Source organism: Pteropus alecto, unplaced genomic scaffold (genome assembly GCF_000325575.1).
Source record: "Pteropus alecto unplaced genomic scaffold, ASM32557v1 scaffold40, whole genome shotgun sequence".
Classification (NCBI taxonomy): Eukaryota; Metazoa; Chordata; class Mammalia; order Chiroptera; family Pteropodidae; genus Pteropus; species Pteropus alecto.
In genome coordinates this window covers 14,784,262-14,856,350 of record NW_006431919.1, presented here as the reverse complement: position 1 = coordinate 14,856,350, position 72,089 = coordinate 14,784,262, and the positions used below count along the sequence as shown (strand labels likewise).

At 42.7% G+C, this 72,089-nt stretch overlaps 1 protein-coding gene and 1 pseudogene across 1 annotated transcript; one reads left to right on the top strand and one right to left on the bottom strand.

Moving 5' to 3' along the window:
* The first annotated feature begins 42,685 nt into the window (after positions 1-42,685).
* Positions 42,686-67,936, top strand: PANK3 (pantothenate kinase 3). The gene is made up of 7 exons (XM_006906496.3): positions 42,686-42,960; positions 51,074-51,426; positions 53,567-53,820; positions 55,780-55,956; positions 57,809-57,932; positions 60,615-60,740; positions 61,685-67,936. The coding sequence occupies exons 1-7, from the start codon at positions 42,933-42,935 to the stop codon at positions 61,733-61,735; spliced, it is 1,113 nt and encodes a 370-aa protein (XP_006906558.1). The 5' UTR covers positions 42,686-42,932; the 3' UTR covers positions 61,736-67,936.
* On the bottom strand, positions 66,271-66,384 carry LOC112475299 (annotated as a pseudogene).
* Positions 67,937-72,089: the final 4,153 nt, after the last annotated feature.

Here is a 72,089-nt window from a genome sequence, read left to right as displayed (position 1 = left end):
GCCTTGTTTCAAATGTTAACAGCTGGATTTGCTTAATATTTACTACGGCATACATCAGATACCATGCTGATTTCTTTCATTTAATTCTCAAAACAATTCTATAGTAAAGACACTACTGACCCATTTTACAGTTGAGTAAACTGAGACGTGAAGAAGTTAAGGGACTTAACGAGACCAGCCGTCTAACTGCTGAGCCAGGATCTGGGCCCGGGCTACCTGCCCCCAGAACCTGTTCCCCGTGGGAAGGAAGCACAGCTTGCCTTTCAGGACCCTGCAGTCCGGGGCAGAGACAGCCCCGGAGAAGTCACCTTAGTCTCCGAGTTTCCTGATGGGAGTGCAGACGAGGGCAGTGTCTGACCGCAGTGCAGAGTTTCCAGCCCTGAGTCTTCGAGGCCAAGTAGGAGTTTGCCAGGGGACGGGAAGGGAAGCTGAACTTCCCAGAGGATGATGGCCTATTAAAAAGCGGCAAAATTCGAGGACTGGTGTGTGCATGGTAGGGGGCGGCAATCAGAGGTCTGGGGTGGCCAGAGCGGGGACGCAGACTGCGGGGCAGAAGCGGAGCGGACGTGCCAGCGGGATCGCTGGCAGAGCCACTCGTGGCGGGCCGGAGCACGGGGAACCCTCGGCGTCCGCAGCAGGGCCCGAGCGAGGCTGTTTTCAGAAGAGAACTGGGCAAAGCAGAGAAAGGCCTGGAAGAGGAGCCAGGGCTCTGCCACCCAAATAGCTTCGGGGGCTCCCGCTTGTCCGCTTTAGTGTGCTGTGGCTCCACGGTGCTGATTTCCAGGTGGCTGGCAGCTCTCTCTGGGGTAGCTCAGAAGTGCTGCCTGGGGGTGTCCTGGGACTGCCCCTTGCCAGCCCGCCCCACCCAGGTAGGTGGACTGAGCCTGCTTCCACCACGAACACCCCTCCAGAGCCTCTCCCTCCCGGGCCCAGAGTCCACGCAACCTGCCATCTCAACAGCCCTGCCCACGGTCACGGGCTTTCTGGAAGGGCTCTCCAGGTTGTGGCTTTCCCCCCGCTTCCCCCGGAATCGAAGGCATCTCTCTGCCAGTGACCCCCTGGGCCTGACCCCGAGTCCAGCCAGTCAGCCTAGACGGCCAAAGGACCAGGTTCTTCCTCTCCGTGTGACTTGGGGGTGACTGGAACCGTCCCCGTGGTTTTGGAAGGCCGACTTTACAAAGTGCCAAATGCAAGGCCATTAAAAAAATCCTCCCCAAAATGAAGTTAACAAATGGAGATTAAAACTCTTATTTGAGCAGCCAAATTCTGGAAGCAAAGTCCCTCGGGGCGGAAAGAGTTCAGCTGGGTAATTTGCACGCTCACTTGGTGTTTGTGTTGGGCACATGCATGTGTGCAGGAGAGAGCCTGGGCTGTTTTCCCTGAGCAGGATTCAGGGAAAGGAGGAGGGAGGGTCCTTTTTGTGACTCAACCAAGAGACTCTAAAATGACTGATGAGATGATGTATTTAAAAGCTTTTGTAAAGTGTAAACTAAAAACCTTACTTGTAAGATCTGTTGTTGTTATTGCTGTTGTTGTTGCTATTATTGACACATCTGAAAATCTTCTGTAGAAGATGGCTTTGCCTTTTTCAATCTCATAAGAAGGAACCCAAGTCTGATACTCAGAAAGATGGCAGAGAGGAGGACCAGGAGGAGAGGGGCAAGGAAAGGAAGGGAGCTCTCTCAGGGCCAGAGGAAGAGGAGAAAACCCCCAGGACGGCCCTCGGGAACCCAGGAGTGACCAGGACAGGGAATGACTTGCTAACCTTGCCCTTTGCCACATACAAATCTATCAGCAGACAAACCCTAAGGCCTTTGCTAGAAACAGAAGCCGCCAGCATATGAGCCTGCCCCTCAAAGACTCACGGTGTCCCAGATACTGGAGCTGAAGGAACCAGAGGGGGCCCCTGGTGGATGGGAAAACAGAATCAGAGAAATGGAATGTCTAGACCAGAGACCAAGGTCATCCGGGAAATTAACACCAGACTCAGGTGTCTCCCCAGGCCAGAGTTTTTGCTACTGCACCACAGTAGGCACCCAGGTACAGTGAAGCCTGAGACAGATCCTCCAACACCAGCTAGGTGGCCAGGAAAGCATCCCCCGCCTCCCCCCATGGCCATCTCTCAGGACACTCAGATGGCCGGGAAGCTGGGGCATTGTCCAGTTTGATGGCAGTCACCCATGTTTTCCACTCTGGGTTAGACAGTGCCAAATGAAACACTTGGGGAAAGTTGACAGATGCCAGCTAACCAGGACCAGCAAAAACAAAATTGGGCATTTGGCAAAGCTTATTTCTCTCACTCAACAATAAGTTCTAAAAGGAAAAATATTAAGATGTTTTAAAAATAATGTTATACTGCCACTTCCTCAGTATGGGATAAATAATGTGCATTTTTTCTCCACAGACTGTAATATTCTGATGTCATTAAAATAAATGGATGAGTCACAGGAGAGCTCTCAGATGCTCTTGTGAGTACCATACGCTGAGTCCTGCTCTGTGATGTGTTTTTATTCCTGACCTTCGTACTCCCTGGGGAAAAGATTACTGCATTTATGGAGTTTGGGCAAGTCTGGTGTGGAGTTAGTGGGGAAAAAAAAAAAAGTAGTTTTTTGGACCCTGAAGTGGGAAAGATGGATTCCAGAATTCCCCAGAGATGTGGGAGAGAAGGCTCAACACGTGACTTAGGGTCTGTAGGGGCTGTAGTCTGCGTGGTCACAGACTGGGTGCCAAGGGTCACAGTGGAGGAAGTCACTCCAGTTCAGAGGAGGAGATGCTACTCAAGGCAGCCGTGAAGGGAGAGTCCTGCCTGGCATGTGCTTAATCAACTCCCCTGCTTTATTCATTCCTTCCACAAGCATTTCTCCAACATCTACTACGTGCCAGGCGCTGGGCTAGGCATTGAGACCCCAAGGATGATCAAGACAAAGTCCCTGGCCCCTGGAGCTTAACCTTTAACTGAGTGCCAATCAGCAAGTAAACAGAGCCCCACATCAGGCTCCTCCGACTTTTAAGACCTGCGCCTGAGAGACAAGTCCCCAAAAGATCTGGCTTTGAAAACTAACAGAGCTAGCGTCCACCAGCCCCTCAAAGCTATGCAAATTGAGAAATAGTTCTCAAAGGGATCGAGGCCCCAGTGCCCAGCACAGAGGTCAGCCGAGTGCAGAGTGGCCAGTCTTTCAGGGTAAGAGCCCTATGCACTTATCCTAAAGCATCAGCCAGAGGTGCAGGCATCCAGTTTAACGCACAGCTAGGGGCGTGCTGAAATGCCCTCCAAGGACTGAGGTCAGCAGGCTCCAACCCTGCATGCTCCCTCTGCTGAGCTTCAGGTGGCCAGTATCTCCCAGAGGGAGCTTCTGCACATATCTGGTGCCCCTATTTCTGTGGCTGCCACACAGGGAACACTCCTTGATCACCTGGCTCTGGTGGCCCGCAGGGGCCTGTGTTCATGAGTTCAGTGGTACAGAGGCAAACTAAGAAACATTTCTTAACTGGCGATTGCCCCATGGCTCAGTGCAGAGGGAGCAGACAGAAACACCCATCTCCCAGGCTGCCCCTGAAAGAGATGTATTTGCATACTTTAAAAACTACTGCCTGAGGGTCTGCCTCCCGATCAGCCTGAATCTGGTTGCTGACCGAGATCCTCCCGCTTTGAGACACTGACGGGTCTTGGCACACCCTCAGCTATCACCAGCCACTAAGAATAAACAGTTCTCTCTTGCAGGGTTGTTGTGGAGATTAGGTAAAATGGGCAAAGGGCCAAAATAGACTTTTTTCAAAGATATATGAATGGCCAACAGGTACATGAAAAGATGTTCGACATCACTAATCATTAGGAATATGCAAATCAAAACCACAGTGAGATATTACCTCATACCTGTAAGAATGGCTAGCATCAGAAAGACAAGGAATAAATTCTGCTGAGGATGTGGAGAAAAGGGCACCCTTATGCGCTGTTGGTGGGATTGGAAACTGGTACAGCCACCTTAAAAACAACATGGCAGTTCCCCAAAATATTAAAAATATGACCCAACAATGGCACTTCTGGGAGTATATCCAAAGGAAATGAAAACACTTTGTCAAAAAATATCTTCTCCCCTATGTTCACAGCAGCATTATTTACACTAGGCAAGACATAGAAACGACCTAAGTGTCCCTCAATAGATAAATGGATAACGAAGTTGTGTGTGTGTGTGTGTGTGTGTGTGTGTGTGTGTGTGAATATTATTCAGCCATAGAAAGGAGGAAATCCTACCATTTGCAATGTGGATGGACCTTGAGGGCATTATGTGAAGTGAAATAAGTCAGACAAAGATAAATACTGTATTATCTCATTTATATGTGGAATCTAAAAAAAAAAAAAAAAAAACTCATAGAAACAGAAATTAGATTTGTGGTTACCACAAAACACTCTCAATGGCCAAAGAACCCTGAGAAAGAAGCAGCTGGAGGCATCACGCTTCCCGATTTCAAACTACATTACAAAGCTATAATATCAAAACTATGGTATTGGCATAAAACCAGACACATAGATCAATGGCACAAAATTGATCCAGAAATAATTTACAACAAAGGAGCCAAGAATATACAATGGGAAAAGGATAGTTGCTTGAGTAAATGGGTTGGGAAAACTGGACAGCCGCAGGCAAATGAATGAAACTGGACCATTATCTTATCTCGCACACAAAAATGAAGTCTAAATGGGTTAAAGACTTGAATTTAAACCTGAAACCATAGAACTCCTAAAGGAAAACAGGAAAAAAACTCTTTGACATGAATCTTGGTGTTGATTTTTTGTATTGGACAACAAAAGCAAAGGCAAAAACTAAAACAAGTCAGACTGCATCAGATCAAAAACCTTCCGTGCGGAGAAGGAAACCACCAACGAAACAAAAAGGCGCCCTGCTGAATGGGAGAAGTTATTTGCGAATCACATATCCGATAAGGGGTTAAGATTCTAAATCTATGAAGAACTCACACAACTGCAAAAACACAATCTGATTTAGAAAATGGGCAGAGTCTCTGAACAGACTTTCTTCCAAAGAAGACATACAGATAGTCAAGAGGTACATGGAAGGGCACTCGACATCACTGATCAGGGAAACGCAGATCAAACCACAACGAGACGTCGCCTCGTACCGATTACAGTGGCTGTCATCAGAACGACAAGGAATAAATGTTGGCAAAGATGTGGAGAAGCGGAGCCCTTGTGAACTGTTGGTGGGAATGTAAACTGGTGCAGTCACTATGGAAAACGGTATGGAAGTTCCTCAAAAAATTAAAATAGAGTTATATAATCCAGCAGTTTCACATCTGGGTATTTATTGGAAGGAAATAAAAACAATATGTTCACAGCAGCATCATTTACAATAGCCAAGACATGGAAACAACCTAAGTGTCCATCAGTGGATGAATGGATAAAGACAATGTGGCACATGTGTGTCTATACGTAAGACCATGGAATCTTTTTTAGCCATTGAAGGAAGGAATCTTGTCGTTTTTGACAACATAGATGGAACTTGAGGGCATGATGCTAGATGAAATAAGTTAGAGAACAACAAATACCATATGAACCTCATTCATATGTGAAATATTAAAAAAAAAAGTGAAATCTTAAAAAAAGCAAACAAACAAAAACACATAGATACAGAGAATAGATTGGTGGTTGCCGGAAGCCAGGCAGGGGAAGGGGGGTGAAATGGATGAAGGATGAAGGGGGGCAAATACAAACTTCCATAAAATAAATGTCTGGGAACATAATGCACATCATGATGACTATAGGACTGTATTGTTTATTTAAAATTGAAATTCAAATACCATATTGCATATTTGAAAAGTTGCTGAAAGTAAATCTTAAACATTCTCGTCACAGGAAAAAATGTATAACTGTGTGGTGATGGATGTTAATAGACTTATTGTGGTGATCACTTTGCTATTATATATATATATATAAATATCAAATCATTATTTGTACATCTGAAAATTGTGTCAATTATACCTCAGAAAATATGACACGATATTGATATGGTAAGGCTAGGAATCCACGTTGCACACTCCAGCACACCACGTAAACATAACTGATAGGTAAATGCAAGATGCCAACATTTGGCAGCTAAAAAATAACACCAAGTTTCTTATTAACATTCATGAAAGTCTGTAAAACTTTTTCCATTGGACTCAAGATGCTATTTGCATTTGGTATTCAAAATTAGATTTTAAAATGCGGCCTCAAAATATTTCTCTTTACCTAGATGGCGCGGGGTGGGGGGAGAGAATAGGTGCTGAACCCTGTTCTGAATCCCGGAATCAAATATAACCAGCTGAAGAGGGATGCTCAGGGTGACCTCTGCTCCAGTGACCTTGTTTTGAAAATGATCTCATCTTCCATCTCCTTTTGATGGCAGCCAATAGGATGCAAACGCGGTATTCAGGGAGGCGGGGGGTTGGCTAGCCACAGGTGAAAAGGTGAATTCACAGAACAGGAAGATGAAGAGCTGACGCTGATGGAGCACACGCCTCCGTGGAGCGCAGAGCAGCGCTGCCGGCAGGTCCGCCGCCACCCCCCCACCCCCCAATTTAACAGTGAGTGAGACTCGAATCCCACAGCTGGGAAATGGCAGAGGGGGGATTTGAGCCACGTTTGACGAAGGACGATGCCCATGTGCCTTCCGCCGCAATGCCTCGATTTGCACAAGCCCTTGGCAAATGTCCTCGTTGGACACCTTCCCACAGACAGGGTGCCTTGTGCAAGAAACTGGAGCTCATGGGATTCAGGAAAGCTGACAAGCTAAGAGTGAAACCGGACCCTGCAGTAAGCACTGGAATAAAGCCAGTGCAACTATTGGGGAAATAATGGAACAGCTCTTGTGTAGAATGGCTGCTGGGGACCAGAGGCTTTGCACATCCATCCCCAATCCTCACAAAAATCTGCAAGGTAGGGCCTGCCATCTCCACATGAGAACTGAGGAACGTGAACCCTAGTGGAATAGAGTCATTGCCCAGTGGTTCCTCGGCCAGTAAACTGCAGAGCTGGGATTCACACCTGGGTCTGCTACCGCAAAAACCACCCGCCTCCCACTCCACCCGCTACCCCACCTTTGGCCTGGAGAAAAGAGACTACGACTGTCCATAGCGACAAGGGGAGGGCCTGCAAGAGGTGTTTCTGCAGACAGGAGGGGGCGAGTCCATGGAAGCTGGGGCCTGCGTCTCACCGGCAAGCTGAGCGGCGATCCCCGGGTGCAGCAGTGAGGCTGCCCCTTCCCCAACCAGCCCCCCAACCAGCCCTCAGCTCAGGCCCTAGGCCGCCTCCCATATACATCCTCATGGACTCAAAACTTTTCAGTTGACAGAAGCCCCTGCAGAATTTTCACCAATATCTTCTACCCGCTCCCGTACTAGAGGAAAACACAAGAACGAGTCCTGGGCCGGCCACCAACTTGCTATGTCACTTGGGTAAATAAGTCGCTTCTCTGAGCATCAGAAGGAAAGGGAATGGGCGGATACCCTCTAGCTGCAGCCCAACTTTACCTCTAGTTAAAAGGATACCCTCTAGCTGCAGCCCAGAAATTTACCTAGTTAAAAGGCCCTGCATTAACCCAACTTCCATTGGCGGGGGGCCGAGGGAGTCCCCACATACAACCCAGCGATTCTCAGACACCAGCCAGGTGTCCTACAAATTAATTCAGTTCCGACACTGTTGACCCGAAGTCGGCATGCGGTTCCACGGGGTTACAGGGTCAGCCCTCCCAGACTGCTCCCCGACCCCCATCCGTTTCAGAAGCCAGCCTCGAGTCCAGGTTGTCACCTGTATGTCCATCTGACAGGCAGGTTAGACCGGAGGTTCTAAGCCCCCATCCTGGGCCCCATTAATTTGCTGGGGCGACTCACAGAACACAGAGATCCATTTCACTTACTAGTTCACCGGCTTTTTATGAAAGGATATATAACTCAGGGACAGCTGCAGGAAAGAGACGCACAGGGCCAGGCATGGGGAAAGGGCGCAGGAGACACTATTCAACCTACCATATAATCTAATGTCTTCGTTTACAGCTAAGGAAGTTGATGCTTTTTAAAGCGGAAATGCCTAACCCAAGGTCATACAGTTTCACAGGCATAAAGGATGTCGGAGGAGAGGCCATGGGCACTGCGATCTTCAGAGACCACACAGTGGTGGACAGACCTTCGTCGGTCAAGATGAAAAAGCCCATCCTGCATGAAGAAAACCCAGAGCGAACCTGCCTAAAACATGTTCTATAATTCCAACCCATGTTTCTTCCTCCCTGGGAGCAGAAGCCAGAGAGCAGCAGTGCCACGGACACAGAGTTAGAGAGAAGCCACCACCTCCCATTCCCTTCCCCGGCAATTTCCTCCTCTTACAGTTTCAAAACCCTGCCACACGATTCCTCAGAGAAGGGCCGGCCTGGCCCACAAGCTTAGAACGTGCATCTCACGGCAGGTGTGCGCTCGGAATGCAAGCGGCAACTTGGTCCGCTGGCTGTTTTCCCCCTGCTTTTCTGCCTGATGTATAAATACAGCAATGGTGAAAAATCCAGCCACACCACAGTCTCAATCAGGCTGCCTTTGTTTCAAAACTGAACCTTCCTTCCTGAACACGGAGCATCTGTTTCAAGTCAGGAGCCAGGGCGAGCCTGTCTCCCACGTGGCGTGGTACTTCAACCCTAGCGGCCTGAGATCACCGGCCCCCAAACTGTGGATGAAAGAGGAAAGTAACCTCACAGGGCGATCCGATCATAAATCCCTAACTGGGCAGGACACGGGGAGCAGTCAAGCCCCAGGCTGTAACTGCTTTACTGAAAGGTCTTCCTGTGCCTTCCATGGCCCTGCCCCTTGCTTCCTGCCTCCAGGTTAACACATCTTTGAAACGCCTCTCCTGCAGACCCCTCCTCCTCAAATATGGCCATCTTCCTGAGGGCACATAATCCTACTCATCCCTAATCCAATCCCTGCCTTGCTTTCTCCTACCTTCCTGTCATCTTCTGTCTCCTCCTTAATTTCACATGCATAAAAGAATATACTCTGGAGCATTTGAGATCTTGCTCCCTGGCAAATGTTTTCGGTTTGGGCTCAAATAAACTCATAAAAGTTCTCTACAGGTTTGGACGTTTCTTACGTAGACAAAACTAAGTTCAGCTGATCAGAAACTGCTGGGTGTCTTTTTTCCTAAACTGATTTAATTCCCACTCCCTCCCTCACACGCATCCTCCCGCCACCCCCTCACCCTCTGACTTTCCTTTCTTCCTTTGGCCTAACTCCTGGAAAATGGAGTTTGAAAATGCCTGGGGGACTACTTGGGTGGGCCCCGAAGAAGCTTGGGGTGGGGGGAGACAGAACTGAAAAGCACAAAAGGGACGAGGGAAGAAGCCAGACACGAAGGTCACAGAGCACGTGATTCCACTTACGTGAAATGTGTGGATAAGTCAGTCACCCCACAGAGCCAGAGCGGATGGGGGCCGCCGGGGTCCTGGGGGAGGAGGGGCGGGGCGTGACTGCTTAACGGTTAGCGAGTCCCTTTTCAGGGTGACGAAAACGTTTTGGAACTAGATGGAGGTGGTGGTTGCACAACAGCGTGACGGTACTGAAGGACAATGAATTGCGTGCTTTCAAGTGGTTAATTTTACGTGAATTTTACCTCAGTGAAAAAGGGAAGGAACGAGGGGTCAGGGGAGAGGGGTGCGGAAGGAAGCCCTGAGGGGAGGCGCCTTCACAGGGGCCGCTTCCAGGGCGTGGGGGGCGGGTCCAGGTTAACCCTGCCCTTCCCAGCGCCAGGCACTGCCCTGCGCCCAGGGGTCCCAGCTGAGGAACTGCGCCCTCCGCCAGCTGGTTGGCCCCCTCAAGCTAGAAAGTTCTGCCTCTTCAAGGCGTCAGCTCAACCGTGGGCTCTTTTCTCCGATGATATTTTTAAAGACAGTGACCCTATCTCAGGAGCTTAAAATGAAATAGAGTGAAATAAAGCAAAGTGGGGAAAAAGAATTTTTTTTTAATTTAGATTTTTTTTTTAATTTAGGATTTAGCACTTATTCAGAAGTGCTAAAAATGTACAATTGCCTTTTCTGAATTGAACTGAATTCCTGTTTTGAACTCCAATCCCACTACATAGCAAAAAGCTTCACCTCATTCAGTTCAACATCGGCCACTCCCCTTCTCCAGGATGGAACCTAAACTCTAGGTGTCTCCTGTCCTATGAAGGGGGCTGCCCCTTGCCGTCCCCATGTGCTCCTGCAAGCTGCAAAGGTGTCACACTCCTCATCTGGGCCCCTGCACAGCTGTCCTGGCTACTTCTGCCCTACGTATCCAGGAAGTCTTCTCCAGGCCTGCAGATTTTCTATGCCACTTCTCCGTCCCCGTGGCTGTTGTGGGCTTGTGCCATGCTGGGACCATAAGAAACGAGGAAGAGCTAAGCCTCATGTCCAGCCCCTTGCCTGCTACTCTCAGACATACCAAAGTCATTCTGTTGCCCACGCCCCACTACACACACACACTCACACAGGGCGTTGGGGGCTCTCCAAGGCTGACTCGGACACAGTGTTGATGGGGTGCAGAACAGGCCCCCCCAAGATGTGCCGCTTTGGCATGTGGAGTATTTTGAGCTGAAGGCAATGAAGACCCTATGGGCTCACAAGAAACTCTTTCCTCTCTCTGAAAGAATTTAAATTAGGGGCCTCGCCCACAATAAGAGTCAGCACCAGAAATAACCTTTTGCGACCTCTCAGGCAAATTTCCATTTGCGGACCAGCTGCTCCTCTGAATGAGCTGTCTCCACCGGAAGCCTCCAGGCTCACGCCTGGCCCAGAGGCCACATCTGCCTCATCTCCCCTTCCTGTCTGAACCTCTCACGTGTGTTGTGGGGTCTCGGACTCTCTCACGTAGGTGGGGTTCCCATACTATAACGCAGTTAACTGTGTTTATTTTCTCTGGTTAATCTGTCCCATGTAGATTTAATTATGACACCAGCCGGCCCTAAAAGGACAGAAGGACGCTCCTTCCTCCCCCACAGCACACAGCAGCCGAGTCCACTCTCATGCCGTGCGGTGGCGCAGGGACATCTCTGGGTCTGCGCCCCTTTCCCACGTCCCGCCTGCCAACTGGGCACAGGGCTCCTCTACTCCGGGGCTCTCCAAACCTAGGCGCAGTCTCTGGAGTGGGATTCAAATCCACCTGTGACTCTAAAACACAGGAGCTGCCTCCTCAACGGCATCACCTCATTGCATTGAATTGAGTGCTTTAGAAAGACAGCACAGGCTTTCGACCACGGTTGGGGGTGAGGATACTTGCAGGAGGAAAAACTGAACTATTGCTACAGAAGAGCCTCGAGAGCACTGTCAAACGGACGCGTGTCAACGCGCCCCACGACCTTTGCTTAAAGCCTAACAGTGTGCCAGATCTGGTGCTAGCGCGTTATTAGTCCCGCCCCCAAAAACCTATGGAAACAGTATTATCGTTCCCGTGTCGCAGATAAGAATACAGCGGAGCATCTCGTGTGAGCTCCCGCAGCAGTAAGTGGCAGGACTGAGAATGAAACCTTAAATCGAAACATGATTCCGCAGCACGTGACTGCAGCCCGCCTCACAGGGCGGCTGTGAAAGCAAACGGAAAGTGAGCGCAGGGTGGACAGGGGTTGGAGACGACCAAGACAGCGGGCCCACGTTCCCCAAGGTGACCAAGCTCTGTGGCCACGGACGCAGGACACGCTGAGACCAAGGCCGGGACCATGAGGCACCTCTCGGATACCAGGCGGCTGGGACCGCATTGAGCTCCCCGGACCGAGAGGGCAGGAAAGGTGCCTCCCTGGATTCAACGAAAGGCTGCTCCCAAAAGAAGGGATAGTGGAGGTGGGATTAAAAAGAACCAACCTTCGCCCTAGACTCTAAAGGTGATCACAGCTTTTCCCTCGAGGAGCTCGTGTGTAAGGGGACAGATTGGGAGACGGAATGTAAGGCGCCGACTAAGCATTATGACAGAGGGAGGCACAGGAGGGGACAGGAGACAGGGGTGATCAGGGAGGACGTCCTGGAAAAACGAAAATCTGAGACGAACACTCAGGGACAAGCAGGAGTCCATAAACAAAGAGAGGAAGAAGATTTCTCAGGGCAGCGAGGGAGAGAGTGGGTGGGAGACGGGCAGTAGGGGAGGAAAGCAGATCATGTTCCGCTTTGTAAGTCATGCCAAGGAGTCTGACTTTCTCCGCTGAGTAGCTTCCAATGTCTTTTTTTCTTTTCTTTTACTAAGACCCACGATAATAAAATCATTTACACGGAAACCTGAACTACACACACACACACACACACAGATCATACATGTGCAGACATATGTACACGTAAGTCTCAAATGTAACTACTTTAATAAGCTATTTGGCCATTTTAATTAAGTTATCAAACATCTGTCCTGTAACCCAAGCATCTTACTCCTGTTACTACGGCCAAAAGAAATGAGTGGATATGTCCAAAAAAGACATGAAGACATGCACAGAATAGTCAGAGGACCTTTGCTCACGGCAGCTGAGAACTGGAAGCCACCCAAACGTCCAGCCATGGGAAGGATGGGTAATTAAACTGTGGTGTGCTCACACGATGGCCTACAACAGGAAACGGACGAACTACAGCCCCTGTGATGCCATGGAAGTATCTCGCAGACATAATGTTGAGCTAAAGAAGCCAAACTCCAAAACAGTTGATATTTTCTGATTCCATTTAATTCAAGAACAAGCAAAACTAACTGATAACTACAGTAGTCAGAAGAGTGATTATCTGTTGGGGGTGGGGGTGGCGAGGTTTGACTAGGAAGGTGCTGAGAGTATCTCTAGGGTTCGGATATGTTTTATATCTTGACCTGGATGGCAGGTAAATGAGAGTTTGCATATATAAAAACGCATCACACGTGACTGGCACTTTACTGAATGTATGTTTATCTCAACACAAAGTTGTTAAAAATTATAAACGTCAAAACTGTCCTAAATAACATGTTAAATGTGGGAGGCTCAAATCCCCACTTAGGAACATGCTTACTTTTAAAACAGTCTGAAATAAGTGTTTTGCAAAACAACACTTACCTATGATTGAGGCTCAAATTTAGTCTATTTGAGATTTTTTTGTTTTGTTTTGTTTTAATACTGGTTACAACTCACTAAATTGATTTCATGACCCACTAAAGGTCAGAATCCATTATTGGAAAAACACAGTTCTAAACGATAGGGAGCCACTGAAGGTTTTAAGAAGAGGAGTGACAGGAACAGGCTGGTGCTTCAGAAAGCGTGGGAGATGGGCTCAAGCGTAAGACTGGAGCTGGGGGTCAGGCGAGGAGGCCACATGTTTGGGGATGGGCCCTGGGGGAGAGGGCCTCGAGCCAGATCTTTCTTTCAGGCTGTGGGGCTTCACTCGGACCCCTGCATTGAGCTCTCACCCTGCACCATACCTGGCACCCCACCTGGGGCCCACCCCACCCATTCCCCGCTGGGAGTGGCTGGCTGACAGGTACCCAGCGTGATCTGTCCATCATCACAGCAACATTACGAGGGTGGGGAGCAGAAACCTTCCTTCCCTCTTGCCAACGAGCAGTGGTCACCCCACGAATACTATCGGAGACTGGGGTCTAGGAAGAGCTGACGGAAAGCAAGCAATTTGTGCGTCTCTGTCCTTTTCTTTCCCGGACGTTGTGCACGTCCCTCTGCACGTGTCTCTCATCCCGTTCCTACCACAACCTGTGAGAAGAGAGGATCATCTCCAAGAACGAAGAAAGTGAGGCTCAGAGACAGGGAGAGACACACCCCCCCAAAGTCCCGCAGCTGGTAAGCAGTAAAGCCAGGCTTAGCAGGTCTGTGGACAGAAGGTCCAGCCCTTTCTGAACAAAAGCCTCAATCATGTGACGCATCCCATCTTGATTTGAATGCTGGCTAGAGAGGGGGGCCTGACCCACGACATGTGCTAATGCCCATGGGCTCCGTGAAATCCTCCAGAGCGGAGAAACCTCGACTAAGCAGTCTGCTCTCTGGGTGGTCCCGCCATTCCGCACCCTCTGTTGGAAGTGTGCTAGCTTCTGACTTTCCCCCCATCTTCAGTAAGGACTGAAGCAAGGCTTCAGCTCAGCCAGGGGTTCTGACTGTGGACGTCGCAGCCGCAGCACCAGCACTGGGCAGCTTGGGCACTCGCTCTGTGGCCTCGTCTCTCTGGCCAGGGATAACAGATTAGAGAACCAGTGATGGCAGCAGGAAATCTGGAGACTCCAGGGGAGTGGAGGGCGGCCCAACAACCACTCTGTATTTCCACACGAGTGTCGCAAGATGAGGAGAAGCTGCTGATACGCCTTGGCTCTGGGCACCATATTGCCTTCTAATCACCCCCAGAGGATTCCAGAGGCAGAAGAGCAGGCAGTGCTGAGGCCCATCCACGCCGGAGCTCTCTGAAGGAGCTGCTGAGACTCAGTGCCTCCCTCCAGCCCACATCGCCGTGCCCACTGAGGTTCACACACACGCGCACACACCGTGTCAGCCACCCCAGTCACTGCTGCTGCCACCCTGTGCCCGGCCCTGAGAGGCCGACCCCAAGGACAGCATCCTTTGGGTCTCTCACCAGCTGGCCTTGTCTATCCAGGGAGGCTCTATGACCCTCATCCTGACTTCAGCGTTAGGAAGGAGGTGGCCGCATCCCAGACTGCCCCTGGACTTGTCACGTTCTCTCAGTGCTTCAGCCCCCCCCTTTTCTCAAAATATGCGTGGGCAGGGGAGGAAAACACACAACGCCTCTCAGCTAAATTCCTGCTCTGGGTGGCCCCCTCCTTGTCACCCACCTGCCTTGCCCGTACTCGCAAAGTCACAGTGGGACCAGGTTTTTCGATCCCCATTTGGCATGTTCTGCATAGCTGGTCTAGCACCTCGAGGCTCTTAGAAACTGAGGGCTCTTAACACCCTGTGTTCTCAGCTGTGGGTCCTCACCAGCGAGAGAAGCAGAATAGTAGGAAACAAGACTGTGCCACACCTCCCCACACCTCTCTCCCTTTCTCTCTTTGCACAGCTGCATATAGTAGATAAATTCTACCGCGTGCATGCGTGCGTGCGTGCGTGCGTGTGTGTAAACAGTATAAGAGACCCGAATAGTAGAGATGTTACTTCCACGAATATCATCCGGGCCCAAAATACCCTGTCGCGTGTCGACCTGTTAAGACATTTGTCCCACACAAGGTGAAGTTCTGCAGGCCTGGGGTCCATTCGCCACCCCCATCCCCACCCCCTTCTATGTGTTCATTTTACTGCTGGCCTATGGGAAGCAGCCTGATACCCTCATTTCTAACCTGGGGGCACCTCATTACAGTCCTGCAGTAAAATCACTTCCAAAAGGGAGTGTCAGGCCATGACCTCTGTGCCTGGGTAACCCCCTCCCCGGGTCATCATTGGGTCTAAGCCGTGTCAATGAGTCTTGGCATCATTTGAGCCAATAACAGGCCAAACTGGCTATTTTCGATGGATGCTTTTCCCCAGCTGGCACTGCATGGCTCACGGCCCACAAAGGCCTTCCGCACACCTCACTTTACCTCATTGGCACAGAGCTCTACGAGAGAATATCATCTGCCTCTGGGAAAGGTGACATGCTATTTCAAGTCTACTGACATTCTTAATAAACCAAACTGAATACAGTGGAAGGAACTGTGATTATATTCCGCCCCCTCCCCATTTTCCCCCACCGCAAATGAACCTACGCTGACACCCACGGATTCCTGTCCCCCGCCCTCTCTGGACCCCGTTTCCCCTCATTGTGGGCGGAAGTCCCGTTTACCCTTTATTCCCTCTCTCATGGAGTAGCTTCGGTCTCTCTCTCTCTTCTGGACCTCCCTAGTCACCTAAGGCGCATTTTCAGAACAATGCAAAGTTAAACGTATAGATGAAAAGCAGGAGGAGGGAAAGGGTGGCAGAGAAGGGAAGAGGGAGCACGGGATGCGAGAGACGGAACTGGCTCTTTCTCCACAAGAAACAAACCGCCCGCCTTTCTTCCGACTGGATACTTCTGCCAGGAATTGCTGTAATCTCTCTCCCCTCTTCTTCACAGCCAGACATTTTGGAGAAAACATCTAAATCTGTCTCTACTTCTTAAACCTCCTATGTATTTCTCAACTGGCTGCAATCTGGCTTCTGTGCCCTCCTCTCCACTAAAACTGATCTAAGTTCACCAGGGAGCATCTAAGCGCAAAATCCGACAGGCTGAAAACAAGATGGCTTCTCTTGAGGATGCTCCCAGCCCTTTCAGTGAGGCTCTCCTTTCCCTTGGCCTCTGTGGCCCTCCCTACCTTTGAAATGCCACTTCCCAAGCCTCCTTCATTCCTTACTCTGTTCGCTCTCCTAGGGAGATGATACTCAGATCTACGATTCCAACCACCAACAGGAGCCCCCACTCATGACTGCCCAGACCACGTCATAATAACAACAACAACAAGTATTTATTAACAGCTGCCATGTGCCAGTGCTGTGCCGGCCCACGACGATTCTCTGAAGCGTGTACCATTATGAGCTATATTTCATAGATGCGCAAACTTAAGGAACTAACCCAAGGTCACATGGTTGTTAAAAGGCTGTTTTTGAAGCCCACACTCATTACCATTTCCGGTTTCCAGAAGATGATAAAGTAACAGGGCTGCTGGCTCCTCCTCCACAAATCCGACCCCCGTCAGGGTCGTAGGGAGGTTGATGAATCTGAGGAAATCATGCCAAAACTGTGAGGATTCACCCTGGAAAGCCAGAAGGCGGTGGGTCCCAACGTAGAGGGAAAACAGCTCAGGAAATAAGAGGTGGTCAAGTGCCAACCAGGTGACAGATTCTGAAGGGGATCTTAGAGCCACTCTTTTATCTTTCCCACATTGCCATGGGGCAAGGGGTGATGTCCCTGCCAGCCAGCGCTTTAGGGCAGAACACCAGTGTGAGGACAGTCCCTGCCAGCCAGCGCTTTAGGGCAGAACACCAGCGTGAGGACACGGGCCGGGCTGGGGAGCAGAGAACAGCCTGGCACAGGCAGCCTGGCTCGGAGAAGTCCTTCCTGCTCGGTATCCTGAGGATGAGGGGATCTCGGCCAAAACAGATGGCTTGGAAAGAGCCTAGGGTACAGCCAGGTTAAGAACAGGGAAATAAGCAGCGGTCGGCCCCGGGCTGTAAGGCCAGAACATGCACCCTGACGTGTCACCTCCAGGCACAGACTCACACTCTCAGGCTTGCTAGAGCACAGGCCAGGGCCAGGCCTTTCAGCTCTCCCCCTGGACACACGTCCTCAGCCGAGGCGATGCGCCCCCCAGGGGAAGGTTAGGGCGTATGAAAGAGCTCGCAAAGTAAAATGACTGAAGGGGGACAACAGCGCAAAAAAAAGTCAAAAGGGTGGACAATGGCTATCAGATAAAGTACAGCTGACGGGCCGCAGCAGACAACCAGCCAAAGCAGCACAACAAATATCTCCAAAAACATAATCAGAGTTTATAAAACAATTCAAGAACAGACACATTCTGAAAAACAATAAAAACAAACACTGGGTTGAAAATATTATGAAAAAAATGTTAAAAAAAAAAAAAAAAAGAAAGAAACTATAGATGGTTGAAGAGAAGAAGGATTAAATCTGAAGAGTGAATGAGTGACGTTTCCAGTGGCCGTTCTCCCTGGGAGAAGAGAAGGCTGGGAGGCAGCAGCCAAGGCACCCAGGCAAAAAGGCCCATTCCCTGAGGCCCACTCCCCCAAGGCCCATTTCCCCAAGGACTGGCAGCCATGGGCAGCCACGTGGTTTAACGAGGCGGAGTGGAAGATCCGCAGATGCAAGGCCTGGCAAACTGAAGCGCGCTGCATCGCCCTGCATCTAGGCCCACCCCGCCCACAGTGAGATGCCCCGCCTGGGCTACCACACAGAAGTGCGAGCCGGCGCCTGACAGAGTACCTCCCCAAGCTCATCCGCTTCCCCAGGAAGCCTTCAGCCACCAAGCAAGGAGACAGGTCTGCTGAAGAACTCAAACTGGCTACCCAGCTGACAGAGGCAATCGTGCCCAAGGCAATGCCGACAAGAAGGAGAAAGCCAGGGTCATCACAGAGGAGAACTTCAAGGCATTTGCTAGTCTTCTCTTGGCCTGTACCCATGCCCGGCTCTGTGCCATCCTGACAAAAAGGGCCAAGGAAGCTGCAGAACAGGATGTTGAAAAAATAAAAATAAAGTGCTGTTGGCAACGTGTGATAAAAACAAACAAATAAATTGGACCAGAAGTTCCAGTCAAGATAATCACCCAGGCAACAACTGATAAGAGCTTAAAGAAGTATGAAGCACAAGAGAGAAGTTGAAAGATACGGAGAAGTAGAATTGTCAGCATTTAGATAATAAAAATCTCAGAAGAGAAAAAAAAAATAAGGATAGGTAAGAAAATATTTGAAAAAAGAATAACTAAAATTTTCCCCAAAATTAAAAAGAAACAAGATCTTAGAAGATTTTACAGAGTGATAGACAAGAATGAATAGTTCAGAGTATCAAAAACAAGGAGAAAATGTAAATGCTTCCAATGAAGAATAGATCAATCATCTCTTAAAATCAGACAATGGAATTTTGTAAATGTTTATTCAGCTAATATATATAGTGAATAAATATATGCACCAGTTGTAAAGCACAGCTGATCTTCAGATAGGAACACATCAGTGTAACTAACTCCCATATCAAAAAAGAGAAGTGAGCACCACCCAACAAGTCTTCCTGGTCCTTGCCCTCCAGAGATAACCCTATCCTGACTACTAACACCATGAGTTAGTTTCTTCTGTTTTTAAATTCTATATAAACAGAAGCACACTATATACACCCTTTTATATCTGGCTTCTCGCTCAACATCATGGGACTCACCATGTGGTCGCATCCCTTCACTTATTCACATGGATGTAGAGCAGTTTCTCAACCTCGGCACGACTGACATTGTGGGCCAGGTCATTCTTTGCTATGTGGAGGCTGTCCTATGCATTGCAGGGTGTTCGGGAGCATCCCCAGTCTCTACCCACTAGATACCAGTAGCAATCCTCTGCCCCTGCAACCCAAACAAGATATGATAACCAAAAAGGTATCTCCGGACATTGCCAAATATCTCTTGGGAGGCAACAGTGTCTCTAGTCAGAACCACTGCTGCATGGAATTCCATCGTATGAATAGATCACAGTTTATTTATCTATTCTCCTGCTGATGAACGTTTAGGTTGTTCCCAACTTGGGGCCATTAGGAATAATATTTTTATAAAGTGAAACAATAGTTTCAAAAGTTTTGAAGGAAAAGAACACTAAACCCAGAATTTTAATCTATATAAAAAGTCTCAGTTTGAGCACTCAAAGATCCTCTTTGAAAATACTTTTGTATAGGTGGTGTTCCAGCAAGGAGAGAAACACATCTATATGGTATGCTGCAAGCGATATGCGAAATGAAGGCGAGTAAATAGCATAGCAAAGTACACAGTTAACTAAAATAGGACAAAGAACTTCCACTTCTGGGTAGGATGTAGGAGGTTGGAACAGGCCAACATTGACACTAATAGCAACTATTAAAACCTAGATAAATTTTTTTAAATCTCATTCTAAGGTGTCATAAAATAAGTCTTAATAGATAGAACAAGTTTGAAATCATACAAAGTGTGTTCTCTAACCTCTAATGGAATTCAATTAGAAATGAATAATAGAAATCTGAGACTTCATCAAATATCTAGAAATTAAACAACATATCTCTAAATAACCATGGGTCGAAGAAGAAATTACAAGAGAAATTAGAAAGCATCTTAAACTGAATGAAAACAAAAACTTAACATCAAAATTTATGGGATGTAGCTAAAACAATGCTTAGAGGGAAATGCATACTTTTAAATACCTATATCAGAAAAAAAGGCTTCAATCAATAAGCTAAGCTTCCACCTTAATAAACTAGAAAGAGATCAACAAGACAATAGAAAAAAGTACAAAAGATCTCTTTGCAAAAGAAAGTAACCAAACCTCTGATAAACATATGAAAAGGCACTCAGTTTTGCTAGTCGCTAGGAAAATGCAAACGAAACCCACAATGTGATATAAACCCATCAGACCAGAAAGGCTAAAATTAAAAGGTAGAAAAATATTGTGTGTGGGTGAGAATGTGGAGCAACTAGAACTCTCACATGTTGATGATGGGGTGTAAAGTAGCACACCTACTTTGGAGATCTGTTGAGCAGTACTGACTGAAGCTGAAATATGCATAGCTTATGAACCAGAAATTACATTCCTAATGATATATTCAACAGGAACTCGTACCTTCTCTCATTTAAAGCTATGCACTAGAATGTTTATGGTAACTCTATTCAAAATAGCAAATAAAAACAAGAAATCAGAAAATACTCAAATGCTTATCAAAAATAAAATTGATAAATTATAGCATGTCATATTATGAAATATTATACAAGATACTACACAACAATGAACATACTACAATGAATGACATACAATCACATAAATGAATCTTACCCAAAAAAGGGTTGAGCATAAGACAAAACAGATATAAAAAAAAATACTGTATGATTCCTTGTATATAAAGTACAAAAATTGACAAGATATACTGATTCTTTTAGAAGTCAGAGTTGTGGCAGAGAGAGAGAGAGAGAGAGAGAGAGAGAGAGAGATGAGAGAGAGAGAGAGAGAGAGAGAGAGATTGAATTTTAATAAGTTGGCTCATGCAGTTGCCAGGGAGCTGGCAAGTCCAAATTGCAGGGAAGGCCAGCAGGCTGAAGACTCAGGGAGGAGCTGATGTTACAGCTCAAGTCTGGAGGCAGTCTGGAAGTAGCATTCCATCCTCCTCAGGGGACCTCCATCTATTTTATCTGAATGCCTTTAACTGATTGGATGAGACCCACCCATATTATGTAGTATAATCTGCTTTACTTAAAACTTTCTGATTTAAATGTTAATCTTATCTAAAAGAAAAAGAAAAAAAAAGACCTTCACAGAAACAGACTGCCTTTTGATCAAATATCTGGGCACTGTGGTCTGGCCAAATTGATGCATGAAATTAACCATAACAATTCCTAACAATTCAAAACTAAAATTCTGGACAATATAACCGTAAATAGGAGGGTGGGAGAAGGATGTGGAGAAGTAGGGATGAGAGAAAAAAATAAGAGAAGTGAAAGCATGCTAATATGTTTGTCTTGTTCAGGAGGAAGATAGTGATATTAATAAGTTTAAGAAATTATTAGGAAAGATACCTACAAATACTTGTCTTACTTTGTTAAAAATAGAATACATATATTTCAAATCAACAGAACAAAAATCCATTTAATGGAATGCAGGAAAGGAAAAAAAGAATAAAAAATAAAGTTTAGTAAACAAAATTAAGATTTTAAAAATTCATATATATTATTTTAGTTCCAATAAAAAGAAATTCTCTGTTCAAAAGACAGAATAATGGATATTCTTTTTAAAAGATTTAGCAAATATATTTCCTATAAATGACTGGTAAAATTTATGTCTACAAATAGCTAAAGAAATTTTTAGAAAGAAAAGCAAAGAAGGGGCATTGATGTTACTAGACATCAAGGCATATTTCAAACTACAATAAGTAAGTCCAGTGTGTTGGTATTAAGGGTCAAATAATGGAGCAGAATTGAGAGCTCAGAAATAGGACCAGGTATACACAGAAATTTGTTAGGGAATAATAAATAAAAATGGACAGATTTTCTTGGAAATTATGTTGGAAAAACCAGTCTACCAGGTTGGATCTGTACAATAGACCATATACAATGTGAATTACAAAAAATAAATAAATAAATAAATAAAGGCATAAATATGAAAGGATAACTATAAAATAAAAAATAACATCTGTGTGACCTGTGAGGATGGACCTCTTAAAACTCTAAAAGTAGACATCGCACAGGGGAAAATATTATATTCAACTACACCAAAATTGGAGATTTTCTAGACAAAATACACAGGTGACCAATTGAGAAAAGTTGCAGTACTTAAAGTTGACAAGAGATAAATTCCTGACTTTGACATTTTTAAGTTGTTTGGGCCAGTTACTTTGTGGAATACCCCACTTGTGCTTATCGCATGTTTCCTTGTGATTAGATTGATGTTTTCCATTTTTGGCAGAAATGCCAATGCAGTGCCATGGTTCCTCTTCTCAGTGTATCTCGTCAGGATGACACAGTTTGACCCAGTATTGATGATGCCAACTTTATTATTTGGGTAAGTGGCATCTGCCAGCTTTCTAAACTTTAAAGTTAGGATTTAACCGTTTTGTTTTTGCCTTAAACCATATAAATGTGCATTCGTTCATTAGGCTTTTGATTCATGCCAAGGCTTTTTCTTTGAGTGTAGATCTGCTAACTGGATCTCTAAGCCATTATCACTGTACTATCTAGAATACATTGTCTAAGATTTTCAATTTCTTTAAAGAAGAGCAAGAACATAAAGCCAATCTGAGTGCTGAGTTATTCTAGAATTAATTTTTAACTAATTTATATAATTACAGAAATAAGTGCAACTGGCACAAGCAGGTTTGAGAACAAATGTGACCGACTGAATAATGGTAAAAATATAACTCAAATGATAGAATTAAAAGCTATGGGTACTCCTGCTCCATGAGTACCCATGAGTATTAGTATATTTTTCAGAGAATGCAGGGTGTGGGTTAATCTAGCAAGGCAATTAAATAGTAGTCAGTCAACAGAACTATTGCTATAATTTAAATTTCCCAGAATTGAGGGATGTGAGTTTTCTGATGGAAAAATCCCACCAGGCACGCAGCAAAATAAATTTAATTCATCTTTGAGAAACATCACTTTACTGGGATAAAGAGAAAATCCTAAAAGAACCCAGAGAGGAAAAATAAAAGTATTCCCCTACAAAGCGAAGGGAGTCATAATTGCATCAGATTTTTCAACAGGCTTCAAAATTTGGGTGGAAAATTATTTTTAATCGAGACATTTGTTACAAAGACAAACTATGAACCAAGCGTGAGGGACGCCCAGTGACATATTCAGTTATGCGAGGTCTCCCAAGCTCTCTTTCTTAGGAAGGTAGTGAAGAATATACGAGAATTCAGTAACACAAAGGAAGCTCAAGATCTAGGAAACAGAAGGTTAGTACTGCAAAGTATCAGCTGTCCGGATGGGAGAGGGGAGATGTAGGGTAGCAGAGAGAGGTCTCTGGGAGTTGGTGGGGGAAGCATGGAATTGATTATCTGCTGTCTTGAACTTTTAGAAATCTTATTAGACATTGGACAGATTTGTAGAAGCCCTGGGAATAAAGAGGAGTAAGTACCTTGAAAACTAAGCAAATGACAAATATTGAAGCATCTCATCGACAAGAAAAAAAAAAAGTCGTAAAAAAAAAGTACCGGAGCACAATTTTTGGCTCAACAAAGGGCAATATTTATATAGAATAATACAACTCTGTCTATTGACTTAACAAAAAATGACGTAGAACTAGAATGCAAGCTTTATGGGAACGGAAACCTCATCTTACTCACTGTTATATCCCAGTATTTAGAAGTATTTGGTACGTTGAAAAATAATCTTAAGTGATGTACCTTTCTTTTATGATAGTATTTGAGCTTAAAATTTACAGTTAAAGGTAACAAGGGGTTTTTGTTGTTGTTGTTGCTGCTGTTTGTTTTTTAAGATCTCTAAGGCGAGAACTCCTGGGGCCATACTGAACACCAGCTAGTGGGAAGTGGCCTGCCATTCTCCCACGTGTTTCGTCTACGTGGAAACGTGTCATTCTGAGACTGTCCCCGACATCAATGCCTCACCTCAGCGTTCCAGGCCTGGACCTTCACAAGTGGGTCACTCCACACTCAGGCTGCACCTGCGAGAATAACTCACTGGGTCTGAAGATACATTGGTCATCATCGGTGGGGCAAATATCTGGTAGTAAAGGCATATTTGCTTGTGAATTTAGCCTATGTTAACAGACAAGAAAGGTGGCTAATGGTTTTTGTCCTTCGATCTGCATGGTTTGCTTCCATAAGTGTTTGTTTTCCACACAACTGTAGCTCTCTGATCACTAATGACACAGAAGACCATTTTCCACAATTATCTTTAAACTTTCTCTTTCTGATTACCAACATAATAAATGAAAATTGCAGAAATTTTGAAAAATGTAAAGAAGAATAATCCTCCCAAATAACCAGAGACAACACTGTTAACATTTTCTTTTTCCTCAGTGACTTTTTTCCTTCTCAACATTGAGATCTTACTATTATAAGGATAATTTCGTGTCTAGTTTACTAACCATAGGAAATAAGCATTTCTCCAATCATTAAAAATAAATCTTACAGGCAAGATGGAAGATCGTTTCAAAATTATTTCCCTTAGAGGAAAATTTTAGCTGCTAGGCAAACGCCGTTTTATGAGTGGTAAGGGTTTCAATATTTCTCAGAGAAGCCCTTCTGGGGCACCTCCTCAGAGGGTTGACTCTTGGGAAGCTCATGATTTAATGGAGTGCTGTCACCATCTGGGGCTCTGCCCTCACTTTGATTCCAAGACCAGTGTGCATCTCACCAGCTCATGACCTTGGAAGTTTTCTTCTCTGAGATTCACCTTTCCTTAACTATAAAATGGAGATAATTATATCTCCCTCCTAGGGTAATTTAGAAGATTAAAAGAAATGTGGCACATAGATAAGAATGAGGACTAAGTGCACATGAGCCACCAGAGTCCTCATCATCATTGTGACCAAGGGTTAAGAGGAGCAGACATTCCTAAAGATCAGTCACCCCTCCTGACAATAGAGCTTGTTGTCTTTGCTTATTTAATCTGTGTATTCCTGTTCCAATCAATGCTTAGCTTCTTTTTCGAATGCAGGAGTACTTTGCCTTCCGAAGTGAGCACGTCTCTAATGCTCTCACCCACTCTGTGCCTGCCTTCTTATCCTGGAGGAACTTTACAAACCTAATTGCCAACTCTGGCTTCAAACCCAATGTGAAGAAATAAAGGCACGGCTGAAATATATTTTGTTGTTGGGAAGCAGGAAGAAGAGAGAGACCTGGCATTAAGCTGAGTGCCAACTGTGAGCCATAATCTGGACTAGATGCTTTTTTCACCAAAATGCAGGTATATTACTCCTTCTTGGCAGATGAGGAAACATTGGCTGAGAGGGGAAGGGAGCTGCCCATAGCCACATGGCCAGAAAGTGGCGGAGTCAGAAATGGAAGCAAATTCTCTCAGATTTCAAAATGCTGGCTGCTTCTACTCTATCAGAATACATACTGCCCCGAAAAAGTTTAGATAACGCTCCACTACCAATAACAGTAACTTACTATGCAGTCACTGGATGCTGGGTGCTAAATCTACTGCTTGCATTATCTCATTTAATCCTCATATCAGCCCTATGAAGTAGATACAGGTGTCATTCCCATTTAGCAGAAGAGAAAACAGGCTCAGAGAAGTTAAGCTACATTCTCGAGGAGGTCGTGCTACTCTGCAGATTCATTGTTGGAATGCTAGCCCGGGTCTGCCTGATTCTGAACCGCAGGCTCTTAACTACCACACCCTCCTCCTGCTTGCCATGCCTGCCTTTCACGCCCCCTCGAAACATGTTTGAAAAAAAGAATATCGGTGTTTACACCCAAGTCTTCCAGGTTTCATCCTGATTCTCTAACTCGGTCCATAATCAGTGAACATGTAGCGAACGTCCCAAGAATCGAGGGGAGGCAAAGACAAAGACACAATCCCTGTGGCATCCATGACTATCCAACCCCAGGATCCAGCGAGCACACCTGGCTGCGTGACCATTTTGCCAGGCCTCTTCATGGTCCCTATGCCAACAGCCACCCCAGCAGAGATGGCATCAGTGATACGCATGACAATGAATTAAAATATCTTTACGCCTAAAATCATTTTCTAGAGAAATCGGGCCAAAGGCCAAACCACTTTTTGGAGCTTGTTTTCCCTAAGGGCTGAGGATCTGCTCTTCCCGAGACCGGTTTCTGAGAAGAAGAGAACAACGTGGACTGTGCTCTTTGCTCAGAGAGGAGGCCAACCGCGGGCTGATGTGGGCAGATACGAAAGGCAGGCTGTCCTGCCTCAGGCTGGAACCAGCTCTATCATCCGGCGTGTGCTCCACGGCGCCCAGGATCCGGCTAACACTCCACTCCCATTGAGACCACATTCTTGCTTAGCCTGCCTCAGGCTGGAACCAGCTCTATCATCCGGCGTACGCTCCACGGCGCCCAGGATCCGGCTATTGAGACCACATTCTTGCTTAGTTTATCACCAGCCTTGTCTTATGGGTTTGTTCCCCCTTCTCCTTTTCAGCTCCTTCGAAAGATCATGTGAACAACGAACCCCGTCTCACGTTCTGCTTCTCGGGACACCAGCCCACAACGGTTGATAGGAAACAAACTCTGCCCACCGCAGCAGCGCGACCACTAAGACGCTTAGCTACGGTGAACGGGACGCAGCAGCTGATCGTGCTGTGCTATCCTAGCGGTCGGGGGGAAGGGCTGACCAGACAGACTGTGGGGTTGGGTGGCTTCTACACCACTGATCTGTTGAAGAGAGAAAACGACAGACTCAGTGATCCACAATTTCAGAGGGCCTGCTTGGCAGCATTTAAAGAGACCCTTATCCCCTGCATTTGGGGGGCCGAAAGAGGTGAGGAATAGGCACAGGACTGAACCGTATGAGTGGCAGAACTTCAAAGAATGCCAATTCTCCGACAGGCACATCCCATTACACCAACGAAAAGGGAAGGAGGGGACCCTGGTTCTTGGGAGGGCCTCTCTGAAGATAAACCCAGATTCTCCTGAACCCGCTGGGCCTGCATTAGTGTCCCTGTTCCTTTGCTGGAAGATAGAAGCCCTCCCCACCCCGGCTTGCTGGAAAATGCAACAGGGCTTTACAAAGCAATGCTCGCCCTCCTAGGGACTTACTCCACCTCCTCTTCTGGCCGCCGGATTGATAACCAGGGCAACACCTCAGCGTGGACCAACCCAGGAAGTGCCAGTCATGCTGAGGAAAGAAAGGGGCTGTAGACCAGAACCGGTCAATGTGCACAAATCCAATCTGAGGACAGTGCCTGTGGAGGACTCCGATGCTGACGGATCAAGGCGGGCGACACATAAGCTGGATAACAGCCTTTCTTGATGTGGAAGGGCCTTCTCCAGTGGCACAGGATTTAATACCCAGAGAATGGTCCCGGTACCCTGGTAGGATGCGCCTGAAAGACTGGAAAAAGCAACGACCCAAACTGAACGATGCAAACTGGAGGGCAGGATCGAGAGGCTCAGGGAAGTGGGCCTGCTACATGAGAAGGGACAAGCCCCCAGCTGACCGTGTCCCTTGGGAAGGCCTAGAGGACACACCACTAGAAGATGAGAAACGTGTTGGTGAGGGGACACCAGATCATGAGAGGCTCGGTGGTGGCTGTCTCCTATAGGAGACAATAATTTTATTATTCTGGATAATAAAATTCCAGAATAGCAAAGACCAATGGAAACACGGAACCGTAAGAAACAAGATGGGTGCAATTACCATCAAGGGCAATAAGGTTGGAATGACGGCCAGGGGTCCTTGACCTGCAGGGATCAGGTAGATGGCTCATCAAACATAGTAATCTTGGGCACGAATTAGAAGACAGTCAAACCAGACTACTTCGTAATATACACAGTCGAAAGAGATCAAGACTGGATGAGCCAAAAATGGGGCCAGCGATATTCCTGGACACAGGACCAAAGCAGTCACACGGGGTCCAGTGCTCATAAGGGCCTCGTGCCTGAGGTTTAATGCTCTGCACTTGCCTATCTTGAAGCTGCTATTAATTTTATCTTTGGATCTGTTTTGTAAGGGGAGTCTTATGTAAGTCAAGACAACAGAGATGCACAGGCACCTGGAGCCTTGGTTCACAGGTAGTGCCTCCTCCCGTCACCTCCCCACTCCCCTGTGCCGATGGCCCACGTTCTGCCCAGCTGCCCACTGCAGCCCTCCGACCCTGGCAGGGGCCTGAGTACACGCACCCTACCCAGGATAAAGCATGGTAGCGGCTGTCCCTGTCCTTGGCACATTCATCCGGCACTGTGGCAGGGACGAGCATCTCACCTACACCCCGTGCAGGCACCTGGACATCCCAGCGCAGAGGCTGCGGCAACCGTCAGCCTTCCTCCCACTGCGGGTCGGAGCGGTTGGCCTGTGGGAAGAGGAGATTCCTGGCACGACTTCCTCCACCAGGACGTGGCATGTCGGGGCGTAGCCTCGTAAAGTGTATAAATGTCTAACCACTATGCTGCACGCCGAAAACAAATGTAAAATACTGAACATCAACTGTAACTGAAAAATTAAAAAAAAGGAAAAAGATTTTATATCTTAGTATCTTTAACAGCACTTTTCTGTTTTTTTGTTTTTGTTTTTTAACATGGGGGTCCCCATTTTCATTTTTCTCTGGACCCCACAAATTAGGTAAGCAGTCCTGCTCACTCCCCTTCTCCTGAGAGCACTGCCCCCAATACATCCCTGGAACAGCGTCTCTCTCCTCATCCCAGACTCAGCTTCTGAGAACCTGACATAAGACGCACACCAATTTATTTGGCAGAAAAAACTAGAAAAAACAAAACATGAAAGCAACAAGAGACGGCAGCGCCTCCTGCCCGTCACAGCAGAATCCAGCGCCCCCAGCTCTCACACCTTCTTCCCAGCGTATCCTGAGCTCCTCTCTGAACCGAGGTGGCAGGGTTGAAACGAGGTGGCAGGGTTGAGACGGGGCTCGTCCCGCACCTTTGTCTATCACTCTTCAGGCAGGTGTTGAACACCTAATAACAACAGCTCCCGTTTACTGAGAACCACCCACATGTCAGACAAGTGCTTACCCTGCCTTATGGCCAATCCACAGGTCAGGCCTATGCAGTAGGTGACAGGATCCCCATGTTACAGAGAGGACACAGCCTTACTGGGGTGAAGCCTCTTGCCCAAGGTCACTCATCTAACGAGTGACAGACTCAGCATGAAACTCCTGGGCCTTTACTTCTCATCACTAGGCAACTAGGCCACTGTCCACACTATGCCGCACTGGAGCTGGGGGTATGAACGAGACACGGTCCTTACAAAGGCACACTTTGTTAGTGAAATAGTGGCTTATGTACACATATTCCAGATAAATGATATTGTCAAACATTTTGCATTCAATCAGAAACTCTCAAAATAGAAAGGGAGGTCAAAGGCAGTCCAGAGCTGTACCCCATCTATTCTTCCACCCCAATTAGCACTCCTGGCAGGGTCAGCCCAGCTTCCTGCTATCGGACAGCTCTGGGGACAGTACTGTCACCCCCATAGGAGGAACTTCCACCTATGTTCTCCAGCACTTACTACTGGAAATAACAGCCTTCCCATTTATCTGTTCCTCTCTCTGGTCTGGCTCTGCTCCAACAGCACAAGCTACTAACCAGAGCACTGACTGGACTAGACAAGCAACCCCATGACAGCCCCTCCTGACAGGGGTGACCTGGCTGGTCTCCCTACGAGCTTCTGCTAGGGCCTGCTCCCAGACCCTCACATCCTGGCTGCCTCCTCCCCTCACTCCAGCTCCACAAAGTCAGATCAATTACTCAGGACTCGCTTGAGTCCAAGTGTCAAAAGCCAAAATCAACCTGATTTAAGGAAAGAAAGAACGGAGGAATGGGATTTATTGGCTCGAGTGACTGAAAATCCAAGCCTGATGAGATGGAGGAAATGAAATGACATTATAAGCATGGCTCTCTCGTCTCCTAGGCTTCACTCCGTGGCAAGCTCCCTGTAGAGGGCTGAAGCAGAAGCAGGCTTACATCCCCAGGGTTTAACATCTCTGACCAAAAGGGAGGCCAATAAAAGCACCAAATGGAAGCCTCATCGGTCCAGTTTTGGATTGTACTGCCATGCTTGATCCACTCACTGTAGTCAGAGGAAAGGAACATGCTGAATGCCAGGCCTGGACTTGGAACAGGGCCTGAGAGCAGGAAAAGGTTGGTTTCCCAAAGGAAAAATGGTCAAATTACTTTTAAAAGTGAGAATGGATATTGGGCAGGCGAAATCCACAGATGCCTTCCTCGCACCCACAGCAAAGAGCCTGGTACCATATGGCCAGACGAGTCCAAGAGCAGGGAGATTCTAACTATTTTTGTCCTGCCTTAAAGAGGACAAAAGAGGTGGTTTCTGGGGCTCCAATGAGAGCTGGGTGTGGCTGGGATTCAAGACCCCGGTTCTTCTTTTTCTCTCTCCTCACTCCTTCCCTACCCCGTTCACGAACGCTGATCCAGGCATCCTCCTGTTGAAACTGGAGGCAGAGAGAAACGAGGCACGTGGTATGCTGTGTGACCCGAATTCCTCTGACCTCCCAGGACCCTGACGGGCTGCCAGTCTCAAAGACACTCTTTTCAGGGGAAAGGGAATCGGGAACTGATGGGGCTGTCCGGCTGGAGGCACTCGGGGGAACTGGCGGAGAAAGAGCTGCTTTCAAGTGATCAGTTTACACAACTCACTCCTATAGTACAGATGCTTCTGTATAGGTTAGTAATTTTTTTTAAAAAATCAGATTATAGTTTAAATGCACTGTGAAAACAATAATAAAAACCAGCTACCATTTATTAAGTATCCTCTACTCAGGGGGATATTTTAAAACTCTATGAAGTAGGGATTATTACCTCCATTTCGTAGACTAGCAAACTGAGTCTCAAAACCTGCCCACGGTTCCAAGGGCAGTAAGTGACAGCAAGAATTTGACCCCAGGTCTGCCTGCCTCCAAAGCTCCCACTGTGTTTTCTGTCACATATACTGAGGGAAAGGAATCCCATGGCAATGATTTTCATCGCCTTCCGGTAATGCCTCACAGCGTCAGTCCTGAGCGTGCAGTTTGTTTGTAGTGAAGCATACTTCTGGGTTATCCTAACGGTTAACGGGAAGAATCAGTATTGAACACTTTTCGACACTGAGGTTACAGCCACACGACTCCGTTCCTCCCCTTGACCACGCTTTGTGACCTACCACGCCGTCCACGTGGTTGGCATAGTGGTCAAGAGCGTCCGCTATGGCACCGCACTGCAAGACCCAGCTCCAACTAGCTCTGAAACGACCTTCAAAAAGTGGCTTACAGTCCATTTGGGGCCTTAGTTGTTTGTCCCTGCCACACAATCAGCAACAATAGAACCTATGTCATAGGATTTTAATGAAGATCAAACAAAATAATCTAAGTGAAACTCTCAGCACACCTGGTATATAGCAAATGTTCAGTAAATGTCCCTACCAGACCGAAGGCTCCCTGGGGGCAGGAAGCGTGTGTGCTTTGCGTCGCCACTGCAACCCTAGGACCTGGAACGGTGGCATGTTGTAGGCACTCACTAAACGTTTGTTGAGTGAATACTTTATTTAAGCTGACTCATCTAATCCTTAACAAATCTATGAAGAAGGGACAGAAAATAAAATGATTTTAAGTAGCATTAAATGCTAAGAAAAAAAGCAAAGGACAGAGAGTAGCAGAAAGGGGGGCGGAGGAGATATCATTGTAGATAACTAAGAGCTGAATCAAGTGAAGGACAAAACCAAGGGTAGGTCTAACAGGGGAGTGTGACGGACTGAATGTCTGTGTCCTTCGTATGTTGAAGGCCTATCCTCCAGCGTAGCTGTATTTGGAGATGGAACCTCTAAGGAAACGATTAAGGTGAGATGAGGTTTTAAAGGCGGGGCTCTGATCCAATAGGATTCGTGTCCTTATAAGAAGGACACCGCTTTTTTAAGCAGAGATCTTGCTCTCCCCACCCCTCTGTGCACAGGCACCTAGGAAAGGCCATGTGAGCATGCAGGGAGATGGGGCCACCAACGAGCCAAGAGAGGAGGCTTAAGAACGAAGCCTGCTTTGCCAGCACCTTGACCTTGGACTTGCCAGCCTCCAAACTGAGAACTAAGTTTCTGTGGTTTAAGCCATCCAGTCTGTGGCACTTTGTTATGGCAGCCCAACCTAAGAATATGTTCTAGGAAAAGGGACCGAAGGAGCTTGGCATTTAAAGAGTGACAGGAGGCCAGGAAGTGAGCAAGGGAGAACATGATGAGAGAGGGTTGGAGAGTCAGGCCAGGCCTGCCTGACAGGCTCTGGAAGCAGGATGTCAAGAAAAAGCCCTCACCTCCAATGAAATCATTATCATCACCACCACAATATTTAACATAAAGAACTGACTTTTTCTCAAACTTATGTAAAGTATAAACCAAGGCCTTTGTAGAAAACGAAGAGATTTTTATAGTTCTGTAACACGATCTATAGGTAAATCTATAGATATTCTACGCAAATTCAGTTTCTACACAAATCAGATTTCTTGCCATGGAGCAACCACTGGAAACAGAACCCCTTTCCTCTCCCTCAGGCAAGGACAAGTATGTTCCACCTATGAGCCACCAACACCATGCCCCTCACCCCGCCGCTGGGCCCACATGGAAGGGCTTCAGCTTCTCAGCACTACCGGATCTGGCCACGCCTGCTGTTTCCCATGCCAGCGCCGGGGTGGATCGACAGACCTGGCTGCTGCTGAAATCACTGGGCGATATGCTGCCTATGCCAGGAACAGAAACCTCCCCCAGCCAGCTCCGGTCGAAATGGAAGCTGATGGTTAGAATGCAGAAGTATTCTGGAAACAAAGCACAGTCAAGATCTGGAGTCTGGAAAGCCACCGGGAAGAGAGCACCCCACACTCTCTATCATCTCTGCTTCTTTGTTTACTCTCCCAACAGACAACTCGCTTCGTTTAACCAACTTGCATATGGTCCAATATACCAGCCTCAGCTCCATTTGGACTCTGAAAGTCCCCGTGGCCTCTCAGCGAGGCTCTTGGTTAACTAGCTTAGTTTGTCAATATCCTCGTTGCACATTCCCAGGGGAGGGATTAGATTGGTGTAGCCTCAGCTAACCTTCAAAATGACTCTGGCTAAAAGAGCTTTGTCAAGCCTGAAGACCATGAGCAACAAAAATAAAATTGTTTTAAGCAACTATGTTTTGGGTGATTTATTACTGTTAAAAAAAAAAAATTCAACCAAGTAAATTTGAAAACCTAATTGGCTTTATTAAGTAATTCATGGATTGGTCAGCAGTCCATCCAGCAACTAGAAGGGTGCTCCAAGGAATTATACAAAATGGAAGGTTTTTATAGGCGGAAGGGTGTGGCAGGGGAGTTATTAGCAAAAACAAACAAAGGAACAGACTATTTTTAGGCCTGGTCATCTTCTTTTGAGGGGAAGGGAATGACAAGGTTTTCCTCATGCTAATTACCCCTCTAGTATGGATCAGGAAATTCTGGACTGATTGGTTTAAAATTCCATTCCTGGGAGAGGTTGAAACTGTAATTAGGTTAGTTTTCAAGCTTTGGTTTGGTGAGATGGCTTAGCAAAAGTGACTCCATTTGGGCCTGTTGTTTGTTTTTTGTTTTTTTTTTTAACAGTACATGGCAATAGATAACTGGAACAGACTTGGGTATCAAAAGTTATAACAGAAACCCAAATATGTGGCATCATTACAGTCCCCCCTCTTCCAATATCCAAAGACTGAATATATATTTCTTACTCTAAATCACAGTATCACAATCGTCCTGTGTTTGGCCAGCAGACAAAAGCTAGAGGGGCCTCCAAGAGCACGTCTGTGAAAGTCTAACGGGCCTTGATGGTGACTTAAAGGAAAGTGAGGAAAATGCGTCTGGAAGCTGGAGGAAAAGGGACGGACCCTTGTGGGTGCTGGAAGGTGTGTGGTGACAGTGTTTTTTGCTGTAATGCAAAAAGTAGGAAATATTCCATAACAAGCATGAATGATCTGGCCAATCTGCCTACTGTAAAATGCAAAGGAGAGATTACAACTAAAAAAAAGAAAAAAAAAAAAAAAGGAATTTTTCTGGTTTTCAGGAAAAATTTATAGGGTATGTGAAAGAGTCAGAGTTGTCTAGATTTGTAAATAAATCTACTTCTCACTCCCAGCCTCTCCAAAGGGTAAACTATTCTCAAGTTAAAATGGCTTTCTAGCAAAGGTTGGACACAGCAGCTTTTAGGAGCTAAGAAAGGTTTAAGGAGTTACTTCCTTAACCTTTTCAAAATTCTTCTAAAGAGCTTAAGGGTGTTCCTTGCTGTCCCTTTACTAAGCAAGATTTCCAAGATCCTTAAGAGCATTCTCCCTCCTCAGCCTGAAAAGGCACCTAAGGTAGAAAAAAACTTATCTGAGCCAAAGAGATTTGTGGTCATGGCTTACTTCTCAATGGAAGGAACTCTGATAAGGATCATTAAAAAAATCTCAAAGTTTTTTAGAATTGGCTTGAACCAAGAGAGGAGATAGTGCAGGGTAAAAAGACAGCTTTGGATTCTAGAACCTCTGTGGACAGGAAGTAGGCTCAGAAACTACTCAGGGCAAACACAGGTTTAGCTTCTATGGCAAAGGACGGTGAAATCCAGAAAGTGGAATCATGAACTCGGAAGGCAGAGCTGCAGAGAATCATTGAATAGGACTGGACCCTAATCCGGGAAACTGCAATATGTTTACTGTGGTTTTCTGATGCCTATGCCACCGTTGTATGTTGGGTATGGAATATAGATAACTTGCCTTTTTAGTTCACAGATACTCAGATCAAAAAGAATCATTCTGGAAGAGCTGCAACTAAGGAACCACACTTATGGCACCTCATCCATACCTGGAAGTGATATAGGAGATGAGATCCTGGACTTCAAGCTTGAACTGGATGGTATGAGACCAGTGCCTGGCACATAGGAGTTGCTCAATAAATCTCTCTCAGTATTGCTACTTGATATCGGTTGAGCCACTGTCAACTAGCGAGGCCTCTGATAATGAATAGGCCTCCTCTCACGTAAGAGAACTACGAACCTATTAAGCCGGCTGGCCAAGTGCCAGCTTGCCTTGTACAAAGTCTCTGGGGCTGGATGACTGGAAACAGACATTTCAAACAAGGTTTGGGCATTTTGTTTGGTTCTAGATGTAAAGTGGCCCAGTTCAGTTCCTGTTGGAAAATGACTCATTTTCTGCCCTCAAGCATCAGTGAGTATGAAGGTAAACAGTGGGTAAGAGGGTATAAAGCAAATAAGGTAAAGAGAACAGACTTCTACTCCATGAACAAGATCAGCACTGTGCATGAAGACTCGGCTTCTGAATGGATAGAGGATATAGTCTGATTTTGTTAGCTAGTCAATTCAGCTAGTTGAATATTAATTCAAAGTTGACTTGCACAAAGATCTAAAGTTTGTGCTGTATAACATCCAAAAGCCAGAAGTGGAGGTTCCCGCCCTGAGGAAGGTTGCGATCTAGTCGTTGATGTTAATTCAATCACTTACATCTAGTCATTCCCCTAGCAGGTCTCCTTGCCTAAGCTGTTATCTTTACCAAAGATCAAGTAAACGTTCTAAAATGTGGTTCTAATCCTGACACTCCTCTGTTTTTAAATCTTTGCTGGGTCCCTGTGGTTCTTCGGACAAAGTCCAAACTCTTTAACGTGGTTTACGAGAAACTTTATGTTCTGGCTTAAAACCCTCCAGTGGAGCCACATTCCTTTTAGAACGGAATCCGAACTATCTGTATCCTACAGGCTCTGTACAGACTGGCTCCTCTCTGACTTCGTCACCTTTCCCCACCTTCTACCTCACCTCTCTCACTCCACTGCGAACTTCCTGGTTCCCCAACACGCCTCAGAACCTTTGCTTGCTTGGGACACTCATCCTTGAGTTCTCTGCATAGCTGGCAGCCTCTTAAACTTCTCAAGTCAACCCTAGTCATCTAATCTGTTACCCAGCATCAAAGAGCAGATTTCCTTAACAGAGTTTATGATAAGCTGCAATTATCTCACTTTATCTGCAGACCCCTTGAAAGCAGGAACCCTATCTGCCACTGCAATACCTTCCACTCATGGAGCAGGTGCTGAGCGTAGAGTATATGCTCAAAATTTTTGTTAAGCATGAATGAACCTCCATTTTCCAGATTTCAATTCCAAAGCTCAGAGAGCATAGAGGACTTGGCTGAAGTGGCAGAGCGAATTCTGTCTGATTTCAAGGTCCGTGCTCTAGACCAGTGTGGCTCAAAGTAGCTAGTCAGTGAATGGTTGCTGGTCTAAGCCTAAGGCAGTGACAGATTGTGTCAAAATGTACAATAATGCAAACCTACCTTCATGGAGCATATCTTGCTAAGAAAAGAAATGTCAGCTGAACTAAAAACAGTGTGCTTGGTGAGGTACTTGATTCACATTCCCCCTCAAGCTCCACATCTTACTGGGAACTGATAACAAAGAGTTGTGGGTGACACCTGCCTGTGTGAGGCACTTTGACGGCACTGCTTCAGCCTGGCCACCACATAGTCCCCTCGTTCTTCTTTGTCCCTTAGCCAATGACTTCATATGAAGCACCTCGTTTATTTTTGGCTCCTCCTTCTATGCACAGGAAGTATCAGTCTGTACCATAGATGAAGAGAATATTGAGGTGTTTTTGTTTTTTTTGTTTTTGTTAAATCCTGCTTTTCAAAGCCATCAAGAAAACTTTGTTTTGAACTCTTCCCACTTTTGGAATTTTCATGAGGCTCTATGCTCCAGAAAGCTATTCTTGCTGGTTAGTTGGCTACGCTTTTAAAGCCCAATTTCCAAAGTAGAACTATGCAAACTATTCTTATCATACATCCTGGCCTCACAGCCTGAGGCAGTGACAGCCTTAAAAATCCTATAGTGAAGGGGCCTGTCCTTATGTGCTCTTAGTCTCTTGTTACACTGGCACGGAGCTCCCTAACCAGAGGCTGCCCTCATTCTCCAGAGAATACAGAGTGTTCACTTCTAACCTCATCAAACAGGCCCCTCACACACACACAAACACATGCACATCCCTGCCAAGATCTTCGGTGGTGGCAGTGATAGGAAAGGTTTGCTCACTCATTCAGATACTCAGTGAGAACTTTCTACGTGCCGGAAACTGTGCTAAGAGTTGGTGATTAAAGGACAGTGTCCTTGCTACCTAGGAGCTTTCTGAGCTGAGGAAGTCAGACCAAATGTAATAGAAATAGTATCATGATGAATGCTATGAACAAAAGTACTAGTTTTAAAAGGTCAAACAGGCACCCTAATCTAGTCTGCTTGTGTCTGCTAGAGAGGGCAGACAGACATTTAAATTGATGTGCGAATATCAGCATGCATGCTTTGTTCTCTACTAGTCACCACCAAGGCCACCCCTTTGCTACCATGTGCCAGGTGCTACGTTAAGCACTTTAGACACAGGAAGTCATTTTATCGTCACAAAGGCAGAGAGGTATGGGAACCATTTTTAACCCCATTTTATAGATGAGGAAACCAAGACAGAGACAGGTAAAATTATAACTCCAAAACTGTACAACCAACCCGACGTCAAAACCTAATTTTACCTGATTGTGATGCCTGGTTTGCAACTATTGCCCTCTACTCTGACCTGGTCAAAGCCTGATGAATACACTCTTGTAGGCGGCCCAGGAAGGGGCCAGCTGTAATTAGAACTGCCCCTGATTAAACAGGGCATTAGGAAGTACGTGATGGCTCTCAAGTCATGCTCTCTTCAACATTAGCCCCATAAAGTGCAATGATTCACATCACTAAAATGCCTTTGTTGTCAATAATTATTGATTGCTGTAAGCTTCCAGAAGGATGAGAATTTCCAGGTTGCTTCTGAAGGACTTAGGTCCAAACCTATCGTTTAATTATTAGTGAGCCACCATTCTGGGCCAGGTCCCAGGAGAGGTTTGGGCACACCAAGTAGAGTAAGTCGCAATCCTAGTCTTCAAAGAGCTCCTCTGGTATTGAAGGGGACAGGCAGGTAAACGGGTCACTGTGTTACTGTGCAACAAATAGCAAAGGTAGAAGCTTGTACAAGGACCAGACGTACCAGAGAGGAAAGGAAGCCTCTCTCTGGAGGAGGGAATTTCTGAGTTGGGTTTTAAGGTATGGCTGGGTGTTCAATGGGAACTCAAGAAGAGAGCCTTCCACATGCCAACGGGGCGAAGGCATCAGGCATAGCATGCACTCGGTTTACTATAAGCATTTTTTCTTATTGGAGCATGTAATAAAGGGCATAGAGTTGCAAGAGAAGCAGCTAAAGAGGTTCGCAGAGGCCAAACATGATGGGTCTTATATCCTAAATTAAAAGGCTGCGATTTTAATCTGAAGACAATGTGGGGGAGAGGCATGGTTCTAAGCCCTGGAAATAATACAGTCTGGTTTGCTTTTGAAAAAACTCACTCTGACATCAGTAAGGCAAGTGGATGGGGAAAAGCCAGCCCAGAGGCAAGAAGAGCCTTTGAGGGTATAAATGAGATGCGGAGGCTGGGGCTCAGGCGAGAGCAGTGAGGCTGGCAGGAAGGAACAGACATGGGGTAACAGCCAAAGGACTTAGTGACTGGTTGGATGTGGGCTGTGAGGGGGTGAGAGGGGTCCAGGATGACTCCCGACTTTTATGCTGGCTGAGTGAGTGGATGCTGCTACCACCAGCTGAGGGTGGGCCTTGAGGAGAGTGAGCAGACAGAACAGGGGTGGGAGGATGATGAGTTCGAGCCTGGACTTGCTGAGGCTAAAGTGCCAGGAGGTGGAGATCAGCAGGAGGAGCACAGCTCCAGAGACAGGCACTTCCTGTCCCTATAAGAAAAAGTCTGGGAGGACTCATTCCTGGGTGGGGTGGAAGTAAGTGACAACCATGCTGGGGGCAGCTAAGATACAAATCGTCAACTGCTAAAACAAACTGGGTTTTATGACAAAACATGGATTGCATCCCCAATCTGAGGACAGGATGGCCCTGGAGGAGCAACAAGGCCAAGGCAGAACCCTAATTTCCCACTTATTTATTCCCCATGCTCCTCTTCCTTAGCAAGTGGCAGCACCATACACCCCAATACTCAAGCCCAAACCCTAAAGCCTCCCCTTCGTGCCTCCCTTCCCCTCTCTGCATCCACCTCATCTAACTCGTCCTCAACCACCACTCCATCTCAAACAGCCTCATCACTCGTGACCCCCTCCTGCTTTCCCATCTTCGCTATCATCTTCACAGCATTTATACTATCTAAATATATACCATCTACCTACTTTATATTATCTAAAATAACGTTACAGACCTGTCCACTTGTTTCCTGTCCAGGTCCCCTCTGGAATGTAAACTCCAGGAGAGCGGGGGCTTCGTCCTCTGCTGCATATCCCTAATCCCCAGAACAGTGCCTGGCACACTGAAGGAGCTCAGGAAGCACGTTAACTGAAGTTCCTGATTCAAGCACTTCTCTCGTCTCTGCTGTCACTACACTGATTCGAGTCCCCCCACCCCAGCTCCAGGAGCCCCCTTGACTTGGTGACTGATTGCATGTGGGCCAGGAGGGCGAGGGAGGGGCCTGAGGTGACTGGTGTTTGCAAATCGTGGCACCTCTCCAATCCACACACTCTCCACAAAGCAGCCAGAGTAACCCTCTAAAATCATAGATCGTGTCACTCCCCTGCTTGAAAGCTTCCAGAGGCCCTTCCCGTGGGTCCTTAAGGCCCAGCATGCCCACCTCTCCAACTTCACCTCCAATCACGTCACTCCGTGCTCTCTCCTCCCCATACTCGGCTTTTGTTTCTCAAACCAAACTTAGCTCCAGTGCCAGTCACACCTATCTTTCCCAGCAATCTGCATGGATCCCAGCCCCTACGCCACCTCCTAGAAGTCTTCCCTTACCATCCAAACGAACATGGTGCCTCCTTCTCCTCTGCTGCAACTCCAGACACCCTCGAGCACAAGGGTCCCAGACCCCTGGGCGTGGACCAGTACCAGTCCATAGCCTGTTAGGAATTGGGCTGCACAGCAGGAGGTGAGCGGCTGTGAGCCAGGGAAGCTTCATCTGTATTTGCAGCCGCTCCCCAGCACCAGCATCACCGCCTCAGCTCCACCTCAGATCATCAGGCATTAGATTAGCAGAGAAGCCCCGGTCCCTGGTGCCAAAAAGTTTGGGGACCGCCGCTCTAGTACATCAACCTGATTTCCTTCATGTCACTTATCACAGCCTATTCTTGCTTACAGATTTCCTAACTTGATTTTTGTTTCTCTCTTTTTCACCTCTCTTCCCCACAGCATGTACTCCAGTGCCTGGAACACAGTTAAAGCTCAATTAACATTTGTTGGATGAAATTGTGCTTCCACAATCATGATGATGATGATGATTAAGACCATGATCCTGATGATGCTCACGCTAACGATGCCCTCCCACGTCAAGCTGCTGCTTTGAGTTTGTGGATCCAAGGACTGACTAGAGCATGTCCCTGACCATCTAATTAGAGACAGAATCTACTGTTACAAGCTTGTGCTGGGCTTTGAAGCTGGGGTGTGCGTGTGTGTGTGTGTGTGTGCGTGCGCATGCACGCCGTGTGTGTGTGTGTGCGTGCGCGCGCGCGCGTGCACGCACGCATGTTTAATTCATGCCAGGAGACCTCGCAGTCATCATTAGGTACACTCTACCACCTGTCTCCATGGAAACCCACTCAGTAACAGCAAAATGAGGATATGTCAGGTGTTCTCTATCACTTTGCAAGACAGAGCGGATTTATCATGTTTGGTAGAAAATATATATTAAGACAGTCTCTTGGCCCCTTTAGATGCTCTTCTCAGTGCCCATACTCTACCAGGAAGAACTTTGAGGACATGCTAGACAAGAGAGAAAATGCAGTTAACCGGACAGTGCTGGAGGAAGGGACTGGGGCTGACAGTCAACGTGGGCTGCAAAAGAAAGATTCTGGCCAGAAACTGAAGCAGGATGACCTGTCGGTTTCAATAACACTGTGAACTTAAGGGAAAACATAGCTGAACGTATCTCAGACTGCTCCGGAAAAAAAGAGACATATTTTAGTGAACCTCAAAAAGCAGAGATGAAAGAAAATGCAGACAATTTTTTCATTTTACAGAGGGGTAATTTGGAGCCCAGAGAGGAGAAAGGACCTTCCCAGCGTCACAGAGAAATTCTGTGCCTGATCTAAGAGTAATTCCTCATTATTTAAAGTTCACTGTTTTTCTGGCGCATAACGTCACAGGTGTAAACCTAATTTTACATCCATTTCTAGTTCTCCTTCCTCTATGACCATAGCTGCGCTAACACAAAGCACACACGTATCACTTCCCCTTTGACTTCCAAGCTGATGCTATCAAAAAGAGGCAGGAAACGACCGAAAGATATGAGGGTGCAAAAAGCTTGCGGAATCAGTGGGTGAATCATATTAGCCAAAGAACACTCTTTGAAAGTCATGTCAGATCAGAAACCATGACTCTCACCCAGTAAAACTGGGAAAACAAGGCCATTCAAGAATATGTGGGGTTTTATGTGGGATGAAGTGACCAAGAGGGGAAAAAAAAGAGGAAAAGAAATAGTTTGACCAAATTTTTAACCAAGCTGTAGGACAGAAATGTGAATTCAAGTTTGGGTTCTTAATCATTGTATTTCAACGGCTGGCGATGAGAATAAAATTTAAATTAAAATTTAAAAAGAAAAGCACCTTGCAAAGTGCCAGCTCTTAGAACATGCTCCCTAAGTGGAATTTTGTGTCCCCTCCTATCCTTATTCACAACCCTTGTGTTATTCTGCACAAGGAAGGGGCAATAAGGCTCAATCCTCCGCTGCCAATTCTCATACCATCTGTTGCCAGTCATCGAATTCCAGGTCAGCTAACTGGGAGGACAGATGTGGAGGGGAGACCGGAAAACAAATCCCCAATTCCATCCCTTCCCCTTCCAGCTAGAGGACTCGGAATCCAGGAGGCAGGGGGAAAGGGGTGCTCTGGCTTTCCTATGACAACTAGACCATATAATTTTCTTCTCTGGAAATCAATTTACCCTTTGGAAGGAGGGAGCGGGGCTGCAGAGCAACCCCTCCACCCCACCCCACCCCACCCAGGAAACCGTGGAATGGTGACAAAGAGCATGAACTCTGCAAGTGATTTAACTTCTCACGTCCTGCCCCATCTTCAAAATTAAGTGATAGATAATAAAACAATAATTGAACGCAGTTCACAAGGTTGCTAAATTAAATCAATTCACAAAACGTGCTGAGCTGAGTGCCTTGAACACAGTAAGCCTTCAATAAACCTTACCTATTACTACTATTGTCATTATCATCATCATCACCTCTCCAACTCCAGTTATCTGAGGTACCTCTATTACGCCAGCGGATTCCTTTGTGAATGACTTTAATTTACTAATGCACTCAATGGTCTGTGTAACAAGTGGCTCTAGAGCCCCGTATTTAGCACTTTCCGTGACACAGTGACCAGGTTTTTTTCCCTGCAGGGAAAGGCTGTGACTTTGCAGAAGAGCCATTCCAGTACCTGCACGGTTCCCTTCCCTTCCCTCAGGCGGCGGGGCGAGGCCAGAGCCCTAGACTTCCGCAGCCCGCCCAGGTGGGTCACTATTGGTGGCCTCGGCGCTGGCGTGACCAAGGCCCCGCCCCCTTCTCTCTGGGACCACTCTGGGGCGGTCTCCGGAATGGGGCGGGGGCCGGAGGAGCGAGCGCGATGCGTCCTGGGCTTTGTAGTCCACCCGCCCAGCTGCAGCCGGAGAGCCGGGCCGCTCCACGCGGAGAACTACAATCCCCAGCAGCCGCGCCGGGAGCCGAGAGAAGGGGGGCTCGCGTCACGTGGGTGCTCGGTCTGGGCGGGCTATTTCTCAGTGCAGCGGTGGCGGCTGGGGGACCCGGGCCTTTTGTTTGGAGCGGCTGTGGGGGGGCGGGGGGTGGGGAGGCCGGAGCGGCCAGGCCGGCGGCTTCCCCAGCTCGCTGGGTCCGGCCGCCCCTCGAGGGAGGTGGGGGGCCGCCCCCTAGGCCCGGCCTCACCTCAGGAGCTGCCGCCCCGCCCCAGGCCCGCCCCGCCCGCCCGCCGGGCCTTAGGGGAGGAACGGGCAGGGCCTCGGGCGCTGCCCAGCCACCTCCGGAGTCACCACCACTACTCTCCTGGCTGCCGCTCGTCCCCCAGGCCGTCGCCATGAAGATCAAGGATGCCAAGAAACCCTGTAAGATGCGGGCTCGGGCCCTCTGGGTTGGGAGAGCACCTGGGGCCCGGTCTGGAAGCCCCTGGCGGAGCGGCCTGGTTCCGAGCCCGTCGCTCATCGCGAGAGCCCCGCATGGGCTGCGGGTGGAGGGACCCTTTCGGCACCGGGTTCGCGGCCCCCTCCCTCCCCATCCCCCTATACCTGCCTGACCTACGCCTGCCGCCCCCTGACCCTTTTCTCCCACTTCCTCTTCGAAACCTGGACGGAACAAGGGGGAGTTTTTGACCCTAGCTACCAGTTCCCTGTCCCAGCTTCCTCTGCAGTCGGGTTGAAAATGAGTGATCATGCCTGTCAAATTGCGCAGGGGCACTCACCCACCGTTTTTACCGATTTCTGGGCTTTCTGCTTGTGTCCTTGAAATCCTGCTGGGTTCCGTGGTGTTGTCACTGTTGTTACAACTAGAGCTTTTAAACACACAAGCTTGTAAACTGCCAGTGGCTTAATTTTGTGTAGAATAACTAGTTTATGTATTTAAAAAAAGAAGATAAAGAGAAAAATCATGATATTTCCACCACTCGGAGCTAACCACTATTAGTGGTTAACTACTATTCACCACTATTAAATATTTTGGTGAATACTCAAGAGATTTTTTTAAAACTACATATGCATGTGCTTTTGAAAACATTCTTTCCATGCTTTAAGAAAGCAGAGGAACTTTCATTTGCTCCCTTTTATTTTTAGTCTTTTAAAACCCTTTTACTGCTGTAAATGGCCTGTTTAATCACTCAGCCATTGTGATTGTCATACTTTTTAAGTCCATTCTTCCAGAACAACTAAGAATGTGGTGATGCATGTTTATATTTTAGAATTGTGTTGGTATTTTGGGGGTTTTAGTGTGTCTCACGTGATCCTGCCAATATTCTAAGAAATCTGCTATAAAAGGGAGCACTGACACCTTTTTCCACCCATCAGGATTCTTGTAAACCTCAAAGGAGACACAACATGCCAAAGCACTCTATTTAAATGTAAGATAATTTGGTCTTGATTTTACAAATGAGGAATTTGAACTTACTGAGCCCCAGAGTAACTTTTCAAGGCTAAGCCAACCAACTTTGTTCTAAGAAGTTGAGGGCTTAAGTCAGCTGACTCATAGTCTAGTGTTTTTTCTTCTTCACCCATAGGGCATAGTCTAAATACCTAGGAGAAACACAAACCTTTCCCATCTGGTAGTTATATTTGCCAATTAAAAAAAAAAAGGAATGATGAGTTCTTGTGATAGCTAAAGGGTTCTTGTTCAAGGAGCCTATAAAATAGTGATGTGAAGGCTGAAATAACAAATATAGAAACACTTCCAATTTACATTTGCTGAATTAAACTAATCTTGAAGAGATGCATTATGTAAAATACTTGGACATCTTCCCTCGACACATACATTTTCTTTGCTTGTCTTTGAATTTCCATTTAGTAAAATGAGTTTAACTATGACAAGCTCAGATTCTGACTCGGAAGGTATTTTTTCCTATTTGACTTAGTGATTTGGTTACTTAGATTTGGGCAAACTTATAATCCCTTATGAATACTACCTCTGTCAAAGTTGTTTTCAGCAAAGATGATAATTAAAAATTTATAAAATAAACTTTAGGTTGAGAAATAAAAGAGTATCTATTGTTTAAAAGTAAGTTGTCTATTATTACATTGTGGTACATTGTGAGACCACTAATGTTGAAATAGGGTCATTCTGAAAAAATAGGCAGTTAATTGGATTTAGAAGTCTAAAATACTATTTTCATCTTCAGTAAAGGTGACTTTACTGCTTACTCAATTCTTTATGGTAAAAATAAAGAACATCGTGTGTGTGTGATAAAGAAAGTATGAACTGCCCTGGAAATATATGTAACTGGAAAGTGTTATTTCTAATTTTTTAAACCACTCAGGTTAGCTGAAGATATATTTGTTTTGTTTCTGAGTACTTGTATAATGTGTTATATACGTGTGTGTATAATTAAAAATTTAGTGAGCTCATAGTATGTGTTAGGCGCTATCTACATGCATTGCATCATTTGGCCTTTATAGCAGCACCAGTAACTAGAAGCTGTATCTCATGCTGGTTAAACAAGTGACTTTGGCTTCACACACTTTCTTACATTATTCACCTAAGTGTCAGAAAACATTTGCTTTTAGACATATCTCTAATATATAATTAGGTTGTAAATCAAATGCATGTATTTGACTAGAAAATTTTTTAAAAAGGAGTTGGTTTCTTCCTCTAGATTTTCTGACTAAAAGATTAGCATTTGAAATTATGTGTTAATTCAACTCCAGGGAAAGGATGAAGTCAAACATTAATGGAAAATTTTTGCTAGTTAATATACGAGAACCAAAATAATGATAGTTTGCTTTGCCTTTGTGTTTTTCACACTGCTTAAATATTAGATACTCAAGATACTAAAAATTCGAAAAATCATGTGTTCTTCTATACCTTGACTGACATGGTTTCTTAAGGAACAGGTTTTTCATCTTTTGTTTACCTGTATGGTATGCAACGTGATTAATGAGGTGATAGTAAAATACACACATATTTTTAAAAATTGGATGTAATACAGGCTTTCGAGTCTGCTTTGCTAACCCAAGAGTAAGATACCTGAAGTTTTTGTCAAAACCAGAGAAGTATTTATAGCATATGTTTGTATTTTGCTTCTGTAAAACATGAAGGCCTGTTTGTAAATTAAGAATTATCACTTCTAGAAAACATAGGTAGGTACTTAACTTACAGACCTTGATCTCAGAGGAGTTTTTGTGAACTTGACCCTAAAAGCAAGGGAAGTAAAAACAAAAATAAATGAATAGGACCACATCAAACTAAAAAAGCTTCTGCACAGCAAAAGAAACTATCAACAAAACAGGCAACCAACTGATTAGAAGAAAGTATTTGGAAATGATACCTCCAATAAGGATAATATCCAAAATATATATATTAACTCATACAACTCAACAATAAAAATCCAGTTAAAAAAAATGAATAGAGGACTTGAACAGACACTTTCCCCAAGATGACATATATTTGACCCCATATATTTGAAGCCCTGGGGTCAAACAGATATCTCAAAAGATGCTCAATGTAACTAGCTATAAGGAAAATGCAAATCAAAACCACCAAGAGATACCCTCACACTCATTGGAATGGCTATTATCGGTAAGACAAGAACTAAGTTGCAGAGGATGTGGAGAAGAGGGAACCCTTATACACTGCTGGTAGGGCTGCAAATTGGTACAGCCACTATGGAAAACTATAGTTTCCTCAAAAAATTAAGAATAGAGCTACCATGTGACCCAGCAATCCCTCTTCTGGGTATCTACTTGAAAAACTTGCAAACACTTATTTGCAAAGATATATGTATCCTCACGTTCACTGCATCATTATTTGTAATAACCAAGACATGGAAACAACCTAAGTGTTCTTCGACAGATGTTTGGATAAAGAACATGTGGTACATATATATAATGGAATACTACCCAGCCATAAAAAAAATGATGAAATAGTGCCATGTACGACAACATGGATGGATCTTGAGAGTATCAGATAATTAAGTAAAATAAGTGAGACAGAAAAGGACAAGAACCATACAATTTCACTCATATGGGCTATAAAACAGAAAGCAGCAAACAAATAAACTCACCCATAAACACAGACAACAGAATGGTGGCTACCAGAGGGGAAAGGGGCAGGGGAGGAAGAAGAGGGGGAAAAGGGGTCAAATACATGCTGAGGGATGGACACTAGACTTTGGGTGGTGAGCACACAATGCAACATACAAATGAGGTATGAGAATCATATACCTGAAATTTACATAATGTTATCACCCCAGTAAATTTAATGTAAAAGAATTATCACTTCAGTAGATAATTCGAGACAATTGGATATGATAGTTTCTAATAACTCCTAGATGTACGTAATTTGCCAAAGGGGAAAAAACATTTACTTGAAGCTCTTTTAAGGAATTATAATACTGAAGGTGTGAAGATGGTTATTTTCTTAATCTGTTTCAAAACACTACTTTTTATTTGGAATGATTATTAGGAAAAGTGAATTTCTTTTATCAAAGAACTTGAAGCATATCCAGAATTTACAAGTACATATGCCCATTTTAGAACTTTGTTCTTAAAACAATCCAGTAATGTTTTGAACATTTTCAGCATCTGGTTTCTCTTTATGCTAAAGAACAATTAAATCCTGGTTTGACATAGGATCCCTTTGAGCTGAAATCTGCATTGGGCCAAGAGCAATTAAATGATTCTCCCCTATTCCTTTACCGATGCTTATTAGCAAGATACCAAACTTATAACGCAGCTTTTTAGAAACTAACAGTCCGCCCTTGTGGCCAGATATCTAATGCTGTTTAATCATTTAAAAAGATGATGGGATGTGTGGGTTTCTTATTTCACATTTATAATCTATCTGATAAGAAATAGTTCATGGTAGCACTCTGTGCTTATGGTCGTTCTGGATATTTTTGTAATTTAAAAGGGAACTAATGGCAGCTCTCTTAGGCTCTGGCCAGAAATGGAATCAGAGCTACTATTTTATTTGAAGACCAAAATACACTAGGATATTCTCAGTGTAGAGGAGGTATATATTTGCCATAATCAAAGTACTTGTTTATATATTTGCCATAATCTAAGTACTTGTGTTTTGTTTTTTAAATATGTATTTCGACTCCTTTTTCCACCTTGGCAGTGGAGAGTTTTAAGGATAAGAAATATTTCGATTGTCTGAAGTAGGCTCCTTGTGCTCTCACTGGTGACCTCCTTTTAACCTGGCCCTTGGCTGGAAGCAACAAAGCTAGATACTTGCCTGACTTCTTAGGAAACTTATTTTTCTTACCTCATGGAGCTATTAGTGGACCTGTGGTTGTACCTAATAACCTTACATTTTCATACGGTCACTGCAGATAAATAATATTTGAGCTCCGTGCCCCCTCCCCTTCTAATTTTGGCCAGTGACAAAATAACAAATAAGGATTTTTTTTTTTTAAATGCACTGGAAAATGTAAAAGTTAGTAATTAAATCAATATCTAAATGATAGGAATGGATCATAATTAAGAATTTGTGTTGTGTTCTTGTTGCCTCCCCCATACTTTTTAATGTTGATAGCTTCTCTGGCATAAGGAAATGAATTCTAGAACTTCTGAATTGAAAGGCTCCGTATGTAAAAGTGGCTATTACCAAGGTTTTTTGTTTTTTTTTTTTTAATTGAAGCCACTGACAAGGATGAGTTCTCTTTCCAGTCCCTACCTTCCTGATATTAAGAAGAAAACTGTCATAATTGAGAACTGCTAGAAATAGAAGGGACATGTACTAGTTCGCATATCATGGCTACTAAGAAATGTGTTGTCTAAAAGACAGCAGCATCTCTAGTTACCCTCCGTTTAAGAAGAGACAGCACTAAAAGAGCCGACGTAGCTAATATGCTAGATGTGCATCTTGGGCTTTTTGCATTGTTGATTGAAAAAATCCTGCCTCTGGGCAGTAACCCTGAAGGATATATAATGATTTTTTCAATTGAATTATTTCATAGAACCTCTGTTTCTCTATTCTAATATATGAACAAGTAGGTCACACAAAGGTTTAAAATTGACAGTAATGTCCTGTTCTGTTTCATGTGTTCCTGGTTGTTGATGGTTATTATTCTTTGTGCCTTATCTACCTATACATTTTATAATATTCTTCAGTATTTAATGTAATTTAAAACAAATGAGAGGTGTGATACACTGTAACATATTACATAGCTTTGTTTACAAATGCTTTTTACTTTCTGTATAATGTTTACTTTTTGAGATAGGACAAATTGGGTTTTTTCATGCAAATAGGTCAACAAAAGCCTTCTTAAACAGCAGCAGATGAAGGTTTTTATTATTTTCATGATAGTTATACCCAAAAAGAGTGAAACAATTAACACTTTCCTGCGATCTAGACTTAGAAACGATTTCATTCAGTGAGCCTTCCTACTACCCTCTCCAGTTACGTATTTTAGAATTGGCTATTGGTATATCTTTGGGGTCAGAACACTTGGTCATCATGCAGAGCTTTAGAAAAGTAAATAATTTCTTACTCTCCAATATTAAGTTTATAGATAATATAAACTTAAAATACTTTCCTAGGCAGTAAGGTTCCTTTAAAACTTAATTCATGGTTTTGTGTAAGAATTAAAAGTTCTTCACTTGTTAACTGGAATTTTTAAGAATGACTATTCAGGTGTTTATAACCTAGGAACAAAGACAAATGGCATGCACTTTGAATCTGGTAATGCTTCACCTTTGTAGTTTGCTGAGTAACGTTTTTACTTGTGTGTATATTTTGACACTGACAAAGGCACAGAAAGAAAAACTGCAAACGTTAAATAATTTTGAATGTGTTTTGAATTTTGGCAAATAAAGGTTTTTAGCTTAATAAATCGGTAGAAATTTTTCTGTCCCAAAATGTATTTCGTGTGGCAACAGTGATTTCCACACCACCCTGCCCATGAAGTCTATGATCAAGCATCAAGTAGAATTCATTCTGGCCACGTAATGTCAGAAGGATTCCTATTTTATCTAATGCCCATTGAAAAGCATCCTAGTTACATATCTGTTCAGCAGACCAGGAAAAATCTGAAGGAATCTCTGGTTTATTGGATCAATAGAGCTATTCCATATTGTTCTCTTGAAACGTGTTTGTCCAGGCAAACACTTGCCATGAATTTCCCATCTGTAACTGCTGTTATTGCTGCTTGCTACCGATGATTTATTTGAAAAAGGGGAAGAAAGTTGATGTATAACTTTTTACATAAATCTGTTAAAGCAGGAATACTACATTTCATGAATAAACTGAAAGTAAAATGTAATGAATGATAGCATATTTCTTTTTTCCTAAAAATATATTATATGGTTCCTACTTTTTTTGAAATTGCAAATAGCCTATCGTTCGTTTCAAGAATGTATTACTTAAAATGACCTCAGTGGCTAGCCACCCAACGAAACTGAGAAAATGTAGTTTCTTCTGCATCTTAGTAGTTTATACAAATCTACAGGTGATATAAAAGCAAAGTGCCTGTTGAGGGTCTTGCTCCCTTAGCTTCCCAAATTAAAGTATAAAGTCATTTTACTTAAAAAGTTTATTTCTTAAGAATGTCCTTAATGTAGAGCTGGATCTGTAACTTGGGCTTCAAATACAAAAATAAGTGAGCTATATCTCCAGAAGAAAATGAGAGTCACTCCTTCCTCATAATTGCATTTACCGATTTCAATAAGTATAAATTCTGAAATAGAGAAATGTATAGAATCCTTTCTTACTGAATCATGTTCCAGGTTTCTAATGGTACGTAGCAAATAAGTAAAATATGAATATTTAAGAAACAATTTTAGAGGGAACTAGTTTTGACTTTACATTAAAAATTGTTAATACATTTTATCAGGCATTTTGAAGTCTATGTATCTTAAGTATTAAATTATTTTTGAGTTTCTTTCATAATAAAAAAGATCCCAGAGAACAGAAACAGATATTGAGGAAACTAAGATTCAGAAGTTAATGGCTTTTCTAAAGTCACATAGCCCGGTTAGTGAGAAAAGCACCAAATCCCAAACCCGAACTGTGTGGCCTGCCCATATGTGCCTGCCCCTAGGTACACCTACCTTCGACGGCATTAACAGCTCATTTGATCAACCAGGTGTACCAAAGAAATCTATTTGCTCAATGAGCAAAGAAAATATTTCATTTTAAGGAGGTACTTTCCCTCGGGGTCACTCAAAGTGATTATTGGCCAATTTTATTACATTAAAATCTTCTTAGAAACGTTTTTAAGCCCTAGGTGGTGACCTGTTTATCAAAACAGAATTGGTCCAAATTCTTCACATGTTAAATATTTTCTGAATGAAAGGGAATGCCTACCAGACCACGAATTAAAAAGCCCTGGGCCAACTTAGCATCTTGTGTTATGGGTCTTTAGAAAAGATGCAAATTATGCTTTAAAGAGAAAAAGGTGAGTTGCACATAGATGTGTCTTACCCCATAATGGCAGGTAAATGAAGTTTGTGGCTAAATAACTGGTTCCTAATTTGCATTTCCAAATACATACATACTTTTTTTTTTTATCCGCAGCTTTCCCGTGGTTTGGCATGGACATTGGGGGAACACTAGTAAAGCTCTCCTATTTCGAACCTATTGATATCACAGCAGAGGAAGAACAAGAAGAGGTCGAGAGCCTGAAAAGTATCCGGAAATACCTGACTTCCAACGTGGCGTACGGATCCACCGGCATTCGGGATGTGCACCTCGAACTGAAGGATTTAACACTTTTTGGTCGGAGAGGGAACCTGCACTTTATCAGATTTCCTACGCAGGACCTGCCTACTTTTATCCAAATGGGAAGAAACAAGAACTTTTCAACATTACACACGGTGCTATGTGCTACAGGAGGTGGTGCTTACAAGTTTGAAGAAGATTTTCGTACAGTACGTATCTGTTACTCAAAGCCAAAAATCAGTAGCCATTCACTTCAGGTTTTCAAATATGAGGCCGGGTTTCCATGTGGCATGTTTCTTAGACGCGGTCCTCCTACTGCTGCAGAGGAAGTATGTATTCAGACTAGCTTTTGATTTGGGGCATTTAAACACCTTTATAGGATGAGTAAAAACTGCCCAGATTTGCTGTAGCGATTGTTCATAGTATTTGGTAAAACTTGCCAACTTAGGGATAGCTACGATAAAAGAGACTTCAATGAATTTAGCAAGGTACAAGCCGACGTGAAGGGGGTTTGAATTACTTTCATTATAACTGTGCTACGTTTGCATGGCTTTTTCTAAATATTAGCCACATAGTCATCTGTCCGAGGGCCATCTCCTTCCCAAATCCTAACTGAAGCCAGTGGCTTTTGATGAGTAGTCACCTGATGGAAAGTCCCTGTTACCCTTTTTGCCTGGTTTTATGTGCCTGTCTCAAAAGGGTTCTTATGAATATGGCATTGAGTTATATGCTAGTAGAGTTCTGCCAGACTTCTAGTCCTTTTCATTAAAATAAAGATTAAAAAGTTGATATTTGGGGCTAGTGAAATTAATTTTCCTTTAATATATGCATGTACACCATTTAATTTCTCAATTCACATAAGAAAAGTCTGTTACTAGAACATAAGTGATCACTTATATAGCTCACATAAGTGAGCCCCTTGTAATTTGGGGTATTTTAAAAGTCTAAATTTTTATGAAAATTTTTTATCTTTGATGGAAATACTGATTTGTGTTCAGTTTATTAATTTGAACATAAATTTGCGACCAGTCTGTTTGGACATGTTTGTCAAAAGCAATGTCCTTGGAGCCAGCTTTCACCTGGCCATTGAAAATACTGTTATCCAAATACACAGTTCTAATTTTTTTTTTCAGTATTAATATTTTCTAGAGATGAAATTCTGTAATATTTTGTTGATGCTCAATCATTAAGCTATTATTTGAGCATCTAGTATGTCATTTGTGCTAGACACTGTGATAGGAGGAAGACAGACTTAGTCCTCAAAGAGTGCAGTATTCGAGACCACACGGATAAGCGAGTTACAAATAAGAGTACAGTGCTTTACAATTAGTACTGTTGCTATGAAAACAGGTGCCACAGAACACAGGGAAATGGTACGTGAGTCCTAGAAAACCGAAAAGCTTCCCAGAGAAAGTGGTATCTAAGCTGAGGTCTTTCATAACAAATGTTTTATAATAAACTCTTTACTAACCTGAAATGAATTTAATAATTTCAAACTAATAACCAAACTATAATATGAAGACAGGGAATTAAGGTGTATATTTATTGGTAGGTAGCTTCTCGCGTATGATCACACGGGAGAGTGTAATGAGGTAGATGCCAGCACCTTACATATGTTGACCATGAATTCTAAAGCCACAAGTGCTAAATTTGATACGGTATATTTTATTGGAGAATCAAATACCATAAATGGTATTGCTGTTGGGGATACAATCTTCCAAGGTGCTTGTAAAATTTCAAGCAATAAGAAGTACCGTTCGGTATTGCTGTTGGGGATACAATCTTCCAAGGTGCTATACAGCACTTGGTAAAATTTCAAGCAATAAGAAGTACCGTTTTTCCTCAGTTTATTTGATGGTTGCAATCCTAGCATTTTAGTATCGATTAAAACTGTAAAGAAGATTGTGTGTTTATACATACAGATACTTTTTTTACTTACATAAGCTCAAATAATTATACATTTTCCTACTGCTACCTACAAAATGTCTGTCAAAACACAGGTAATGCAGGAATGGGATCGTTCTTTGTTTTACATAACTGCCCCACCCATTGCAGATGTGGAATCCCAAGTCCCTGCTGCTAAATGTGAGTTTTGTCCTCCCCTTGCCCCCATCATTGTGAACTGAATGTCCCCACAGATTTCCAGAATGCCTCCAGAAGTAACCACCATCACTGAGAACCACCGGACTAGCTGAAGTCCCAAAGAGATTTTGACACAAAACAACAAGTGAAAACATGGTGGTCATAGATGATTTTGAAAATTATACAGTACAACTGAGTCAGTATTTTGAATGCTATTCTTTGTTCATTTCATAAAACTTTTTTCTCCTTTTTTTTTTTTTTTTACAGATTGGAAACCTCCACCTGCACAAACTAGATGAACTTGACTGCCTTGTAAAGGGCTTGCTGTATATAGATTCTGTCAGTTTCAATGGACAAGCAGAGTGCTATTATTTTGCTAATGCCTCAGAACCTGAGCGATGCCAAAAGATGCCTTTTAACCTGGACGATCCCTACCCACTGCTGGTAGTGAACATCGGCTCGGGAGTCAGTATTTTAGCAGTCCATTCCAAAGACAACTACAAACGAGTAACTGGGACAAGGTAAGTAACCTTTTTCTTCTTCTTGCAGCATTCATATTGTTTTGTGCATAGAAGTGAAATCAATAGAGTAATACTAGCCTCATCGGGAAAATGACAGGTATTTGTGCAACACCAAAAAAAATGTAGGTGTGCAAATATAAGTGTTGCAGATAATATTGCTTAATAAGGTATGTGTGTAACAACTCAAAATCATTACGTATTTATGTTTCATTAGCATCAACTGGCATTAAAATTTCCATAATGTTAAGAGTGAATTTTTGTCTGATGATTCCTGTAACTTTTTTTTCCCCCAAAGCATTTTTTTTTCATTTTTCACTTTTTTATAGATGCATTTAAGGCTAAAGCTTGCCACATGCTGACTGCATACAGAATATTGGGCAACACTGTAATTAATTCTTATAGGATGAGCTCCTTATGGGATAATACTAATGTTCCAAATATTCCATAAAATTTTCTATACTATCTGAAACATGGATGTGAAGTGAGATTTTTAAATTTTTCTTACGATTCTTATGTGTACTTTAAACTTTTAAGAGGGTGGAGACTCCTATTTAATTGCAATTTCCTGAAATGAACAGTTTATAAGTTTGAGATTGCATGCCGTTCTGAGTAGTGTGACGAAGTCTCCATGCTGGCCTTTGTCCTGCCTGCGAAACATCCCCGTGTCCAGTGTCTCTATGCTACGTATGCTCCCTGCCCATGAGTTGCAGACTGATTTTACAGCAGTGTAGTGCTTGTATTCAAGTAACTCATTTCAATAATAATGGTCCCAAAGCACAAGAGTAGTGATGCTGGCAATTTGGATATGCCACGAAAAAGCATTAAAGTTCTTCCTTTAACTGAAAAGGTGAACATTCTTAATAAGGAAAGAAGAAAAATTGTATGGTGAGATTCCTAAGATCTATGATAAGAACAAATTTTCTGTGTGAAGAAGAAAAAAAGTAACATGCTAGTTTTGCTGTCACACCTCAAACCGCAAAAGTTACAGGCAGAATATGTGGTAAGTGCTTCGTTAATATGGAAAAGGCATTAATTTGCGGGTGGGAGATGTGAACAGAAACGCGTCCTGATTGATGGCAGCGTGTTAGGCCAGAAAGCACTGAAATGAGGACCACAGTCACATCTTTTATTACAATATATTGTTGTAATAGTTTTATTTTATTATTTGTTATTGTTAATCTCTTACTGTGCCTAGTTTATAAATTAAAGTTTATCATAGGTATATGTATACATAGGAAGGAAACATGGTTCATTACTATCCGCAGTTTCAGGCATTTACTAGAGGTCTTGGGACGTAACCCCCACAGATAAGAGGGGGACTACTGTTATTTAAATCAAAAATCTAAAAGAAATTCAGCCTGTTACCTACATTCCAACAGTGATTCAAGGACAGAAGCTGTTAGACATTTAGGTGAGACTAGGGAGCAAAAGTTTTGATTTTAGGAGTTAGACATTTCGTTTTGTGAGCATATCCAAAAGAATAATAGAACCAATTTCTGCCATTAACATGATGACCGGCGTGACGTAAATTTCTTCACTGTATTCAAGTAAATTGGCTTCTCACAAAATCATTTCCTAGAAACCATTTTATGAGTTTTCTCCTTTTAATTCACATGGTACTAATTTTAACAGTCCTTTTTCATGCACACAAAAACATATCTTCAGCAATTGCAAAGTATAAAGTATCAAATGAAGACATGGGAGGATAGAAAGTCCTCCTCCTGTCTTCACGTTGTTTCTACCAAGTAACTTTTTTCCTTTGGTTTATTCTTTCTTATAAGTTCGGTTTTGCTAATAAACATTTTTTACCTTTCCTCAATATGTTAATATTTCAGCTCTTAGCATTAGCAATATATTCTTTCTGTATATTTATTGAATAAATAAATGCTCCACCCTTTTACTTTGGAGAAAGAATACAGTGTGTAAGTATAGCTCATCAAATTTCTTTGTTTTCTTTAGTCTTGGAGGGGGTACCTTTCTGGGCTTATGCTGTTTATTGACTGGCTGTGAAAGTTTTGAAGAGGCTCTTGAAATGGCAGCCAAAGGTGACAGTACCCAAGCTGACAAGCTGGTCCGTGATATTTATGGAGGAGATTATGAAAGATTTGGTCTGCCGGGTTGGGCTGTAGCATCTAGGTAAGTTTCACATTTATGTTGTAATTAAAGTTGCTTATTTATATCCAAAATATATAAGGTACTCATATAACTTACACATACACACACAAAAACAATCAGATTAAAAAATAGGCAGAGGACCTGAATGGACATTTCTCTAAAGATGACATACAGATGGCCAATAGACGTATGAAAAAATGCTCAACATCACTAGTCATCAGAGAGAGGCAAATGAAAACTTCAATGAGGTAGCACCTCACATCTGTCAGAATGGCCATCATCAATAAATCCACAAACTAGTGTTGGCGAAGATGTGGAGAAAAAGGAACCTTCTTCATACACTGTTGGTGGGATTGCAAATCGGTGCAGCCACTATGGAAAGCAGTATGGAGGTTCCTCAAAAAATTAAAAATAGAACTACCATATGACCTAGCAATCTCATTTCTGGGTATTTATCCAAAGAAATCCAAAACACTAATTCAAAAAGACATCTGCATCCATATGTTCACTGCAGCATTATTTACAATAGCCAAGATACGGAAACAAGCTAAGTGTCCCATCAATAGACGACTGGATAAAGTTGTACATATATAACAATGGAATGTTACTTGGCCATAAAAAAAAGAACGAAACCCTCCCATTTGTGACAAAATGGCTAGACCTAGAGGGCATGATGCTAAGTGAAATAAGTCAGAGAGAGAGAAACAAATACCATATGATTTCACTTACATGTGGAATCTAAAAACAAAATGAACAAAGCAGAAACAAACTCATAGATGACAGAGAACTGAGAGTTGCCAGATGGACGTGGGTTTGAAGGGATGGATAAAAAAAGGCAGGCATTGAGATGTACAAATTGCCAGATATAAAAAGTCACAGGGATGGAATGTAGTCAATAATGTAACAACTGTGGTGTCAGATGGATACTAGACTCACAGGGGTCATCGCTTCGCTTCGTAAGCTATATAAATGTCCAAGCACTGTGTTGTACACCTGAAACTAACCTAGTTTTTAGAAACCGTTCAATATTTCAAAAAGTCGTAAGTAGGCTTCCTCTTACCAGTTTAGGCTCTAAAGTTTGAACACTCATGTAATTTGAAAATTAGATAGTAAGAAGCTTTCCTGAGTGCACCCTATAGGAAACCATTTTTATTAGTTCTTGAGTATCCTTTCAGTGTTTCTGCAAATACAAATCCATATCCCTATCCTCCCCTTATTTAGAAGGTAACTTTTAATAGATAACATTTACCTAGCATTAAATAGCATACTGTATATAATATACTCTTTGGTGGCAGTATAGCCTAGTCTGCCTGCCTCCCTTTCTCTTCCCCCCCTTCCCCGTTTCTTCCCTTATGTTCCTCCCTCCCTCCTTCCCGCTACCCTCCTCCACTCCCTCCCTCCACTCCTTCACTCCTTCCCCTCCCTCCCTCCCTCCCTCTACCCTCCTCCACTCCTCCCACACACACACCATTAGCGTTATGATCCCTGCTTTTGAGATGAAGAAATCAGGCCTCAGAGACATCAAGGGGCTTACCCCAGTCACATAGCCAATAAACATCAAAACTGGCCTCCCTCTACCCTCCTCCACTCCCTCCTTCCACTCCTTCACTCCTTCCCCTCCCTCCCTCCCTCTACCCTCCTCCACTCCCTCCCTCCACTCCTTCACTCCTTCCCCTCCCTCTCTCCCTTGTAATTAGCAGCTTCATGGTACTTCATTGTTTGATACCTGAATCGTTTGCAGTATTTTCCTATGTACAGTTCAGTGGATCAGTGAGTAATCTTGTATATGTGTTGATTTATCTGTAGGATAAATTCCCAAAATGTATGAAATGTGTTTTATCAAATTTGATTTTGTTTTTTCATTTCTCTGCAGTTTTGGGAATATGATTTATAAGGAGAAGCGAGAATCTGTTAGTAAAGAAGATCTAGCGAGAGCAACTCTGGTTACTATCACCAACAACATTGGTTCTGTGGCACGAATGTGTGCTGTTAATGAGGTAAAAAAGTTAATTATATGAAAAATGTGAATTGGAGTTTTATGTACATATAGCAGGGCTTCTCCATGTTCCCTAAGGAGGCCTGTGGGATGAATACCTCTTAATCCATTAAATCTCAAGGTTCATTAATACGTGTCATGTGCCCAGTTGTTATACTACCTTTAAAGAAAGTAGCATACAAATTGGAAATCGGACAAGTAGATATTTACATTTCACCATTTCAGAAATACAGTCATGTGCCCCTTAAAATTTGTGGTTAGGTGATTTCGTTGTGTGAACATCTTAAGTGCACTTATAGAAAAACCTGGATGGTCTAGCCTGCTACACACCTAGGCTGTGTGAGGTAGCCTGCTGCTCCTAGGCTACACGCCTGAACAGCATGTTACTGTCCAAAACGACACGAGATTAAATCAATCACAAGAAAAAGTGATGCAACCAAGAGACCTGGTAAACACAAAATGTGTGAAGGTGCTGCCAGCAAAATATGGCACTGTTTTACTGCAAACTTATTTTAATATGTAAGTAGAAAGACCACACTCTAAATAATAGAAAGTTAGTAAATAAACCAGTAACATAGTTGTGTATTATCAGGTATTCTGCACTGTACACACTTGTATGTGCTATAGTTTTATACGGACCGGTGGTGCAGCATCACCACAAACACGTGAGTAATGGGTTGTGCTGTGACATTAAGATGGCTGTGACACAGCTATGACATCACTAGGCAGTGGAAGTTTTCTGGTCCATAATCATATGGGACAACTATCATAGATGCGGTTCATTGTTGACCAAAATATTATGGGCACATGACTGTAAATCTAAATCTCTTGAAGATATAAAAAAGTAGGGTTTGTTGTTGTTGTTATTGTTCTGTTAATGTTGCATTTGATTAGTGAAGTGCTTGAAAATTTTCTTACTGCCCTCGGCTTCTTTACAGTGCTGCCTTGTTGCATATGGATCAAGCAGCATTGTACAGGGCTATGAAGGCATTGAGACTGGTTCTTCACGTGACATCTGAATAATGTATATTTCTGAAAAGCATCTATTGCTAGATTTATCTAATAGTTGGGTTATTTTTATTTGAAGGAGACTATATATTACAATTCTGCCTTCATGTGGTAGATATATTTGTCCATTTAATTTTTGGAAATATCAAATACTTTGAATAGAGAATTCTGCTATTTGAAGGAACTCTTCAGTTGTTTATTCATTCACTTATTCAGTGAGTAAATATTTAAAGACCACCATGTCCCAAGCATTGTTCTAGGCACCTGGGCCTCAGTGAAGAAAACAGTGGTCTCTGACTTTGTGGAGCTTCCACTCACTCCAGTGATGTCGTGAAAGTAAACCGTTCAGTTTGTGTTAGGTGACAAATGCTATTTTTGAAAAGAGGAAATCAACTAGACAAACAGAATTAAGACTAGACCGGAGAGTGGCAGAGGACAAACTGCCAAGTAATTGGCTGGTTGACAGAGGCTTTATTGAAAATGTGACCTTTGGCCAAAGATTTGAAGGAAGTGAAAGAATCTGACATAGATATTTGGGGGAAAAGAGACTCCAATACAGGGAACAGCTGTGCAAAAACCTGAATTAATTCTTTGAATTATTCTGTTTAAATCCAGAATTTTCTCTTTCTAGTTTCTTAATAACCATGCAGTAAGTTGGTTGAGAGAGCTGCTAGCAGGCATTTTAACCTAGGTTTAGGCAATATTTCACTTTTGGGGGCTCACAGTAATCTGGTACCTTTTTTCCTAGCCCTGTAGATCTACACTTTCACTGGCCAGTTGTCTTAACAGTAATTAGGCCCATAGTTTACACTGTCCAAATTTAATGTGAAAAAATGTATACTCAAAGTCAATATATTATTGTGAGAGTAGAAATAGGTTTTCTGGAGATACAAACACCAGTTCCTCTGTGTAAGGTTTCCTAATCATAGAGATACCTAAGGAACCAAATTACTGAGTGGAATCTTAGCAGAGAGAGTGACTTGATGGGTTAGGCTGGGGACAGAGAATGCTGGAAGCCCGGACCCCACTCAGTGGTACTCCCCCATTCTATATAAAGTCCACGGGTTGCATGTCATTGCTGAGCATGTGCTGCAACATGCTGGCCAAGTTTACAGCTTTTTTTTAATCCTAAACACATTTAAGATATTCTTCCTTGGTTTATTTCCTTTAATCTCAATAATGTTTCTCCAGATCACTTTGTTAAATAGATTATTTCTTGGCCATTTTCAAAAACGAGTCTCATCTATAATCATTTACTAGAGTCTTTCCAGAACTTTCTAAAAATAGACTTCATTTTCAGAGCAGTTTTAGGTTCACAGTGAAAAGGAGTGGAAGGTAGAGAGTTCGACACCACACGCACAGCCTCCCCTGCCGTCTGCACCCAGCACCCCAGTCAGTGAACGGGTACTGACACAGCATCATCACCCTAAGTCCACCGTTTACATTTGGGTTCATTCTGGGTGCATTGTTTGGGTTTTGACTAATGTGTTGTGACATGTCCGTAGCTAATTTTTTTTTCAGGGTTATGAAGGTATGTACCAGGAATGCAGTAGACACTAAGGAAAGGTAGTTGTTCACATTTTTAAATAGAGATTTTGTAAACCCTCTTGTACTATGAAATCTACTTCATAATTCTTATTTTCGGGTATTTTTGTTTGTTTTTTTTTTCTTGTAGAAAATAAACAGAGTTGTCTTTGTCGGAAACTTTTTACGTGTCAATACTCTCTCAATGAAACTTTTGGCATATGCACTGGATTACTGGTCAAAAGGTCAACTGAAAGCATTGTTCCTAGAGCATGAGGTATGACAGGAAAATGTTTGTGACTTTTAATAGCATGCTTTTATATGCAGATTCCATATATTGCTTCTTGCTCTGTATTTATAAGCAAAGCATAAAACTACAATTTATCTAAGTAGTATACTGACTCCCTCATTTTGAGTTGGGGGGGTAGGGTTTACTGTAACCTGGAAAGCACCCCACTAAGATGAGAGCTTCACAGTTCTTACCAGGTCTGTGAACTCCTTAAATACTGGGGGTGCTGGTGTACATAGTGGGTGATTTATTTTGTTTCACTGTTTTATTTTTCTTCTCCTCTGAGATAACGAATGTTAAATGTGAACAGTACAAAAATGTATAATTTAGCAATGAAAATTCTCCTTAATCTTCCCACCACAACCTCACCTCCACTTCTAGAGGTACAGTTAACATTTTGGAGTTTATTCTTCCAGATTTTTTTTGCATATTTATTCACTACATCTAGTTAAATTCTGATCGAAGCAAGGATCAGTTCGCATGTTTTAGATTGAGTAAATTTACCTTGAATTATTTTGTTCCTGGTCACCCGGATAAATGGAGTCTCCTGACACAGGCACAGGGTTTGTTCTGAGTGTCCACGTGTCACTGCCGCTGCTCTCACTGCACAGGGCGGAAAGGTGCGCTCTGGGGCAGCTCCGCCCAGCGTGGAGCACGCTGTGGCAGTGGCAGGTGGAGCCACAGGAAGTTTACTGAGGAAAGGGGGGAGGGGCACAGAATCATGATAGCCCACACTTTAAAAATGGTATTTCAAAGGTGTACATTTTGAGAATACAGTTTGAAAAACTCGTTACAGTAACTAACAACACGGAAAGTCATAGATTTCTGACTAGATATTCTTAAAAAGATTATAATGTAAATACGTCTTCTTAATAGCGGTTAATACTGTGTGCTAATTTAAAAGCTACATTAATTATTTTTAAATTATACAGGGATATTTTGGAGCAGTCGGTGCGCTTCTCGGGCTGCCAAATTTCAGCTAAAGCATCAGGTTTGTCTCTGCTAATAAACATCATCCAAGAGGAACTGAAAACCAGAGGCGTTATTATTGGATTATTTGTCACTGGGAACCAAAGGAAGAAAAGAGTAACCCTATTCCTGTTGATTTTTAAATGTCAAAGTGGTAAGCTGCTAAATGTTGCCATAGAGAAAGGGAGGACTGGGTAACAGGTGAAGTATTTCCGACTGAAATGCTTTCCCTCCTGTATATAGCCAGTGTTAAATCTTTAAATGCAATACAGCCTCTGATAATTGAGCTTTCTCTCAAAAAAATTTTTCTATTTATTTTATGTAGCCAATATTGCAGTACTGTATGCTCAAACACAAATCTAAAATGCCTCAGAAGTGTTTAGGTCTTGAAAATAATTGATTCTGAATATTTGTTACAAATCTGTTCTACGTGCGTTTTGGTTACTAGAAAGCAGACAGTAACAACCCCTGTACCAAAATTAATTGAAATGGCAATCAAAGATGGTCATCATGGGATTTTAGAAATGTTAGGCAATATTATTCATTATTGTAATTTTCTTAATATACCCCCCAAAAAAGCACATTTATGTGATCTTTCTCCAGAAGTACAACTTTTTTCAAATGCCATAATTGAAATACTGTTGTTAAATATTAGCCTGAATTTTCAATGAATCCTAGAAAATGCACACACTTGGTGACATTGCACTTTCTGTATTTTATTAGTCAATCCATTTTAAAATGTTGACTATTTTTTAATTGGAGACTTAATTACTTCTTTGAGAGTCCACGCAGTGAGATGCCAGGACTGTTCCTGTGGAGCGTGGTTTGAGCCCCGGCAGAGTTCCACGCTCGCCCTGCATCACGTCTGCCTCCGGCCCAGACTCAGTTGTTTCTGTTTAATTCGATCTGAACCATCAGTGCTAAAGATTTATTTCTATCATGAACAGCAACAAAATCACATTTATTCCAAATGGATGTTAGAGAAATCTAAAAGATGAGTTGTTCTGAAACTTAGGATTCTGAGGCAGTACTGCAGAATTATAAAAGGATCAGTGTTTTGTACATTCTGGTGATAAAAGAATTATAGTTCCAGAATTTGTAAATCCCTTTGCCTTGGAATTGGTTCTGTATTTGGAATCATTTTTTATAATGTTATAAATTCAGATTTTACTTTGGCAGTGACATTTTGGAGGTCCAAAAGTCCAGTGAAGTTGTTTGAGATTCTTACGATGTATGAAGTAGAGAGACTTGGGGAAAATACTTGTCTCCTTAAACTACCAGGAAATCTGGATGTGCTTTAAAGAGCTTAAAACTTCTTTGCATTACAGAAAGAAGTATTACCGTGTGTTTTTATGGAACACAGTTTTGCTCCATAGAGAACAGTTGTCAGTAGACTATCAACAGGTGCTTGTTAAAGACATTTCTCCTTGTAGTTTCAGATTTTGTGCTCAAATACTTAAAATTCAGTTTTCTTTATTTAAAGACATGAACATGAACAATAGGAGTGAATATATAGAGGGGAAAGTATGTTAAAGTAATTTTTTTAGAATTTAGAATATTTGGTCCTTCGAATTCATGTCAGTTGGTAGTCACTTTGAAAACCTACAATGACTAAATGTGTCTTATTTTAATATTGCCATTGTAGTGACTAGATACATCAGCCAAAAGCCACCTGTTCAATTTATTTAAAAAGTTTATGATTTAGGCATCTGTACAAAATTTTTATTTTTAAACAACAGTAACTTCAAGTTACATTCCTGTGACAAACTGTACATTAGCAGCTATAGGTTTGGGGCAGTCTTTCAGAAAGAAATGGAATGATCAAAGTTTATATAAGTTAATTTGATCAATACTTTGGTTAATTTGGGACCATGATTGATAATTTTTGCCCTTGGAAACTGCAGGTACCTGTTAAAACGCACATTAAGTGGGTACCACCTCGCCACTCTTGGCGCTTAGCTCTTCTCGTGCATAATCCGGGACTGCTGAAGTGGTAACGGTTATGATGGAGGCTTCCGAGATTCTGTTTTTCGATTATGATCTTAAATTCCCTGTAAGCAACAGTGGTCAGTAGGTTTGGTTCTACTCCCGATCGACATAATGCCACAAAGTCCTATGTTCTTGAGTAGTGCTAATAGAACTAAAATGCGAGCCACACGTAATTTTACATTTTCTAGCAGGCACATTTAAAAAGTAAAAAATAAATAGGTGAAATGCATTATATATTTTTGTTTAATGCAGTCTATCCTATGTTATTTCAGTATGTAATATTAAAAGTTGTTGAGGAGATATTTTACGTTTTGGTTGCTTGTATTTAGTCTTCAAAAACAGTTTGTATTTTACACTTAGAGCACATCTCAATTTAGACCACATTTCAAGTCCTCAGTAGCCACATTTGGGTAGTGGCTATTATATTAGTGCAATTTTAGAACTGGCTCTTAAAAATGAACACTATCGTGTCCATTAAAACTTCATGAATATGGGCTTTTAAAAGAATGTTTGAGGGGAACCTTAGTTTTTAAATAAAGGGAGATAGGAAGTAGCATAGATTGGGCTAGTTTATTTTACACAGACAAGCTGTATTTCTGACTGTTCCAAAAATAGTTTATATTGCATCCTGCCATCTCATCATAGTATGTATCATTTTTTCCAATGATACTGATAAAATTGCCCAAGACATCACATTCTCACAATCTCCAAAATACGTATTTCCTTCACTGAAGCAAATTTGATCATTCCAGTGACTTAGCTTTCCCCCCACCTTATCTAACTTTGAGAAGCCAATTGTAAAGGATTGAAGAGTCTCTTTTAATTCTTCATTAAGTTATGTACACACAAGAGAATGTTCTTTATAACTTTCGGATTTAATTTTCATTCCTTAAAAATTCTGATAAAATTTTCAGTACAGGGAGCACTATCCATTTATTTTGGGGCTTGATAAAAAAACACAAGGTCAAGAACTTTACACCACTACCACTCCCCAAAAAAGATTGCCTTTTGTAACCAGAGACTTAAACTAATGGCTTTTAGTTCTGCGTCCCGACTTCTCCAAAGACAAAGTATTAGTAACTCAGCCACCTATCGACACAGGCGATTCCTTGGCTCAGCTACTCTAAACAAAGGTGGACTCTGAGTTTGGGCGAAGTCAGTGCCATTGCCAATAATATACATGGCAATCGACAGTCTTTCCTGAGGTTCAGAATATTTGCCAAATATTAGACTGTAAAGATTCCTGAGGTTTTGCCCTTGCATGATTGTCATATTGGAAGTACTGGTTCCTGAAAGTTTTCGTTTCTGCAAGCACAGTGATGGCAGCTGACGGGGAGGTGTTGGCCGCTGTGTCCAGCAGTCCCCTTTCCTCGTAAGAGCAGACCATCACACCTTGCCTTGATTTCTAAGGTTGCATTCTTGGGCGGAAAGCTTAGAAAGGCGATAGCTTCCAAATGTCTTTCGTAACCACTTATATACAAAGTTTTTCATATTTTGTTTAGTGTGTCAATTTTTTTTTCTGGTTGAACGCTCAGTGCTTTTCAGTCTATTGCATTTGAGACTATAGTTTAGAAAATCTCCTTTAAAGCCATGTAAAAACTGAAAATAATAGCCAGAAAAATGTGGGTACATTCTTTTGCATTTAACTTACTGTTTTGTGATATGTCTGAACAAAATTCTAGAAATATGTTGCCTTTTTTAATAATACTCTTTGACCTGTTTAAGATAATTTGCCATGAAATGTGTATAATGTCCTATTTTCTCAGTAAGTTTATTTTACTGTGTTATTATTCTGGTACGGAAGGAATTCAGCTAATTTTTTTTCTATCTTCAGATAATCTTTTAAAGTATTATAGTAGCCTATTAAAAAAAATTGTGGTGTGAAAAGTCATCAGTTTTTTATCCATATCTAAATTTCGAGTATGGAAATTTTGAGTTATTTCTACTTCCAAAGAGTTCACATCATCTTAAAGCAGTACCTACTGTTTGCTGCGTTATCTGGCTCGTATGGTCAGTGGACATGAGATCCTGATTTCATATTGTATTAGAAATAGCACCGGTGGCTGGTCTAACTTCTTTGAATGTTACCTTATTTGTAAAATGACGAAATTGACTTGTTACAGTAGTCATCAGTTATCGGGATCTTGAGAAGGACACTTATTTGCTTCTTACATGGCAGCATTTGGAACGATGAGAACAGTTTGTTCAGAGACTGGCAACATGTTTTGGAATTTATTTTATTCGTATGTTTATAGGTACTAGATTTTGAATTCTCACCAAACCAGTAGAATTCTATGTAATGTTAACATTATTCTCTCATAATATTAAGCTATTGCCTGCAATATACTATTGCCTGCAAGTAGATAAACCTTAAAGTACTATGGAGGGTTTTATAAAGTATGTGTACTTCAGTCTAAAGATATCTGGAATTTTTATTGTGTTAACTTCAAAATTATATGGGCATCATATATATAAAACATTTCCATCATAAAAAGAAACATCCCACTAAATCCATAGATGTTTGAATATTAGATGTACTGGGGATTTTTTTTTTTTTTAACGCTTACAGCACCTGGTCTTCCTAGGTGGTGTCCCATCCAAGTACTAACCAGGCCCGACCCTGCTTAACCTCCGAGATGAGATCGGGTGCATTCTGGGTGGCCTGGCTGTAGACTACTGGGGATTTTTTTTGTTGGCCCTTTTAAGCTGTTTATTTCTGAACATTGTGAGTGGAGACAGTTGTGGCATAAACCCCTCCTGGAATTATTTATTGCTTTTGTCAAACACAATTCATAGTGGAATTTATAAAACACAATTTTAATTACCTACAAATAAGTTGAAATATTATGGGTTATAGTCATCTACTTCAAATATAATGAAGACCTAAAATACTTTTATCCTTAGGATTGTCTGAGAATAATCAGATTGGACATGTGTCTGACATTCTCAGTGTACTGTTTAAAATAAATGTAGAAGCGAGTTGATGCTGGGACTTTAGGAACCATAGTTAGTGCTGAATGATGTGTAAGAGGAAATCAATTTTTTTTCTCTTTAAGAAAGAAATCAAAATCTTTACATTCTGGTTCGTTCCATAGTCAAAGATTACTTTTCATTTAGATTTTCAGTCTTTTTGCCTCAGCTGCCACTAATTTTATGTTTAAAAGAATAGGGAATGTATTTTTCAAAGGAGTGAATGAAATTAAAATTCAAATTTTTGAATTGTATAAATATGCAACTAAATTTCAATGCTAAGATAGCGCTTTTTTTTTTTGCGATTTCTTAACATCTTTCATATACTGCAGTACTTCATAGTTCCAGTAGCTTTCAAAGGAAACATATCAGCATTTAACATAATTTGTAAAGTATACATAAATAATGCAAATAGTTTGAGATTATTTTAGCCTTATATCGTATCTCTGAATCATGGATAGTATGCCCGCACAGTCTATAGTTGTCGCAGATATCAAGCCATTTTGAAATTTTTCACTTTTTTCTGAGGTACTCTTGTTAGTTTACAACATTTAGAAACAGAAGATAACTTTATAGGACTGACATCAATACCCTAGTCTCCTTTCCCAAATATAATTAATGGAATTAGGATGTAAATCATGTTAAGATGGTTTTATCATTTTTTTAATACATCGTTTGCTTTCCCTTTTTATTTGAACTACAGTGAAACTGAAGTTGAATGGCATTTGTCTTAATTCTGCCAAGTTATTGACCAAATCATACATAGATCTGTGTGTTAATTTTACTTATGTAAGCCTTTCAATTTAAGTTGCCTTATTCTATCTATCGCATTGTTCTTGTCGAGTCTGAGCTTTGTCATGTTGGAATTTTTCTAACACTGAATCCGTGATGTAAAAATGTATGATGTGCTACAAATTTTATTCATAATAAACTAAGTTATAACCTTTTGTAACCTATAAAATGTTTCTTGTAAATTGTCTAATTTATTTTTTCATTTATGTACAGTTTCTTATGTAAATTTAAAAAATATTCGTTGTGGCCTGTTCTGCCAACATTATTGTACTCTCCCTCGATGCTCATTTGCATGAAAGAAACTTGGGTTTTGCTGGTTTGTACTGTTCGGCCATTAAGCCAACTTCAGTCCTCTTTGCCGCCTTTTCTGTAGTTTAACTTTTTCTAGTTTTGTTCGTATTCTAAAATGTTAAGATCATGCTTTTTATTTCCTACTTTACAAATAAATTCTCTAAGTTGTTTACTATGTGTACCTTTTTATTTTTTATTTTATGTATTATACTCCCACATTTCCGCTCTGATTAAAGTTTCACTGAAATTAGTTACAGAAGAATGTAAATTCCAAGAAAAAGGACTTTGTACAGCCTTGTTCGCCTCTGTACCCCCAGTACTTGGCCCAGAGAAGGCATTCAATAAACATCTGGGCGAATTAATTGTAGAGAAAGTGTAATCTATCTGGTCTGTGTCAGATCGAAGTAGTCTTTTACCACCTTCCTCTCCACATTAGAAAGCACACATGTTAGTTCTTCTGAATCAAAATTTTATTTTTAATTAGCAATGCCCGTTAGGTTTGCTTTTTTAAAAAGCTTCAATAATTTTTCTTAATATGTGAGGAATTAAATGGGAAAATTGACTTCATGCTTTCCAATTGTATAATTGCTTAGACATCATGCGCACAGGAGTGGGTGAAAACATGAAGACTACCGTGTGAGGCACATACTCTTTCTATTTAAAAATAAATCCAGTAAGCAGGAACTAAGATGAAAAAAGTGTGAGACTGACAAGGGAGAAAATGATGAGTCTGGTGTGGAAATAATAGAGTGAGGTGTAGTGAGCTCTCCAAAGGTACTGAAGAGCAAAAGCAGTTCAGGGCCACACATGAGTGTATCTGAAAGCTTCATTCAAAATAAACACTCCAGGAAGGAAAAGCGGTGTGTATTGGATTCTATACTCAGAGCTATATAAATTTTTGAAAGCAAGATGTCTCTTCTGTTCACATGTGTACTGTGTATTGAGCAAATATTGTTAATATTTCGGCATCTAAAGTCTTACTGATCACTTCCTATGCTAAAAGCTTTATAGATTCTTATTTTAAGATATTTCTATGCTTCTGGGTTTTAAAGATGTTTTTATTTTTTTTCCTAAAATAAACTTGGAAAACCTGACTGGGGACCTTACCTCCTCCGTTACATAAAAACTGATACTTTTTAATGTTGCTTTTCTCAGAGGTTAATAGTATACCCCGAGAACTGCAGTTGATTAGACATTTTGGTAAATAAGTGCTAATTTCCAGCCAAGGCTTTATAAACAGAAACTTCAGTGTCTGGAAATAGTAACAAAGATTACCAAAGCCATGAAGATGTGGTTTGGGGGAGTGAAGATCCCAACTTGTTCATTTTTCTCTAGCAAGAGTTTGGAGTCAGCTACTCTTGATCCCCTCCCCCCCCACCCCGGCCGCAAAAAGTGAATAATTTTCATATTAAGTTCAGGTCCTGAACTTGGAAAGGTGAATATATATTATGTCGGGGGATTTTTTTTGGTGTTGTAACAGTGAATAAAAAATCCTGATACCTCATGTTTTCAGATATCTTAGGATAGCTCTTCCGGTTTTCAGAAAACTAATACTTCACACAATCCTAATACTTCAAAAAATTCAGTGCATTTGGAACTACTCTGACTTCTGTTTACTTTTGTTTTTGGACCTGTTTACTTACATTCGACTTTATTGAGGCATGATTTAAGTACAATAACGTAAATAAGTTTGATAAATTTATACACCCATCTAATCACCACTCCCAAGATACTTCCATCATTCCAAAAAGTTCCCTTAGCCTCCATCCTAGTTAACTCCATCCCATCCTCATCCAGTTGTTTCAGTATCCAGTGTTGAAAAAACTCACTATGCTGTGTGGGTCCAGGGACTGGAAGGAGACAGGGATTAGCAAGGGTCGGGAGGAAGCTTGTGGGGGTGATGGCTATGTCCATATCTTAACTGGTGATAGGTTCACAGGTATATACCTATGTCAAAACTCAAGTTGTCTTTTTTAAATAAGTGCAGTTCATTGTGTATCAGTTACACCTAAATCTTTTTTTAAAAAAAGATACAAAATAACCACTCACTGTGTCATCACAGCCAAATCCTCCTCTTGATCCAAATTATGAAGTTTATAATTCAACCAATTCTGGACAAGTAAGTAAAACTAAATTATTGACATTTTTCTTGGGTCCCTTTTCATAATGCTACTTTAGTCTGAAATCTTCCCAATTCTGTGAAGAAAGGAAGACCATCTGGAATCTTAAAGAGGCTCTTATCTCAATAAGGCTGGGGGGCGGGGGGAACAACTCCTAGCCTAAGAGGAAATTTTAGATCAGAGATGCCCTAGGATCTTTTCACAGACCACTAGCCAGTGACTACTCAAGTGATGGAACAGAGAATCCAAGAGTTAGAAGGAATCTCACAGACTGTTGATTCAAACTCAGGATTTTACGGAGAGAAATAAAAGCTCAGAGAAGTCGAATTGCCCTAGGTCACAGAGCAAGGTATCAGCAGAACCAAAGCTCAACCCTAATTCTCACTCATGCCAGTGCTTAAAAACAAACACCCTCTCACTCTTGGGCAAGTAGCATTTGGCACCAGAATGTTATTCAAATAAATAAAAAATGATTAGGTTATAATATCCAAGCAAGAAAGAACAATCAATAGAGAAAAAGCAGAACTATAAGTTACATGAAAAAAAGATAGAAAAAAATTCAGTATCTCTATATTCTGGTGTCTAAGTGCTTTTTCTCATCATAATGGATTAAACTTGCCAATTCAAGGCGATTGGCTTTAAAAGAAAAAAATCTATATGCTTTTAATAACAAATGTTAACAAAAGTAAAAGGACCTGGACACTTTGAAATCGAAGGGGTAAAAACAGATCGCGCAAACAGCAAAAGAAACCCTATGTACCCATACTAAGATGAGCAAAATAATCCTGAACATAAAAGCCATTATCAGAAATAAGGTCATTACCAAATGCCATATGATTCTACTCACATGTGGAATCTAAAGAATAAACAAAACAAACAAACTCAGATACAGAGACCATTTTGAGGGTTACCAGATGGGAAGGGGATTGGGGGTAGTCAAAAAGGGAAAAGGGATTAGGAAGTACAAGTTGGTAGTTACAAAACAGTCATGGAGATGTAATGTACAGTGTAAGGAATATAGTCGATAATACTGTAATAACTATGTACGGTGTCAGATGGGTACTGGACTTATCAGGGTGATCACTTAGTGAAGTATATAAATGTCTAATCACTACGTTGTGCACCTGAAACAAATATATTGTATGCCAACTATAACTGAAAAATAAAAAGTATAAAAAGAAATAGGGTCATTACATAATCACGAAAATTTCAATTAACCAAAAAAAAAAAAAACCCAATAAAATATATATGCAAGTAATAAAATAGCCAGGAAATACAGTTAACATTGATGAAACTTTCAGGCATGAAAGTACCATTGCAGCGGGAGATCTCGGCACCTCTCTCAATCATTGATAGCTCAAGCAAACAAACAAACAAAAACAACGAAATATAAGTTTGAACACCACAGTTAAGCTTGACCTAATGGACATCCATTGACTTTTGCATCCAGCAATGAGAGCACACGTTCTTCTCAAGCACATGCGGGGCATTTACGAAAGTTGATCAGGTGCAAGATCATAGAGTAAGACTCAGTACATTTTTTAAAAAGACCACATTCTCTATGCACATCGCAATCAAGTTACGTGACAATAACAAGAAGGTAAAAATCTACATATTTCCTGATGTCTTGAGAGGCAGTGTAGAGCAGTGGTTAAAAGCAAGTATTCTGAAAAGCGAATCGTGTTGTGCACCTAAAACTAATATAATGCTGTATGTCAATTATACCTTGATTTAAAATATATATATAATTTTTTTAAAGCAGGGTTCCAATCTTGCTCTGACTTAAAGGCATACGTTCAGGTATACTTAACTTTCGTGCGCCTCGCCACATGCAGAATAAGGCTGACAACAGACCCTCCCGCGGTCACCTGTCACCCTAATGCTCAGCAGAGGTCAGAATTCCCTCTCAGACACGTAAGAGGAGCTCACTTCCTGGCCCCCTTGTGGTCAAGCAGGTTCATAGGCCTAGTTCTGGCCAACCAGTGAGCCGTGACTGGACATGATGAGTGCCACTTCTCGACCGGCACACTCAGTCACCCGTTTGAGATGTTCCAGGCCATCTCCCCTTTACTATCACAGCCAGCAGCATTCGAGATGGTGGCTGCGCTGATAGCTCAGATCTCTAAGTGACTAAAATTAACAGAGGCCCCTCTCCCTCAAAATACTGAAGGTACTGTAGTGTGAGGAAGAAAACAAACTCTTCATT

Excerpts from the sequence above, each read along its gene's own strand:
- PANK3 (XM_006906496.3), top strand. The coding sequence starts at position 42,933 with ATGAAGATCAAGGATGCCAAGAAACCCT. Across the intron at positions 55,957-57,808 it reads GGTTGGGCTGTAGCATCTAG|TTTTGGGAATATGATTTATA; the intron begins GTAAGTTTCACA and ends ATTTCTCTGCAG. Across the intron at positions 57,933-60,614 it reads GAATGTGTGCTGTTAATGAG|AAAATAAACAGAGTTGTCTT; the intron begins GTAAAAAAGTTA and ends TTTTTCTTGTAG.